Below are 72,089 nucleotides of genomic sequence, written 5' to 3' on the forward strand. Positions count from 1 at the left end.
TTTCCCATGGGGGTACTTCAGCATTTGATGTAGAGTGGAAGAGACAGCTCTTACTTGGTGCAGCCACGGCCGTCCAAGGAGTAAATTAAAGGTGGCTGGAACATCCAAGACGTGAAATTCAATGTCCTGTTTCGCCGGGCCAACCTGAGTTCTGATCCGCACTGTCCCCATCATTTCCCAACTTGTATTGTCATAAGCTCGAATCACCTGGGCTGTTGGTACAAAGTCTGTGGGTTTCAAACCGATAGCATAGGCTTTGCGCGACGGACACACATTAATTGCAGACCCAGTATCAATCAAGACAACTAATATCCACTTCTCTTTACATTCCACAGAGATGTACAATGGCTTGTTGTGCTCAGAGCCCTCAGGCGGCAATTCCTTGTCTGTGAGCGTTAAAGTCGGTAAAGCGCCACCCAGGAAAACCAGTCCCACTAACTGCTCAGGGGTTGTGTTGATGGAGAGCTTAGCCTTATCCATTGCTGATAGGATGGCTTGTCTATGCACCCGTGAAGCCATAAGCAAACCCCAGATGGATATATCTGCCTGAATCTTCTTTAGCTGCTTCAGTACATCTTCTTCTTCTAGTAGTTTATCTTTTTGTTTCTCGGCTTCCTTGTCTTTCCCTGATGCTTCTGGTTGGTCCAGGTGTGGGGGCTTAAAGTACCGCCCACTTCGAGTCATGTAATCGACTTCCTCGGCATACCATGTATCATCTGGCAGATTTTGTCCCCAATCTTCATCCGTGTGGGCAAGATGCAAATCATCATCTTCCCACCACATTCCTTTGGCAACCGACAAGCAATTGTTCGGTTCCGTTGCAAGCACTTTTGTATCCGCAACACAGTTAGTCCCCGCAGGACCTTTGGCTTTTCTAACCTTCTGGTCAGTTTCAGTTCTTTCCTGCTCGAACCGCTTCAGTGCAGCCTCCTGTTCTATATCGACTGTACAAGCTACCCAATTCTTGAGCAAAATTCTTAGTATTGGTACTCTCCGGCAACTTCCCCTTGTTGTCGACTGTTCTGACCATTGCAACAATCCCCATTTCTGACTGTTATTACTTCGGTTGAGACCCCTCATCAACATCTGGCTCATCACTAAGCCACCCTGTATTATCCGTTGATCCGTTCATATTAAACCAGCCAATCTGTACATTCCCCAGGTCCTGTTCATCAAAGAACTGTAGATTACTGATGTCCTTCTCAAGCTCAGCTAAGTCATCCAGTCCCTGGCTTGGCCCGTCCTCCTGGACTACATTAACCTCCATCCCCATTAGCAATTCCACCCTTGGTCTGGCCTGACTAGTTAGCACAATGTAACAACAAGGGTTGTACTCTTCTTCAGTTAAGCTCATGGAGCCCTCAAGCATACCTTGTTCTACCACAACCACCACCACGGGTTCGGGTTGGGATATGGACGTGCTCATCATGCACAAGTTTGTGCTTTCTGGAATGAACAATGCTAGCTTAGGTAAGTGGGAGGAGGTGATGTATATGCTGGGGTCATATGGGACGACCATTGTTTGGATAAGGTTTACTTGCCTAGGTGGCGGGGGTTGGTTATTGGTATGAGAGGATTTGTAGTGACGTTAGGCTTCTCAGGAGGCGCTATTACTTTGTTGTCAATGAGATCTTGAATCTCATGACGGAGTCTAAAGCATAGGTCGGTGTCATGACCATGCTGCTGGTAGAAGGCGTAATACTTGGCCGGGTTGTGTGTAGGAGGGAGGAGATTAGGCAATGGGTGTGGCTCCAGGGGCTTCAGATGCCCCTTTCTGATCAGGACCTCCAAGGCTTTAGATAGAGACATGTAGAGTGGGGTGAAAACCCTCTAGCCCCGAGGTGGGTACTTTGCAGGTTGTGGGGTAGTTCCAGATGTACCAGTAAAATGGGTGGTTGTTTTCGGTGTGGTGGTGACCATACCAACATCAGGGGTCCTTGCAGCTGCATTACTACTTGTAGCCGCATTTGAACTGCGTGTAAAGGCCCTCTTGGACTGCTCTTTTTCATGGTCAATCTGACCCTGTTTCATCGCATCCTCTATTTTGACCCCTATCTCATGAAGGTCAGCAAATGTAGGTAGGGGTAAGACAATTATGTTCTACAGCAGCTTCGGTTGCAGATTACGAACGACCATTCTTATATGGTCCTTTTTAGCTTGTTAAGTTGTCATCATGGAGGCCTTGGCCCTCCACCGAGTGACGAAATCAGAGAAGCCCTCCTTCGGCTCTTGATGAGTAGTCTGGAGATCACGAGTTGTGATCTCAATTTGAGTGTTATAGGAATATTGGGCGACAAAGGCCTCAGCCATCTCTTCCCAGCTCCTTTTCACAAAATCTTCCAGTTTAGTATACCAAATAGCCGCGATACCCGACAGGGTCCGGCCAAAGAGGGATAACTTCTGTAATCTAGTTAGGCCTATCGGCCGCTAAAAATATTTGAAAATAGCCGTAAATGGACCATGGGATCGCCTGAGCCGTCGAAGTGGTCTATATGTGGCATTTTAAATCTATCCGATAATGTCACTGCCGAATCTGTATAGCCGTCCTCTATATCTGGGATCGAGTTAATGCCCTGAGCTTGTTTGAAAAGCTTCTCAAGCTTGCTCACTTTTAGAGCGGTAGGATCGACTTCAAACTCAAACGGCGTCTCGGTTGGGTAGATCGGCGCTTTGGAAGTCTAAGGTGGGATTGGCCCTGCTGGAATGTTCGTATTCTCCTAGACATTAGCTGTATCCTCGGGTATTGGAACCCTGACTGGGGGTGGATGTGAAGCAGAAGCTACTGCTTGTTGTGGTTGTTGTTGCTGTTGAAGCCTAACAATTAGTTCAGCCTGCTGGGCTGCAATCTCTATTTGGCGAGCAGTAACTTCAGCTTGGCGAGCAGCGTCCAGTTGCATGGCCTCGATGGTTTGTTGAAGTTGACGCATCATATCCTTCATATTGTCTGAAGGGTGCTGATTTATTAGAACCGGTGTATACTCTCTTTCTGAGTTAGAAGCGGAAAGCTGAGCCCAACTATGCACAAGCGACGTAGATAGTGACCGTTGAATTGGCGACTGTTGAACCGGTGATCTATGCCTGACTGTCCTCCGTTTTGTAACCGAGGGTAGCGAAGCAAACACTGGCTGTCCTCCAATAAGATCCTCAGATCGGTAAATCTTCCTGATTCTGGTCCAGAGTGCTGGGGGGGAAACTGCCTCGTCGGAAGTAATTATGAAATACTACCTTGCAAAAAAAAAATAAAGCAAAAAAATAAAAGAAACAACAATCTGCAAACGCATAGCATCTCGGCTTAGACAGTAACAACACATAGTTGAAATCATAAGCCAAACAATCTATACTCAAACACTGATTTCTACCCCCAAATTTCTGCTTGAAAACTGATACCCTCAAACTGATACCCAGACTTGCAACTGATACATGCATTCCTGCAGAGTTACACTCTAAAAGCACATATCAAGCAAGTGAGAGCCAAAACACCCCTATGATGGGGTAGGGTTTCCCTGTCCTAGTTTCGTCAGGAACTAGGAATTCACTACGCAAACATGTGGTTTCATACAAACCTACATTCGGGTGAGCAACCTGTCCTAGTTTGGAACGGTCTCTACGACTTCCGATATGCAACTAGGCCAGATGGTCAAAGGGGGTACTTCAGCAAGACCACCTAATATACCTCTCATACCTAACACCAAGAAGTGAAAGGTGGATCAAACGGTACAGCGGTAGTCCAAATCCAAGGTTTGTGTTCCCATCGTGGCAGAGCCCGCAACTGGTCAGCCTTATGGCACGCTTTTCCAAGCGAGCCTCCGGCAAACCGTTCAGGAATAGCAGATGGCAAACACTGTGACTTAGGCGCACTGATGCAAATACAAATGCAAAGAAACACATAAGTGTAAATAAAACAACATATCATGAGTTCGAGTCAAGTTCTCTAAATCCCTAGCAGAGTCGCCAGAAACTGTAGCTTGACTTTCTTCGCGCCCTCTTTCGGAGAGCTCGAATTAGTCCTACAATTCAGACTCCTGTTCTGAATCTAGTCTCACAAGTGCAATGTGAAACTGATAATCACCAAAGAGTCCAATCCGACAAATCATTTTGGAAAATCGATTTTGAATCAAATAATGCCAAAATTGGACTGCTTTGCCAGATTATAGAGTCGCCACCTAAATATTTTATTTTGGGAAAATTTAGGAAATCTTGACTCGTGCTAAAGGCCATGTGTCTGTCCTCACCAAAGTTGCCTTGGCTCAGGAACTTGGGTATGAGAGGGGAAGGTCCTGAAATGAGAACCCCCGCTCACCCGATCAAATGATCAGCCTCTACTAAGCATGATATGTTGTTTTATAAACCTCATGTGTTCTTATTCTGGTTATTAGCTAACTTTACTATGTGACGCACACAAGCAAGTATAGACTATGTCGCGAGAATTGGAACGAATTCAACTCATGTTTGCTTTCGAAAATGGTTTGAATTTGCCACCCTCAAGTGGGCTAAAACGCAGATTTGCCACCAAACATGATGGGCTTAAAACATGATTTGCCACTTCGCAAAGTGGGCTTAAAACTCACATTTGTTGAATTGTTCCAATTCAAGCAACCAAGCCTTCATCTACAGGCATTCATTCAGTTTAGCATTTAAGCACATAACCTCATGGCAAGTATGCTATCATGGCAACACTCATACTCATGCAAATATGCTAAAGTGTAAAAGTTTACCGAGTACTCCAAGCCAAAACAAAAGCTAGTTAAAAAAATGCATGATTCTAACTATACAAAATGCCTAATGCAACACATGCAATAATGCAATTAATAGGCTCGGCTACTAATATGACATATGATTCGATTTTAACAACATGTGATAAACACGTATTCAAAGAAGTGTATTGAAACGACAATGCAGTTTGAATGATGCGCCGAGTCTCGATACATGCAAGACAAATGAATGATGTAAACATGCAAGCATAAGGTATGCTAATTGAAATATGTCTTTAATCTAACCATCAAAAGCGGTTAAATAAAAGGGAGAAAGACGTAGGGTTGGAAGACATGCACACCTACACGCACATACTTATTACAACATTGTGCTCTCTCGAAGGAGGGTCCGAACGAATAAGCATTAACTAGCTACGCTAATTAAGCTAACTATTACAAAATGAACTAATTAACTATTCTAGGTAATTAATTATTACAACACGATTGAATAACTAGCTACGCTAAACTAATTAAAATATTACAAAACAAATTGAATGATTAGCTACGCTAACTAACTAGTAAACCGATTTAAACGGCCTCGAGGGATGAGGGATGCATGCATGCTCGGTTGCCTCCTCCCGAAAATGCTCTTACCTTGCCATCGGATGCCTCTGTTTGCACTCATTTGATCTTAGAAAATTGCACAAACTTCCAGATTGCCTCTGCTCCAACACAGGAACACACTTGCACAAATATTCACTGGTGGCCGGTCGGCCACAAAAAGTGGCTGTCGGCCACCTTAACTGGCCGGTCGGCTAGTTTAAGTGGCCAGTTGGCCACCTCAATTTTCTAGACTTCTATTTTGCTGCAACGGAGAGCAATGGGGGCAAAACAAAGCATTTTCAAGGAATGTGTGTACTGCTACACTCCTTATCATTTTTCAAGCTCAAAGGAGTGTAGCTCTTGACTCTCAAGCCATCAACCACGCATTTTCAATGCATGATTGCTAGAAAACCAAGCTTATACAAGCTTAATGAATACACAAATAAGACTTGAAGGACCACCACCCTATCACGCATGATCAAGGGTGACAGTGACCAAGAAAAATGACACATTTCATCACTTTGAGTGTGAAACGTTCCATTTTTCTTGTGTTTGGATTAACGTCCGATCCAAACACATGCAATGCAACACAACATGCTTATCTTGCTCAAGGTTTACTTGTCATGTTTTGTTTACACATTTAACATTACCGATTAGTCCTTTAACCGATTAAGTCCAAAGTGAGAGTCCTCTAATTGGAAAGAGGGCCTAAGTCACAAGTCCCTAGAGCATGAAAGAGGCCTCATGCTGTTGGTTAGTAGAAACCCTCAAGGGAGGATTAAAACCATTAGGCATAAGAGGCTCAATTTCACACTCAAGCTAATATGGGGCTCAAGACCACTTTCAAAACAAAGTAAAGAGTGAAGAATAGAGGGAGGTTGCAGACATTTTAGTGCTGATATGGCATGCAAAAAGACACTAAATCATGCAAGCAACTCATGCAAGTGATGTTAAGAGCCTAAAACATTAAGCTAATGAAAGAGATTGCACCACAACCACACAATACAAGCCTCAAAGGGCCAAACTAAGTCAAGACAGAGTTAAGACATGCCAAAATAGTGGCCAAAACATGCTGAGATTGAGGCATAAAATGCTAGAAAAATATGCTCACATGTTAGCTTGCAAATAAGACTCAAGGCACAACTCTCAAAAGTAATGAAAGAGCGAAATGAATGAGCATGTGACAAAGCTATAAACACTGAAATCATATGTAAAATGATGCTATAACATGCAAGCAACTCAAACACTTCATGCTTAAAGCCTTAAAACAATGAGCTAGTGAAGACCATTACACTATAGCCATGCAATTCAAGCCTTGAGGGACTTAACTAGCCCAAAACAAAGTTAAAGTAGACCAAAATAATAGCTAAAACATACTGATGTTAAGCTAACACAAGCTAGAATAATAGGCTAAACCATTAGGCATGCTAGACTAGTAAGCACAATTGCACTACAAGTACAAAAAGCAAGCAACAAATGTTCCAACCAACCCAAAACAGAGTTGAAACATGCAACAACAGAGCCTAAAACATGCTTGAACTAAGCTAACACAAGCTACAAAATCAAGCTAATATGTGAAGCTAACTAGGCATGGAAGCAAGACACAAGGAGGGGAGGCTAACCCCTCCTATTTTGGACTTCAAGAGTTGATTTTTACCACTGAAATAACTCTAGATTTCAGTGGTTTAAAGGCCCAAAAATTTTGATTTAAAGGTGGTAAGAAATGGCACAAAAGGCTTCACAAGCCAAAGAGCAAAAAGAGGAGACAACCCCTTAACTCACCAAGACTTAAACCACCATTTTGAAACCTTAAAAACAAAGTTTTTTATGGTTGAAAAATCAAGTCAAAACAGTGTAAAAAGATAGCCAAGTAATTGATTAAAGCAAAGTCTACAAGGAAAGTCCCTTACCTCTTGAAGCACAGCACAAAATCAGTCACAATTTTGAGCTTTAACCACTCTTAGAAGCTCAAACCAAGCCTCAAAGAACCTTAGCTCCAAGATGAAGATGTTTAGTTAAGGGTCTTAGTGCAAAAGTGTAGAGAATTCTCACTTTCAAGCATAAAACAAGAAGAGAGAAAAAGAATTCTAGAGGGAGAGAGAGAGAAATTTGCTCCAAATTGTGTAAGCCCTCAAAATGGGGGAGAGACCCCCCATTATATAGAAAATCAAGCTAAAGGCTTGTATTCATTCCTCCATACACGTGTATGGAGATGAGCATCAGTGAACAACAGCTGGCAAAAAAATATCTGAAAAAGGAGAAAAATGGCCGTCGGCCATCATCAGTGGCCGACCGACCATCAATGTAGCCGACCGGCCATCAACATAGCTGACCGGCCACCACTGGTGGCCGATAGGAACAAGTCATGGTCGGCAGGCTAAGGGGATGGCCGACAGGTCACCCCTCTCCTCCAGAAGTGAAGCAACAAGCTCTTGGCCCACAACCAAGCACAAAACAAACAAGATTGGAGGCTCCAAGGCAAGGCGCTCAGCCGAGACCTTCAGAGACTCAAAATGAACACAAACGAGCACAATCATCGGGTATTCAAATGATGGCATTCAAGTCTTGAGGACGGTCAAAAATGGGGTGTCTACAGTAGGCTTAACTAGCACTACCAAAAACCCCACTTTACTCGTTGCTAACCGGAAGGGAAGTGGTACTTCCTCTGCGTGTGTTTTTGGTTTTTCACCCTGGATACTCAGGCCAACTTAATCAATTTCATCTACACCTCCTATCCGGACTTACCAACGTATTTACCCCAAAATATTTCAATAAATTCATTTTGCAATTTTTCTTTCTCAATGCAAATGTTTTTAAATCTCAACTCAAAACTTTCAACAATGCAATATTAGAAATGCCAATACAATATATGCCAAAACTAAATAATAACCTTGTAATAATCAATTGAATGAACATGCAATGCAATAATCGTCATCACTATATAACATTTTTCAACGATGATTCATCATAATCAAACTTTCCACTCCTCTTTCAACATTATCAAGCATGATACCCATAATTTCATTTAAATTCATTAACAAATGAATACTTTCACATTTCGTATTAAACCAACAATTTGTTACTTCATAACTTTATCTACAATTACAACTACAAATTTCCATCTCCATGTTTCACATATTCTATGTAATTCATCATTTCTATAATGGCAAAAGATATTTTCCATTCCATTTTTCTATTGTGACATAACAACAAATTGATTAATTTTATAGATCCTCAACCCATGTCAAAAAACAAAATCCATAAATTTGGGTCTATGGCTAAGATTTGGTATCTCTTCACCTTTTTAAAAGGACACACACACAAAACATTTTCTTTCACGTGATGAAAGTGAAACCCTCAAGGATTAACTTAGAGAGATTTGAGATTTTAAAACCCACTTTTGAAAATCCCTACATTCTTGAGCCAAAAATCAAAGCCCTTATAACATCCCCAAGAAAACCCCAAAATCAACATTAACCTTGCAAAACATGTATATATAACTCAAAGAAGTCCTTACCTCAAGCTTTGGAGAAGAAGAGAGAAGAAACCCCCAAAACCAACATTGTAGAAACTCGATCTCCACCGCACAAAGTGAAGCCCTCGTTTAGCTCTCCAAAGTTTGTGAAGGATGATTGATCTAAACCTCAATAGATAGCAAGAGATCAAGAGTTTGATGTGTTTGGTGGATGTTTTTAGAGAGAAGGGAGAGGAAATGTTACTTTTAGAGAGAGAGAGAGAGGTGCAAAAAGTGAAATCCACACAGCCCTAAAAGAGAAGAAAAACAAAATTTTCGGACTCAGCGGAGCCCTGCACGTGTGGCACCTACGCTTGCACCTGCGGAGCGTCCTTCCGCACGTGCGGCAATCACTCCCGCATGTGCGGCGGTCCTCCCCTGCACCACCAGCCGCACCTGCATATAATGTAGTGTGCAGCCCATAAATCTCCTTCCTCACCGCACGTAGGACCACCCATCCTGCATGTGCGGCCCTTCTCCACACTTGTAGCCCAAGGCCCTGCACGTGCGGCCCTGGCCCTGCAACCCAGAATTTTCTCTGCTCAACTCTAGACAATTCGGACTCGACCGTGCACTCTCCAAAACAAGTGACACTCAAACCCGGAATAAACAAGGACTGGAATTTGAGAAAAAAAACTTCTGAACGCAACAAACCCAATGAAGACAAAGAGTGTAGTGACGTACAACGAAGCCAGTCATCACAGTTTCTACGGTGCAATCGGACTACTTTTGATCTGTCCGCCACTGGTTTAGCCGTGCAACACACATCGTTGTGCATAGGTTGCACGGCATGCCACCATGTTGACATTGCGCGGCTCGTCTTCTAACTTGGTCAAACCTCCACTCTCAATCCGTTCGATTGCCTTCCTTATATCTCAGTCAAAGCGTTGACCGCTATGATGAGGTAGCTAGATCCACGAATGTGGGCCCTTTGGTAGTTTGGTCAAACTTTTTTGACCAGTTCAATCCATTGTTCGCCCTACGCTAAGCTCTTCCCAAGGCATAACTCAAACCAACTCGCGGCCCAAGCCTCAAAATCACTTGCATATAGCTCGGCCAAATTTGATTATACAAATTACCCTTTCACATATAAAATAATAAAATAATACAAATATTTTGTTCATGTCATTTCAAAGAAAATAATAATTATCTTCTTTGGTTTAAATCAAACAAAAAATTTATTTTTTTTATATTTATTTTTTGTGTTTTTTTTTTACTGAATTTTTATAATATTTTAAGCAATTTTTATTTTTATTTTTTAGATGCACCTAATCTAGATATACTTAAGAAGTATAATATTTTGTGATTTTTTTAATTCACCAAATATAAAAATACAAAAATTCAATTTATTATCTTATTTTGTTGTATTCAATAATTTTTTTTTAATTTTTTTTTTGGGTACAAATTTTATGCTTTTTAAATATATCTAGATTAAATTGATCTAATCTAAATATAATGGTGGAAATAAAATGAAAAATTATATTCACTCAATAAAAATATGCTCAGGTAGAATTTAATAATGGAAAGTTATAGAATGTAGTTATGATAATAGGAAGAAAAAATTGTAGAAAAAATGACAAAATGGTCATTTCAAAATTTTTAAGGCAAGACATCAGCAATTCGGGAGATAATTTGTAATGAGTTTACAAATTTCAAGAAGGGGAATGTAATTTTCCGAATATAAGAGGGGGATTTGTATTAAATAGAAACCTTAGGGGGTGTCAGTGTAATTTACCCCTTTTTTTATTACAATAATAACGTTACAACATCATTCTTGTAAAGTTAAATTTTTGTTTGGATATAATTTTATGCATAGAGTTTTGCTAATGGCCCATATTAGCAAAAGATAAAAAAAAATCTAAATTTTTTTGTTTAAGTAATTTTTTTCAAAATTATGTCAATTTTTTATTTTTTTTGTCCATCTTGTCGAAACGAATCTAAAAAGTATATTTTTTTGAAAAATTCAAAAAAAAAAAAATCACTAAAGATGCAAATAAGTTAAAAAAAATTACTTATTTTTGTCTTTTTTGAATTTTTTGATTCATCTTGTGAGCTGAATTTAAAACCTTAAAAGCTTTTTGAATTTTTTTAAAAAAAATTCATTAAAGACGAAAACAAGCTTTACAAAAAAGGCAAATAAAACCATTCACAAAACACTACTATGTATAATATTGCTCATTGAAAATAGTTAGATAAATGAAAGTTTATCTTGAAAATCATCCCGAAAATGAGGTGATTGTTGTAGATTTAACATTGATGAGACGTGAGTTATACTTAAAATGATTTTTATCCCTAAATATATCACTTTAGGCACTTTTTCTGTTTATGTAACATTATTGTCATTCATTAGAAAGTAATTGAAGTAATAAAGCAAGATGTTTGGGGTTTGCTTTTTTTATTATTTTTTTGTTGATTATTTTCATCTATAGATTTTTTTGATTTTTTCAAAAAATTTTAAGATTCTTGATTAACAAATTAAAAAATAAAAATTAAAAAATAAAACAAAAAAAATAGTGAATTTTTTTTTGTTGCATATTTTTTATTTTAATTTTTTTAAATTTTTAAAATTTTTTAAAAATTTATCTACACAATATGAACGAAAAATCAAAAAGATTAACATAATTAAAAAAATACTATAAAAAAAAAAATGCCACTTGGAATTTGTAAACAGCCATTACGTAGCGTGATTGAATTGGAAGCCTTTTTTTACCTTCCTGCTGGTCTCCACGTAGGTCTAAAAGTCTAGAAAAATGTTTTAAAATTTTAATTCTTAAAATGTGATGTGATGTATATATATATATATATATATAAAGATTATTACATTATTAGAGCATCTCCAGCAAGGCTAGTTAAAATAGCTATTCAAAATTTTACTTTACTATTTTAGCTAGTCATTTTTTTAATATACACTCCAACAAGGCTATCTACTTTAGCTATCTTCTATTAAAATATTCTTATACTTTAACTACCTTCTTTCCAATCTAAAAAAAAAAAAACTAACTTCTTTCAAATTATTATTTTTTTCATTCTTCTAAATATAATTATATTTTTGTGAAAGTTACATTTTTCTACTATCGTATTTTTCAAATGGTCATATTTTTTCAACGGTCATATTTTTGTAACGGTCATATTTTTACAACGGTCATATTTTTTCATATTTTTACAACGGTCATATTTTTCCAACGGTCATATTTTGCAACGGTCATATTTTTATACTTTTCTATTATAAATAAGACATTCCCTATCATTTGATCTTATCCTCAACTCAATTTTCTACTTCATCCAAACTTCCATATCTCTCTCTATGGCTTCCAATTCTCTTTATGATATGCTTGTAAATGACTCTGACTTCTCCGAATCTGATGATGATTTGGAGATGCTCAAAGCTATTACTATGGATAAAGAACTACTAGATAGTGAAATAGGATCAAGCTCACGTCGTGGTTCTGTTCGAGGTCGTAAAGTCATTCATCGTGATCATATTCAAGGTCATGAAAGGCTTTTTCTCGACTATTTTGCTGAATCGCCTGTATATCCTCCTGAGCTATTTCGAAGGAGGTTTCGGATGAAGCGTTCACTTTTTCTTCGAATTCAAGCTGCAGTAGAAGCGCACGATCCATACTTTCTTCAAAAAAGAAATTGTGCTGGAAAGCTTGGTTTGTCTTCTCTTCAGAAGATAACTGTTGCACTTAGGATGCTTGCTTATGGAGTAGCCGCTGATTTTATGGATGAATATGTGAGAATTGGAGAAAGCACTGCAATAGAAAGCTTAAAATATTTTGTTAAAGCAGTTGTTGATATTTTTTCTAATGAGTATTTGAGGTCACCAAACAGCAATGACATCGCTAAACTACTAGCGGTTGGTGAAAGTCGTGGATTTCCTGGAATGCTGGGGAGCATTGATTGTATGCATTGGAAATGGAAAAATTGTCCGACTGCGTTGAAAGGTATGTATACTGGTCACATTCATGAACCAACAATTATTTTGGAAGCTGTTGCATCATATGATCTTTGGATTTGGCATGCATTTTTTGGATTACCTGGGTCTCATAATGATATCAACGTGCTAGAAAGGTCTTTTGTATTTACCGAACTTGCTCAAGGGCGTGCTCCTGCAGTCAATTACACCATCAATGGTAATGAATATACAATGGGATACTATCTCGCCGATGGTATATATCCACAATGGTCAACATTTGTGAAAACAATTCCTTCTCCTCAAGGAAATAAGAAAAAACTTTTTGCTGCAGCTCAAGAGGCGACAAGAAAAGATGTAGAACGTGCATTTGGAGTGCTTCAAGCACGATTTGCAATTGTGCGTCGACCAGCACGTTTTTGGAATACTAAAATACTTAAATATATTATGAAGGCGTGCATAATTCTACATAATATGATCATTGAAGATGAGCGGGATGACAATGGAGTAAAAGATTTCAATTATGATCAAATCGATGACAGTCCCCATGTAACAATGTTACAGGAGAGAACTACTGAACTTATGGAATTCATTCAATGCCATCATAACATTAGAGATAGGCAAACACATTCTCATCTCCAATCGGACCTTGTCGAACACTTGTGGCAATTACACAGCGAGTTGTAAAAGTTTTGAATTTGAAGTTTCATTTTATGTAGTATGCTATTAGTTTTGAATGTAATCAGTATATGCTTTTAATTTATGTGTAATTTTATAATTCTATATGTCTTTTAATTATATGGTTATCATTTTAATTCTATGGTTTTCACTTTAATTATATGGTTTTCACTTTAATTATATTTCCACTCTTATCTTCTTCCCATTTCCATATGTTATTCTACTCTAAATGGAAAGTCATTAGAAGTAAACCTTAAAATTCACTTAAAACTTGTCAAAATAGTTTCAGGCTTCAGCTTTCAAGTTCAGTCTGGCTTCTAGAAAGTAAATGATGCACACACAATTTCCAAACCAGATTAATACCAAGGTAATTGGTATAACATGTGTGTGATGTATTTAATTATTAACACATGAATACATTGACAAAAAGATATTGGTTTTCATACAGATTCTACATTCATAATGCATACATCAAGACTCAAGTCCACCAAAATATGGGTAAATACATCAAATTTACCTTACACAATTAACCATTCTCTAGTTTTTGCCTTTTGGTAGCATCTCTGTCTACCCCAAGAGGATTCCTCAAACTTCTCTCATCTGATTTAGTTAATGGCTTTTGTGACCTGGCAGTTAAAGGCAGCAAAGTGAATTGAAGAAACAGATACAGAAAATCAGAAATAGACAAGTGGGGAGGGGGAGGACAAAAAGGAAGCAAATATACCGGAATGATACTAAACAAACCAGAAATTAATAATAAGGATAGTTGGAAATCAAAAAACACTATCAATAGTGCAGGCAACAAATTAAAAGATAATGACAAACTGTTAATATTCAATCATACTGTAGAAAGAACAACTATAACCTTTCCAAATTTGAGACAATTCAAACCCTCACTGACATGATGGCCCTACTTCCATGGACTAGCACTGGACTAATTTAGAAAAAAAAACTGCAAATAATAAATGGAAATAATCCAGTTGCTCAATAGTCAATGAAAATTTCAGACTACATAATTACACTAAACTTGACAAACTATGTGAAATCAATAACCTAAAACTAGGACCCGCAAACCCAGCCCAATTTGCACAAGGTTGAATGGGAAAGCAACAGAAACTTCCACTGTTTCATGTCAATGTTTCTTCATCTCAACCTCTAATTTAATAATACATGTGAACCTGTGGGCATTGACACCCCGAGTCCTGCATCATGGGCACCTCTGGGGGAGTAAGTCTCATCAATAGGCAGTTTCTCAAGTTTCCAGTCAGATGTAAACAGGTTTGACATCATTTGCACCGAAACTGGCAGCACAAACTGGGCACTTGCGATGGTGTGATTCTATAATCCTTTGAATGCACGGATTGCAAAATAGGTGGTAGCATTTTCTGATGACAACCTGAAGAGTCAAACATTTGTAACAATGTTGAAACATGCTAAATAAAAATTAATTACAGACGAAAATGCATAGACAACGCATTTAAAAAAATCCTTTATTTGTGCCAAGGGCAATAAGCATATTACATATTTAAAGCAATAAGCATATTACGTATTGTATCTAAGTCTATGATGGTTCTTGTGAAGTTGGGAAATTTCAATTATCCTATCTGACATCATAGAGGCAAAACATGAGATATATTTATGATATAAAACCACCAAATAATGTATAATCAAAAAATTCTTGAGTTATAATTAAAATAATATGTATAAACGAGAAAGAGAAGAGTAAAGAGAGAATCTAACAAAGTTGATCAATGATTGAAAAACAGAATTGATTTATTATTTTGATTAACAACTATTATATACAAACACATGTCTAACTAATATCTAACTGACTAATGAGTTTATTACAAGAGAATTAATTGCATGCTATTGCTGTACACTCTTGTGATGAACCTGCAGCTCGATTGCCACATGTGGTCTTCCTTGTGCTAATTATTTTAACCGAACGGAATAAAAAAATTTAAAACCACTTTAATATAAAAATGTATGGAACATTATATATTTTATTGTCACATTACACAACCCATTATCACACTTAAAATTTTAATAAATAAAAATAACAATAAAAGAATAACAGAGCTCAAATTCACGTAATTAACCATCTACTCATATTCATGTGAATAACCATCTACTTGTAGTTTAAGTAAATTATTAACTGGCGTTCATCACCTCTAAATTATTTCAGTGATGTTGAATAATAATGATGTAAACATATAAATCCAAACTTATCTCTGCAACCACAATTTCTTGAGCTGAGTTTCAGCATAATCTACAAAGAAAAAGTAGGTGCAAAAGCCCAAAAAATTCTCAAATGATCATTAACCTTATATGTCACAGAACCCAAATGATCCAAGGAAACTTCTATCAAGGATGCCACATTCCGTTTGGAGTTGACCAAGGAAAGACTTCAATCTCTCCTCAACAATTTCAATCTCTGAACCCATATATTCACCTGTTCAGGAATATATTGCACCAATGTGACCAAACACAAAATATGAACTATAACACTATTTTTTCTCTTTTTTTCCTTTTCTTCTAATGTTCTAGCAACAAATTGATTCAACGCCTACAACAGATATAAAATACTAGCAACCACAAAGCCATCATATATTCGAAATTGTCTCCATGACATTAACGTTTAGAACACCAGAAGCAACAAAATCGATTGACCAGTAATGCTTTGGTCCAGTTACATGTCGCGACATAGAAAGGTTAGCTATTTCAAATCAATCTTTGAACCCACTAATCAACAGTTATATAGTATCACTCACTTCATTTTAGTAGCCTAAGTTTCTTATAAGCATTTTATCAAACAGTTGACAGGCCATTGTGCAACAGCATTAAATTGTGTTCTATGTTATCCAAATCCGAAGAAACATCAAATACTAAACCAAATTCAACAATTTCAAATATATGCAAGATGTAATCTTTGATTTTTCATGAATACTTTTTACTATTAGCCAGAAACAAAGAAAGAAAATAGTCTGTATAAATTTTCTTCTCTGTTTCATCAATATTTTCTGAACCCATTGAAGATTGATCAATATTTTCTGTTATCTATCAAAATTATACTAATAACAGAATGGCATTAACAGAATGACATTAATTTTACCGCCAAAAACAAAGTTCAGGAGCCAAAAATAAATAAAAAATTAAAAGGTGCATGAACAGTACCTCGCTTGTCCTGGCGAGGTACTGTAGCTCACCACCATTGTAGCGATCCTTGAGCGAGTCTGCTGGAGCAATGTTTTACCCTTCCAAGCTCGCTTCTATGGCTAAAAGGAAAGAATAGCCAAGCTGCTGGAGATGCTCTTAGAGTTCTAATTAAAACTCCTAAATTAAAGTTCTCTATAATGACTGAAAAATCTAGAAAAAAACTACAAAACAGTGTTCATGATGAGACAGTCCTACTAGCGCCACATGAGACAGTCCTCTACGATTAGAAGAAATGTACAACGGAGAAAGCTCCAGTCCTAAATTGTGATCCATATTTGAAAACCAAAGCTTCCTTTTAGAGAGAGAACAAGCGTGTTTTAGAGAGAGAGGGAGAATGTTGGAAGGGAAAGGTGTAGTGAAGGAAACAGACATGCCAATGAAGATGCAGATTCAAGCCATGGATTCAGCTTCTGAAGCTCTTGATCTCTATGATGTCTGTGACTGCATCTCCATTGCTTCCCACATCAAAAAGGTACTTTACTTGATTCCTCCTATACCCAACTCCTCATATTTATGATCGTCACCTGCATCTCCATTGTGACTTGGGGCTGTTTGTTGCATCTTATGAAAGCTTATTATAATTTATTTTAATTTAAAAATTTATGTTTGACTGTTTGGTGCAGTTTTATTTATAATTTATTAGGTAAAATTAGTTTAAATAAATTGAAAAGTTAAGAGAGAAGTGTTAGAACTTTCTCTTTCTGATAATTAAATTTTAACTTAAAAAAACTCTACCAAACAGGCTCTTTGAATGCCACGGATGCAAATGGCGGAAATAATTATGTAAGATTGTGTATATATGACTCTCTTCAAACTATGCAATATGGGAGCTTTATGCACTGGGACTACCCTGTACATATCTATGAAGCACAGATAAGCTGGGGCATAGTGATCACATATCGATGTGTCTTTTTATTAAATAATTTATTTTTTAGAGACAACTATTCTCCCTCTTTTTTAGTATTTTGATACATAAATGTTTATTGTTTTTTGTTTATATATATTGAATTAGTGTCACTTTTTGTTAATTTTGATTGTTATTTTTGGCTGTGTCCTCGTTCTGTTTGTGTCTCAATTTTTCTTTCAAAATCACTGTTTATGTTTCGATATCTATATCCATGTTTGTCTTTACTTTTTAGCCTGCATTGGGTTCCAATCTTAAAAAATTAACCAACCTAAACTGCATAAAAACGAAAAACTCAGTTCAAATTTATGGGCAATTCAGGCTCAATTTGTTGAGTTCCGGCTAGACTTGAACTAACAAATTTGAGTTGCGGAGTTGAGATTGAATGACTTTCAGCACAACTCAAATTGAGGTCTAATGTGGGATAAATTTTTTTAACTTGATTTTTTTGACAATTTTAACCTAGTTAAAAAAGGTTCTGTCTGAAATAAATTTTTAACTTTTTTTTTTTTGTAGTTGATTTGATAATTGTGAGAGAAAAAATAAAATAATTATGATTTGAATGTGATATTTTATCTTATTGGCTAAATTAGTCTATTTTGTCTTTTAGTAAACTAATTTAATCCCAACCCATATGCCAAACAAACCTTGAGTTTAAATAATCTTCTAATATGACAAAATCTACCCGAATTGCAACCCTAACGAACCTTGAGTTTGAATAATCTTCTATTATGACAGAATCCACCCGAATTGCAACCTTACCTGATTTTATCAGTAAACCAATTAGGTCTAGTCTAATTGACCACCATACCTTTCGTAGGGCTTAGTCTCAAGGGAGATCATGCGTTCAACTCCCCTTAGGAGAGTTGAATTAAGAAAATGTAAGCATTTACGTGCTTTGCCAAGGGTGGAAATTTTTCTCCTATAAGTGTTAATCTAACATCTAACATCTAACAATTAACATTTGCGGATAAAAAAAACCCATATACTTGTATCAGTAGTCATGAATTTTTTGCCCATGGTTACTTTTCCTTTGGTTGCCACGTTCACTCTCATTATTGCTTTTGTTTTAAGCTTTGTTTTTTTCTCTTTTTGCGGGTTGGTTTACATGGCTGCAGGAATTTGACAACATATATGGAGGTGGATGGCAATGTGTGGTGGGTTCAAACTTTGGTTGTTTCTTCACTCATTCACATGGGACTTTCATGTACTTTGCACTTGAATCCCTCAATGTTCTTATCTTTAAGGCTGCCTCTGCTTGAATCTTGATTGTATTGATGAGAGAGAGAGAGAGAGAGAGAGAGAGAGAGAGAGAGAGAGATGGATTTTAAGGGGCAATGACATAGGCTTTGGTGGATTTTCTTTGTATGGTAGTCAAATGTGGATTGTTAGGAGTGTAATGTATCAATAGGAGACTAGTAGGTAAAATGTTTCTATCTCCTCCTCAATCAGTGAAGAAATTTAGCAAGTTTAAAATTCAAATATACCTCCTCATGTACCAAAATACTCAAGTTCAAGTGACAAAAATGCCTTGTCTACTTTCGTTTTCTCTTAATTTCTTTTTAGATAAATTACATTGCTAATCCTTATATTTTAATTTTTTTTATCATTTTGATTTTTATAATTTCAATTAAATCAATTTTAACTTTCAAATTTGAATTTGTTACTGTCTCAAATTGGTTCAATTAATTGATTTAATTATTAGCAATTTTTTTGTAGCAAATACGCAAATGAACAACATATATCATGTTTTTAAGAGCAAAATTATAAATTTGATCAATTCAGTGACTTAATGCAACTAATTCACTAAAAAATTTCTATCAAAAATCGTAATAGTAGTATCAATTAGACCAAATTAATATAAAATCTAAAATTAAATGTTAAAATTAAACCAATTAAAATTGAGGGGGCTAATAGTAAAATGTAAAGACTAACGATATAGTTTGGCTTTCTTTTTCTATGTTGTGTGGGAGTATATTTACATATTGTTCATTGGCTTGCATGTCACTCCGCTCCAAATGTTTAAGAAAATGTTACAATGTCTAAGAAAATGTCATTGTAAACAAGGTCATTTCTCTCTCTCTCTCTCCCCCCCGTATCATTGTGGGTGTCACTACAATATATAAGAGTTTTAGAAATCAAATATTTTAATTTCTAAAAGTAAAAATTTTATTATAAAAAATATTTAGGGACCAATTTCTATCGTCATGATGATAGTCGCTAAAAGATCGTTCTAAAAAGTAAAAAACAAGACTTTTAGCGACAAAATTTTAAAAATGTCACTAATAAATAGACTTTTAGGGACAAAATAATTTGGTCTCAAAATGGTTTATTTTTTAAGATAAAAAATTTGATCCAAAAAAGATAATAATTTGTCACTAATGTCCAATTTTTGTTGCTACAAATATAATAACGACACTTTCGCAACAAAATTATTTGGTCCTTAAAAAATAATTTTGTCTCTAAATTTTTGTTTGTAAAATCTTAATTTTTTTGTAGTATGTACTTCCTTTTTAACTTTAACTTCTGGCGGTGTTCGATATCCAGCGGCGGCGCTGGCAGAGTTGGACAACAGCGATGGAGACGACATCGACGGGAACAACGCGCTTTCAAACAAATTTTGCTTTTCAAACCATAGCCTTAAGAAGATCGGCAATTTTTTCTAACTCGTAATTGTTTTTTTGATAAATTTATTGTTTATTTTTTGTTTTGTGGTTTAGTTGGGTGACCCTTTGAGGTCTTGCTTATAATGTTGTTATTTATTAATATAATGTTTTTTATATTCTCAAAAAATCATTGTACATCAATTCATTCCTCAACTTTAAAATTGAACATTTAAACCCTTCAATTATAAATTAAATTACTTTTTAAGAAGAGCGTAATTAATAGAGTTTTTAAACAGTTGGGAGGTCTCAATGTATAATTTTAAAGTTGAGAGGGATAAATGACATTTAGTAATAGTTGAAGTGTTGTCCGTATAACCAACCTTTTTTTATAAGCAAGCAAAACATAATTTCTTAATACTTGTCTAAATATGGTTTACAAATATATATTTCGAGCTGAACAGTTTCCAAATACCCATCTAGTGTGACCTTGTATAAATGTTTTTAAAAAAAATTACAGATATTTCATCAGTCTATAATCAATACATTAGAGAATCTGAGATCCATATCATTCAACATACTGATCCTGATCTTGTATGCTTCTCTCTGGTGCACTGGACTATTCTACCCACAAGCAGTGAGAGCCTAATGAGTCTGTGAGACCAACACGCCTCTCACAACCAGTGAATTCACTTGACGATAGTGCACTGGAGAGGAGCCTAACTCCATCCATATTTACAGAAAGTAGAATTTCCGGCCCCAAAAATCCCACATCATCCAAATTTGTATGAAATGCTAAAGCACAAAATCTGTAAACATCTCCTCTACCATCCCATCAAAAACTAGCTTCTCTATGTCACCTACAACTTGCTCAACTTCATCCACAGTGAATGCATGCCTCCAACCCAAATCCCATGCCCCACTCGCCACTCCTTCGCACCTCAAATCTCTCTCCAAAACCGCATAAAGCCCATCTATGGTGCGTTTCTTGCCAACGTGCTTACTATAACTCCTCAGATCCTTAATTCCATCGCTCACTTCCTCCACCAATTGGGCTAGAGAGATGGTGAGTTTTGAATTCCTTGCATGAGCTAGTAACAATGGATGCACTTTTTGTGTACATCGAATGCTTTTGTGTCGCACGAGTTCATTTGCACAGTCCAACAAGAGTCTGGTATCAGTTTTTTCGCAATCGTTTAAACAAGAGTCTGGTGTCAATCCATTGAGAGTCTGGTTAGGCTTGATGTCAAAGAGCTCCTCTGCGTAACTCAAGAATGATGGACTGCTCAAAAGAAAATCTTTTTCAACGGTTTTAGTACCAATGTATTCGTTAGCCTCTTCCGCAGATTTGAGGCTGCTTTCATGTTGGATAGTCAGTGGAGTGACATTGTGAGGAAAATTCCAGCTGCTATCGCATTGGTCTGCAATTAAAGAGGCATTGAGTCCCATTAAAACCAATAAACAGATAACAGATGAAATAATGTTTTTTATATGCATGTGTTGAATGTGTGAACACAGATCCACTTAGATACCAACTTACCCGACGTAATTATCAAAGCTCATTTAACCTTGACATCAACTAAAATCTTGAAAATCTTGTAGAACTTGAAAATTAGAAACTCAAAGCATGTAGGTCGAAGATTTTCAAATAAGTTTTATGTGTTTTGCGTGTGATTTTCACAACTGAAAAAAAGAGAGAAGTTGAGAAAAGGCATCCTTAATACAAAATATGCAAAAATAATAGAAGCATAAGGGTCATAACAATGCCGTTACAGCGTTTACATAACAGTGGCAATATTACATTTGTGAATTTCTATCACACCACTATAGCAGCTGTAATATGTGGCAGAAAACACGAGGCCGATTTTTAAAACCTTGGAAGAAACCGCTCAATTATTTAATTACCAAATTATGCGACTCAATTATTAAAGTTCATTTAACCTTGACAGCAATCTTGCAGACCTTGAAGATTAGAAACTCAAAACATGTAAATCTTAGATTTCATATAAGTTCTATGCACCTTTTTGTGATTTAATTAGCTGGAAAAAAGAAAAATCAGAAAAAGTGGCAGTGGTGGCTGTTACAGCTGTGAATTTGTGCCACATCGCTATAGTGATAGTAATGGGTGGCAGTAACCACTGAACCGTTACGTAACGGTTGTAGCTGATTTTTAAAACCTTGGAAGAAACCATAACTGCAAAATGGTTTTCTTGCCTAGAGGACACTCACTCAGATAACAGATAGTCCTCCATGAAATGAGAACCTTATACATGCTTTTTATACATGCATATGTGTAGAATTTGTGAACACAGATCAACTTAATTACCAACTTACTCGACTTATTTATCAAAGTTTAGTCATTTACACCCATGTAACTAGTATCTAAGAATGTGCCATACCTTTAATCTGAATTTCAGAGGCATCCGTCCCTTCCTCAGGAAGGAGTCGATCAGCAGTCGAGCCAGTTCTTGTCATATCAGTTTCATTTTCGCAAGTAAGTTCAATTGATTCAATTGTCTTGTCACCATACTTGCTTCCTACATTTTCAACCTGCATTGACATATACCGTATCAATCTTTGATGACTCTAGTTGAGCAGAGTAGTAAATTGATCAAGTTTGACTTAAAAAATTGACTTTCAGAATGGATTCAAGCTTGGCTTGTTTACATAACGAGTCAAGCTTGAGTGGCTTGTTTTTTTATAATGCATATAGGCTTGTCTAGCCGAGTTATAGGTTGTTCAAGCTTGGCTTGTTTTCATAACGAGCCCATCTTGAACTAACTTTTAACAAGCTGAACACGAGTCAAACTGGAGTAGCTTGGTTCATTTTGCAGCCCTATCCAAGGGCCAAGTCTAATCTCTGCATCGCAATCCCTATTACTTCTTTAGTTCCTTAATGCTTTGAATCTTGGAGTTGTGGAGAGAAAAGAAACAGAAATACCCTTTTCTTTTCCTCCAACCCTCCTCAAATCTAAGATCCAAAAAAAGACTTAAAGAATTCTAAAACAACTACATCTATATAGAATCAGAGAACAAACACAAGTTCCTAAAAGAACATCAAGATTATAAAGATGGAATGTCAAGTGGACTCACAACTAAATTAGCTGCCAAGGACTTCTTCACAAGCTTCTCATTCTTCATGTTCTTTTTCCTGTCACCGTAGCTGTGAGGCACATCAGGAGTTGAGTGTTCTGGCATGGGACTCGAGGAAGTAGACTTTTTCTGGGAAATTCGAGTCTTTGTAGCGTTTGACCCGATTTCAGATTTTCTTTCTTTCGTAGAGGTCACTTTGGCTTGATCGTGAGACCTAGAAACCTCTTTAGATTTCACATTCTCCATTTCTGCTGGCTTTCTTCTGCACTGTGACACCTTTTGAACTCTATCGACTTTCTTCTCAATTGCTTTCTTTTTCTGTTCTTGATTTACCGATTCAGAAACTTTCAACTTATTAGAAGACAACTTTGCAATAGGCTTGACTACTGTTTCTCCTGCTTTTGCTTGTCCCTCTTTACAGTTTTCAGCCCCTTCCTGACTAATCCTTTTGATCGAAGCATCTTCTCCTCTAAATCTTCTACACATTTCACTTGAACCTAAAGCTCCTTCGTTCTTTTTCAAATTTCTGAGCACTTCATGGATGTCAAGACCTCCCACATCTCCAGCAAACTTTTGCAAGTGAGGCTCTTCTCTCTCCAAACTCGAAAAGTGCAGGGGTTTTATAATTACAATAGGTGGGGGATCTTCATTAAACCTCTTTTTCGAGTTAGAAGCATTAGAATAAGCCGAATTGCTCTTTAGAAGCCCTTTATAATGCATAGTTTCGACTATTTCTTTCAGTTTCCTTCGCTCCAAATCTACCTTACAAGTAGCAGACTGAGGCTTCCTTGCCTTCGGCATATCAATATCAAATATGGGTCGTCTCTGAATCGAAACGTTTTCACTCTCCGACTGTTTTCTTGGAATAATCTGCACTGCTTGTGAGGAAATTTCTTCCAGACCCATAAGCTTAGCAATCAAATTCGAGCCTTTTAATTTCTGTGGAACCTTCGATGAGGACAGAGAGGATTGGCTTGAGCTAGTGGAGGCCATATCAAGAGCTGAGTCCAGTGTTCTTTTATCACAGTAAGCCCTTTTTTCACCAGGTGGAAGAAGATTTTGCCTAGCAAGACCGTCTCTGATTGCTGTTCTGAGCTCCTCAAAACAATCACTCGAATACCCAGCAGCTGAAAGTCTTGGCTTCTGAAATCCCATTTGGTAATTATGATCTGCGAAGCGATGAGAATTCATTCTTTCAACTCCCATTCGATCAATTCTCTCTCCCCCGGATTTCTCTTCCTGCTTTTTCTTCAATTTATTATCCAAATACTGAGAACCTTCTTGATAACCCCTTGAGTAACCATCAAGAGAAAGTCTCGGCTTCTGAATTCCCATTTGGTAATTATGATCTGCAAAGCGATGAGAGTTCATTCTTTCAATTCCCATTGAATCAACTCTCTCTCCCCCAGATTTCCCCTCCTGCGTTTTCTTTAACTTATCAATGTACTGAGAACTTTCTCGACAACCCCTTGAATAATCATCAAAAGAAAGTCTTGGTTTCTGAAATCCAGTTTGGATTTTATGATCCGCGAAGCGACGAGAATTTGTTCTTTCGACTCCCATTTCATCAATTCTCTCTCTCTCGGATTTCTCCTTCTGACTTTTCTTCAACTGAGCCATGTACTGAGAAGCTTCTTGTAATTTGCCAAGCATCATCAAAGACTCTTGCAAATCAAGAGCTCCTTTCAACAAATCTTTCGCTATTTCTTTTGAATTCCCATCAAAGCTCGTTCTCTTAGACCACGAATCGATCACTTGGTTGATCTTATGAGCGCCTTTCGACACCTCCATGAGCTGAAAGCAAGATGGGTTGCTAGGTGAATCTTCAGCGACATTTTTAGACTCCATCTCCTCTCCTCCTTCCTTGTGTGACTGATGATTTCTTTCGATTTTATCTGATTTTTTAGAACTAGTTTTGGATTTTCTGATTGTCCTACATTCAATGACACCTTTGGGATCATCACATGTGACAAATGATCTGTAGACAGCTGATCTTAGACTGTCTTGCGGCATATTTCTGTGACATAAAATTCCATTGAAAGAGTCAAATGATGATAATCTAGTTCAATTTTGCATAAATTAGTTGCGTAATTGGGTTTATTCTAATGATAATTTTCAAAGACACACAATTCTTTGGTGTTGTTGAAAGAGAAAGCAAAAATAAACAATCAGTTGCCGCCGAATGAAACAAAAAATGTGAATGTTAAAATACTAAAAGATCATTCTCCTGTTGAAAAATTCAAACACTCAAAAGTATAATTTTACACTAATTTCTGTCAATTTTCAAGAAACCAACAAAATTATATGGGGAGGGAGAGAGAGAGAGAGAGAGAACAAGCCTATGGTAAAAAAATGAGAACGTTAAAATACTGAAATATCATTATCGTGTTGAAAAATTCAAACAGGAGCAATTGGGTATGTTCAAGTATAATTTAACACTAATTTCTGTTAAGAACCCAACAAAATGGAGAGAGAGAGAGCAATGCTATAGTAAAATTTTCAGTGTTGGATCTGAACTTGAGAAAGATTAATTGTAGATGATGGTAACAAACAGAAAGCAATAACATCATATGTCCGTGAAAATTTCAAGCGTGATACCTGAATTCTTGCGTATTTTCTCTGCAAACAAACAGCCTCTGTCAACCCTGTTCAACCCAATTCTCTGTCCTTTGGCATCTACTTGAAACCCAAGTCAAAGAAAAGCCAAGAAACCAAGAGAAATTGAGAGACCCAGATGAGAAAATGATGGAAAAACAAGAATTGGCCAAAACCCATCAACATTTGCAGAGAAAAAGCTCAGATCCAAAAGAGAAAAGAGCAAAATAGCAGGTGAATTTTGACTTTCTCTTTCCAAAACAAAGAGAGAGAAAGAGAGGGAGAGAGAGAGCTGGGTGTTGGTTAGGTGTACTTTGTTTAATAATAATGAAATGGGTTTGAATAATGAGTGATATTGTTATGGAGAGTGCGTGAGTAATGGTGGAAATTGAATCTTGTCGTATTAGTGTTGCAGAATGCAGAGTACCGAATAAAACAGAGGAAATCTATTCAAAAGATTGAAGAGGGAAGGTGGGATTATGGGAACTGGGAAACTGCAATGAAAAAGCCCATGGTAAAAAAAAAAAATATGAAAAAAAGAGAGTAATTTGTATAAATTTATAGGGACTGTTTGGTAAAAGAAAAAATATAACTTACATATATATTTTTCATTTGATTAGTGTAGCAGGTAACTCAACACTTGGCATTGAGATTATCGGCTTGGCCTTTTGCGTTGAGTATAGGGTAGGGTATCGTGTGGTCGTCCATATTGTATTTGTGTCGTGTCATGTTAAATTTATATAATTTTTTTTATATTAATTAATATATCATTCGTGTTATGTATGAGATTGAATTTAAAAAAATTATTTATGATTATATCAAATATATTTTTAAATTTTTAGCATAAAATATATGTAATGTTAAAAAAAAAATGTTGACATTGCATAATTAAAGTAATAAAACTAAGAATTTATTACATTTGTTTGGAATTCACTGAATAAATAAAAGAAAGTATAACTAAAATCTAAACTGTTGTTGGTCTTCCATCAGATGTCAGCATGATAGTTAATATTATAATTGATGAACAACACATATATTATATATTTATAAAATGTTATACTTATATATATATATATATATATATATATATATATTCTTTTTACCTTCTACAAAGTATATACATTCTTCAGACCAATCTATATTTAAAACAAAGGTTATGCATTGTGCACAATCTAGTTGACTTAACATTGTTAGTACAGGTATGATAAATGCATAGGTACGATCTTGGCATGACGCAATATAATATTTAGTCATTTTAACTCCATTATCCTGTAATTTTTTTGAATTATAACATTGTGTTTAAAGATTAAAGATTATATTGGGTCATGCCAAGAGAAAATAAGCAGCTATGACACTTGCTTCAACTATGCCGCCGTCATACCATGGCGACAACGGTGGTGGTGTCAGCAACATTCAGATCTATAAAAGAAGAGAGAGAGAGAGAGAGGCACGGGCAACGACGGTGGTTAGATCTGCTCATATTTGAAGTTGAGGAGGAGGAGCTCGATCGCTGAGGGTTCATCTTTGTCGTTGTCTTCGTGGACCACCGCGATCTCTGCCAGTTAAGACGGATCAAAGCACCTTCTAGTTGCATTTGTAACTCTGATGAAATGGACTTCAACGACGTTGTTTTGGCTATAAACGATGACGAAGAGCTCTATCATGACCAATTGTACTTCACGTTGCCATTGAGTCGGTTAAAATGCCCGTTTTAGGCGAAGGAGATAGCGATAACAGCGGTTAAAGCCATCTCTGTCTTGATGAATAGCGGCGGTGTTGGAAGAGTTTTGGGAACTTGGTTTTTTTTGGCACCGTCTCACTTACGCTTTTTTGATTGGGCATCGCCAGCGAGTCTGCAAGGAGGCTTTAGAGAACGGCGGAAGAGCTCAAGGTAAGGGTTTCGGTGAAGGTTTAGAAAGAGAGATGGGGTAGATTATAGAGAGAGAGAGAGAGTGTGTGTTGATCTTGTTTGAGACTGAGATCATATAACACACACACATATATATATACATGGGTAGTTTAGCCATTTTATAAAATTTTATTATTTTAGACACAATACCTAAGCGCTTGAATCTTTAATCAAATAAAATCGAGATTTACGAATCGAATGTTCTTTTCTTAATTGTTTACCTTTGTTTTTTCTGCCTGAACCTTTCGTATCATCCTTTCGTAAGCGTAAATATAGAGAATTTTCTAACATTTTTTTGTCATGTCAGGGATTTTTTTTTTTTTTTTAGAGGGGGGGAGGTTGGCTTTTTGAACAAAAAGCTAGCATCCCAAATCCCACTCAACCTCCTTATTTTTTCGTGTTGTTATGTTGTATTGTTTTGAATTCATATCCAATTCATATTATGTTAATATATCATGATAAAAAAAATTCACTCTTAATTAAAGATAATAAGGGCATGCAAAAATAATTTTTTTCTTACAAATTAAATTTCATTAATGAAAGTATTCAAAAAATAATTAATTTCAACTCAATTTCATTTCTTATTTTCAAAAAAAAAAAAAAAACTAAATTATATTATTTGTTTAGTTTTTGTTTACTAGATTGACTGCAATAAACATCGTGTATACGGTCTATGTCGATTCTTCAATTATCAAAATTAAAATTTTAGATTCGGTGCTAAGTTTTTCCTCAAAATTGACTGAAGCGAACTGTTTACACTGCTATCCACTTCTACTTAAAGTCCTGATTTACCAATATAAAGTAGTTGTTATACTATGTATACATATATTCCTTTTTCTATTTGGTAGTATGATTTCCTAATTTTGAAGCTAATGTACCATGATGCTTTAATGAGTCTAAAGAGGACTGTAAGTTGTTGGGCAGTATTTTGAATTCGACTGAGGTGTACAACATCGATTTATTAGCAAGCCAGTAATGGTATATTAATATACCATATCATTTTTCTCAGTTTTTTATTTTTTATTTTTTGTAGCAAAAGTTGGGATTTGAGTAGGGGCCTTGACCAGCTGGGAGGGACCAATTGATTTTTTAAATTAGTTTGTGGTTTAAACATAAATGCTTTTTTCTTTATTGTTTTTGTTTTTGTTTTTTTCTATATAGTTGGATAATGTATTAACAAATTTACTTTGGTTGGGTGGATAAGCTGATTTCTTCTGTCCCGGGCATGTGTAATTGACAGTTTCAGAATCACACCATTTAAACCTTGCCCTATTTTGTGCATTTACTTTCACTTTCATTCATATTAAAGATACTAAGGTCAAGTTTGACATATTTCAAATAATCTATTTTTTTATCTTTTTTTTATCATATCACCTCTCTACTTTTCTGCACATCTTTTTATAAAAAGATAAAAAATACATTTATTTAGGTCATCCCAAACAACCCCTAACTTTTCACTCGCTCATTTTTTTGTGCATTTACTTCCACTTTCATTTAAAGACAGGAACTTTTCACTCACTCATTTTTAGAAATAAAAATAAAAAAATTGAAACCTCAAAGAGTGTTTTACAATTTAATCCATAATGATGTGACATATTTGATGTTAATTTGTAATTTCTTACACACTTAATCATATATGTCTCACCTTCTTTACCACATCATTGTGAATAAATTTGAGAATCAAAAGTATGAGTATCTAGCATTCTTTTTTTAAAATTGGACAAATTTTATTTTACTCTTATCTTGTTCATTTCCTCCCTTTACTTCCAACATTTAAAATTGCTTTGTATGATAATGACCCTCTACTTGTAATAAAAAAATTTCATTTAAATTGAGAGAATTTATATGATACACACACATTTTGATATTTGACATAATAAAATTAAGGCAAAGTTAAATTTTAATGTAAAAAGGCAAAGATTCCCCTGCTTTCATATTTTTCCTAGCCTATTGAAAGCCCTAACATGAAAACATCATCCAATCTTTACCGTCTTCCAGCCCCTTGTCCCTTGCCTCACTACTTCTCTCACTAGGGATGTAAAAAATGGCATGTGGCCGGGAGTGGGCTCGGGCCGGTTAGGCCCGGATCCAAGCCTAGCTTGGGATCCTAGGCTTGGGTCGTCATTTTGAAATCCGGTCCATCAATTCGTTCAAGACTCACTCAAAACTCGGCTTGAGACCCGGTGTTATTTTTAGTAGAAAAGAATAAAATTTTGGTAGAAAAAATAGAAAAAAAATTTTCAGACCCAGGCTTGGCTCAAACTTAAGCCTAGGCTCGCCCTTCCAAGGTCCGAATATCCCTTGAGCTTGGGTCTAATTTTTTGGCCCGTGGATCGGTTTGGCCTGGCCCGAATTTTGTCGGGATCCCAGGCGGCCAGACATGGGCTTGCCCAAGCTCGAGCCCGAGTAGGTCGGGCCCAATTTACATCCCTGTCTCTCACTAATCTCACGAACCTCTCCCTCTTCTCTTCTTCCTAACCGCTATTGACATATTGTTTTTCCTACGATCTTGTTCTTATATTATGAGACACAAGGCCTTTTTTAGCATGTAGGTTAAAAGTTAACTTAATGACATTTTAGTTTTTTTTGAGTCGCATCACCTTTTTATTTTTTTTGCATATTTTTTCAAAAAAAAGTATAAAAAATTAAAAAAATTCAATTTTTAACATATTTTTCAAAATAACGAATACCTACTTAAGGAACGTGTTGCTTACACCGTAGAAGTCACTAGGATTTTTTTTTTTAATTTAATTTTTTAAAATCTTCTTATTATATTAGTATTGACAAAACCAAGGAGTTTGATGAATGGTAAAAACTTGAGGATAAGATCTAAATACTTTAATTTGAGTTACCTAAAGAATAAAGAGCCACTGAAAATTTACATGATCCTTAATTTCAATATCTTAAAGTTAGTCGAAAAAAATATGAGTACTGACTTTGAATTATCTTCAAGCTAGATAAGACAGGCCCCTCCGCATTTAAAAAATAAAAAATAAAAAAAATTGGTTACTAGGGAATATTCTTGAAGAAAGAAAAATATTACTTCAACATGGTTTCAACCTGTAATTCAAGATTAGAGGTAATTAGCTTTTGCCTTTTACTTTTTCTTACATTATAATTTATAATGTAACTTATAATAATATATATATACTTTTTTTTTTTGGAAGAAAGATTGATTAGTTTCATTGGATAATCTTTAGATGATTTAGATCCAACATGGCAATAATAAATTAAGGTCCCCAATTAAATTATGTGTATAAAGTACAAAACTAATCACTACAGATATCTGACAAGAATATTGTAATTTATACTCTTTTTTTTTTCTTCAAAATTATTATTAATGTATGGGTGTGTTTGATTGGACGGACTGAATAATAAGGGATTAGAATCTATCGGACTTCTGGGACTGTAAATCTTCCGGACTATTTGGTTGGATTGAATATGTATCATGTGTTTGTTTTTTCATGAGATTAGATATCTAGAAATGACTATTTTTAGTGAATCCAACGTTTGGTTGGACGGATTAGATAAGATAAATGAACAAAATACTATTTTATCATTTTTCAATTATTTACTAAGTAATGGCATTAAACATATCTTTAATATTTTAATTATTTTTAGCTAGCTTAAATACAAATTTATTTTATTTTATTTTTTACACAATCAAATAAATTTATTTTTTTAAAATTGAATAAATAAAATATCAATAAAAATATATGTTATTTTTTAAATTAAAATTTTAAATATATATTTTTTAAAATAATAATAATTAAACAATGAAATTAAATAAAACATCTATTAAATTTAAATAATGAAATTAAATAAAATATAAACGAAATTTTAAAATAAAACATCAATAAAATATCTATAAAAAATTATTTAAAAAAAATTAATTAAATAAAACATCAATAAAAAGTTAAATAAAATTATTTATTTTTAAATTGAGACATTTAAATTTTATTGAATTTTATTAAATATAATACATAATTAAATAGTAGATGGTCAAAATGATCATTTTACCACCTAATCCTAACTGTGAATAGTCCCAAAAAAATTGTCCTATACCCCTATAGGATACAATAGTCCCCCATATGGGGGATAAGGAGTCCGGCCGGACTCCATATCTGACGGACTAAAAAAAAAACCAACAGCGGATTGAATACTTCTCCTGAATTATAATCCGCACAGTAAATAATCTCCTTTCTTATCCCCCAATCAAACACACCTATATGTATATATATTTTGGGAAGTGCTACAGACCCCCAGTGAGCCGACCCCCACTGAGAACCCCCAGTGAGGTGTCGGCTCTCCATTAGCTGAAAAAAAAAAAAAAAAAATTTTTCACCAATCAGAGAGGACCCAGTACCCTACCGGGGTCCAACGCATTTTCCATATATTTTGCATTATAATGAGTCGTATCATCATATGGATTAGTGTGAAACAGTGAAAAGGGAAGGTAGACAGTGTCATCATATGTCCTTTTACATTTTTCATTAATAGAATTAATTATATGTACTTTATTCCGAAATCCGAAATCAGAGGTGTTTGGTTTGATTATTAAATCATGATTCTATATTAAAAATTAATTATTTATTTGATTATAGTTTTTAAATTATAATTTTAAATCAATTTCAAAATACATTTTAAAAATATATTTAGTAAATCAAAGGATTTTTGAATTTTTTATCTACATGATAATCTGCCTGGATATCCTTCTAGACAGTTTTTGAATTTTTAGGTCTACCCCTCGTCGTCTCCTGCATATCCTCCCGAACGTCCAGTCGATTAATCGAAACAGTTTTTTTTTTTTTTTTAAACAAAAATGGGCACCTGTTATCTGAAAATATATATATATATATATATATATTTGTTTTTGATATTTTTTAAATATAGAAATATTTTTTTGAGACCAAAATGACAAATTATTTGGACATTTATTTAAAATTAGCAAAAAATTTAAATAAAAATTAATTTGTCACAGTAATTTTTAAAAAATAAAAAATATATATTTAAAAAAACAATTAAAAAAAATTCCAACCAAATATGCAATGAAAAATAATTTTAAAGCACTAACTGAATATTTTTGTTAACAAATAATAATACTTTTTTAATATTTTAAATAAAAAAATAGTTTTAATTTTTTTTCAAAAAGTGAAGAGTACTCCAACACCAAAAACCATACCAGTAAAATTGAATATTATTTTTATTTTTTTTTTACTGTTTCACTTAGAACTCAACAAAAATATTAGAAACATCAAATGTATTATTAAAAATTGGGCAAATTACATATACACCCCTCGAGGTTTGGCTAAATTACAGATGCCCCTGAGGTTTGAGAAATTACGAATTCCCCCCTGAATGCTATATTTGCATAAGAAATTAGGGGGTAATTTGTTATGAAATATAAACCTCAGGGGGCAAATTGTTATGAAAATACAAACCTCAGGGGGCGGGATGTAATTTCCGAAACCTCAGGGGGGTATCTGTAATTTAGCCAAACCTCGAGAGGTGTATATGTAATTTGCCCTTAAAAATTTTATCAAATTACTCATATAATATGAGTCTCACATATAAGTGGCTTGATAAAAAAATTTAATAAAATATTTTATCTCTAGCATTATTCAGAACTCAGGTTGCGTTTGGTTCTCTTTTAGAATAATGATTCCAATAAAAAAATTTCAATTTTTTTTTCAAAACTCATAATTAAACATACAATTCAAAACTATTTTAAACTCTTTTCAAAACTCAAAATCAAATTCTTTTCAAAATTCTATTTAAAAAATATATGTTTAAAATATTTTCTTGTTTTGTCTTTTAAAATTATTTTTAGAATCATGATTTGAGTGTGGAGTCTTATTTTGAGTTATGAGTTTTGAAAAAAAAAAATTGTTTGGTTATGAGTTTTGAGTTATATTTTGAAATTTTTTGGACTTCTTTTTTTTCTAAATATTTAAAAAATTTCTTAATTTTATTTTTTTAGGGTAAATATTTTATATTTTAAATATTTATTTTAATGTGCATTATATTTCATACGTTTGTATGTTGTATATTTTTAAAATTTTAAATATTAAAAAAATTTTAAAAATTTATTTTTTATTTTAAATATTTTTGATTTTTGATTTTAGATATTTTATTTTATTTTATAAATATTTTTTTAAATATTTTAATTTTTTTGTTATTTGTTAGTTACGATTTGAGTATGAGTAGTGTGGATGTTAGAGTTATGTGCTTGGTTATGAGTTTTAAAAATAATTTTTAAATTAAGTTTTGAGTTATGTGTATGGTTATGATTTGAGTGTGAAAATGTGTTTTGAATTTAAAATATTAAAATTAAAATATTTACAAAATAAAATAAAATATTTAAAAAATTATATATTTAAAATAAAAAATAAATTTTTCTTAAACATTTTTTAATATTTAAAAAAAATAAATCCAAAAAAATTCAAAATATAAGTCAAAATTCAAAAACTCAAAACTCAAAATACAATTTAAAACTCTTTTCAAAATTTATAAATAAATAATTTTTCTTTTCTTAAAACTCAACTTATAATTTTATAATTAAATCATAATTTAATATTTAAATTATAATTTAAAAACTAAACCAAATGGAAGCTTAATTTCTCCTTGTTAACTTGCTCATTAGGATAGGTCAGTTGGCCCTGTCCATAGAACTATCATTTGAGACTGTAAAAAATGCTCATTAACTGCCGCGAGACTTCTAACAAGAGGAGGTTAGGAGAGAGACGGGACAGCTCTGCCATGCAGCAAAACATTAAGACAGATAAGAGAAACAAAAATATTTTAAAGCGCTAAAACAAGAGTTTTAATGGAACTTTACGGGTGGTGGGTTTTATGTGATATAATATTTTGATTTTTTTTTTCATTATTAAGTGTATAAAATTTTATTTAGAACTCCATTTTTAAGGGATGTATCATTTTCTTAAGAGAAATTAATGGTCACTACTTATATATATAAGAGAAATTAATGGTCACTACTTATATATATATATATATATATATGAGCCGTGATTGAGAGCTCTAGAGCTAGAACTCTAAACCCAACTCTAGTGATGTGAAAAATCTAATAAAAAAAAAAAAAAAATCAAAACATCACATTATAATGGGACTCACTCCCATTAGAACTCTCTGGAGCTCATTTATTGGAGCTTCTAATTATATATATATATATATATATATAAATATTGTTTTAACCTTTTATTCTATAACACATATTCGTTTGGCTAGGTGAGTTGGATTAGGTTGATCTGAAATTAAATTAGTTATTAAAAGATAAAATATCATATTTAATTATAATTATTTTATTTTTTCTTTCATAAAAATTAAAATTTTCAATTTAACTCAAATTTAAAAAATCTTAATTCTAAAAAATGAATTAATCATCATTATTATTATTATTATTATTATTATTATTATTATTTGTTATTATTATTGTTGTTATTGCTGCTGCTGCTGCTACTAAACAACAACATAATATAAGACACTTTTAGGTCCTTTTCTCTCTATAGATAAAGTAGAAGAAGAAGGATGAGGAGGGAAAAGGAAGTTGTGTGAGAGATTCATCATGATAAAAAAAAAAAACACCAAATCATCAACATCAACAACAAACAACACTAAGCTGATAAAAAAAACAACAAACAACACCAAATTAGAGAGATTTATCCTCTGTTTTTTTGAAGATCAAAAATCAAACTCAAAAATTCAAAATTAAACCCAAAAATTAGAGAGATTCAACCCAAAAATCAAAAATCAAAATCAGCACATCATCATCATCATCATCAAAAACACATCATCATCATCAACAATACATAATCATCATCATCATTATCATCATCATCATTATCATACACAGATCTGTACCCAGGTGGCGCCGGTAATGGTGCCGGTGATAGCGGCGCCGGTGGTGCTCCTCTCTCTTCTCCCTCCCTCTTTTCTCTCTCTCTCTCTCTCCCTCTCTCTCTTCTCTTTTTTTCTCCTCTGTTTCAATGACATAAGAGGGAAAGAAAGAAAGAAAAAGAAAAAGAAAGAAAAAAAAACCCCAAAACGATATCATTTTGGGTATTTGAGCCACTCGGGCCAACTTTTTCTCGAGCTACGAAGGATTAAGTATCACATTATAAGTGAGACCCACCTGTTTAGAGCTCTTTTAAAGCTCATGTTTTAGAGCTGTCAAATATTTTGAAAAATGCTATTGATCCCAAATGATTTACTAAATTTTCTACCAAACCTCTCATATGGATGTGAGACCCGTACAAACTCACAAGTGTGTGGGTCCCATACCCATGTGAGAAACTTGATAAAAATTTTAATAAATTATTTAAAATCTCTAGCATAACCCAAACATTTTTGTTAATTGAAACCTAACAAAGGACAACCATAAATGACATTTACACCTTACATTTCAGTACTTATATTAAAAATGAAAATAAATAAATAATAATAAGATACTCTTAGAATATTATTTGATATAGGCCTATTTGGTATAAATTTTTTAGGATAAATTATAAAAAAAAATCTCAAGATTTTACGTGTTTTTTAAATTAAATTCTAAAGTTTTAATTTCATCAATTTAAACCCTAAATTTCATAATGTGTCATAATCTATACCCTCTGTCTATCTCTATTTGCTGAACTAACAGAAAACTTTTTTTTTAACACGTGTCGTTTTCTTACTTGTTATTCAAAATTAATGTAAAATAAAAATCATTTTTACCATGAACATAGTACAAAGTATCAAACCTACTTGTTTACCAAACTTCACTTTTAGCCATTCATTCCCCAACACCGCCCATTTCCCCAATTGCCCCCTTTTCTAGTGACCTCACCAAAATCCCCATTTCCACAACCACTCATACATCCTCCCACAACCACCGGAGAACACATCCATTCCCATACCACCATCGTAACTTGTTGTATAAAACTATGGCAGCCCCACAACCATCATGGTCCGAACGTCCACACCAAGCACATCTATTCCTTTGTCGACATCCGTCTTTCCTCTTCCTATCATCATCATCATCACCTTTCGCTTTTTCTATTTACTGACCATGCAAGTCGCCTCCATTCTCTCTCCACCTTTACTTCTATTGGTCACGGTCAATGGATCAATTTCGACAATTGAGACTGTCTAGATATTAACTCTCTCTGCCTATGTTTGGGAAGAAAGTTTTGTGGCTTTTTTTGACTAAAATAGCCACAAAAAACAAAATAGGCTTTTTAGCCCAATAAGACAAAGCATCACATCAAACCCATAATCATTACATTCTTTCTCTCATAAAAAAACCAAAAAAATTAAAAGCCCTTCTCAAACCAGGCTTTTTAGCCCCAGGTTAAAATAGCCAAAAAAGTCAAAAAGTTAAAAAGCCAACCCACTTCCGAAATGATGCCTCTTTTGTTCCCTCTCTCTTTGACGGATTAACAGGTTGTGCTATGGTGATGGGATTGAACAGATCTAAGGGAAATGAAATGAGATGCGTCAATAGCTTTGAGAGAGACAATGGAATGGGATGGCAGATCTGAGGAAATAAAGATGGGGGAGTGACGAATCTAAGTGCAACGGTGATGGTGACAACAAATTTGAGGGCAGAGGGCGATGGATTTGAATGAGGTGATGACATGTGAAGGTGAACCGTAGTGGATTTGAGAAAAGTGGTAGTAGGAGACGTGAGGACTGGTGGCCTTGTGGGCTGGTGGTGGTGCAAGAGAACTGCCAAAAGTAGGGCTGAGCAAGGAATCCGTGAAATCCGTAATCCGATGCAGTCCAGTCCAATCCAGTAGGTTTGGATTGGTTTTTTGAATCCGTGGTTCGGTTCCGGATTGAAAAATTAAAAATCCGTAATCCACGGATTGGTTCCGGATTGAACCCCACGGTTTCGGATTGGAACCGATCCGGACCGTATACAAATAGTCTATATTTTTATTATACACCCTCCTGCATAGTAACTTCTTTGATTTCATATAAAATTTAAATCCAAACCTAAACTTACATAGTATCTTCTTTTATTACTTTTGTTTGCTAGTTTTTAGTGTTAATTTGTAATGGTCTAAATACTTATGGTGGAAATAGTTTTCTTATGGTTGTTTAAATTCTAGAACAATTTGTCGCTATTATGAAAAGACATATTATTGTGAAACTAATATGGTGCTATATTTATATTTTTATGAAATTAAAGTGTTATATATATTTTTTTGTTATTTAATTATGTAAATCCGTGGTCCTAAACCGATCCAATCCGTGTTTAAATGGATTGGTTCGGATTGGTTCCACGATTTAAACGGATTGGATTGGTTCCAATTTTTCAGGATCCGTAGATAACGGATTGGTCCTGGTTTTATTTCAATCCGGTCCAATCCGGACCATGCTCACCCCTAGCCAAAAGTGGATATAAATATGGGTTGTGGGTAACAGTAGCCTACTAATGCGATGAGCGGCGTCGTAGCAATGAGGGAGAGGGGAGAGTGGGTTTCAATTTTTTGATTAAATAAATATAAATTTGTAATAAATATTTTTACATAATGATAAGTGTATTGACAAAAACACCACTTTCTTGTTAATTGTATTTAACAAAACTGAACGGAGGATTGGAATTGAAATCTTATTGAAAGTTAGGTTTTAAATTGATAAAATTAAAACCCTAGGGTTTAATTTGAAAAACACGCGAAATCTTGAGATTTGTTTGTTTGTTTGTCTATTTTTTTTTTAATTAGCCCAATTTTTTAATTTTTAATTATTTTAGCTTGATTAAAAAAAATTTGTTTGGAATAAATTTTTAACTTTTTTGTAATTATTTTGATGATTGTGAAACAAAAAGTGAAATGGGTTTGGATATAACATTTTTATCTTATTAGTTAAATTAATTTATTTTGTAGCTAATTTAACCCCAACTCATATGCCAAATGAAATAACAAAATGCAATACATATTATGGGCTATCTTTAAATCTCCTATCTACTTAACAAAAGTAAATCAACATGTTTCTCCTTTAAAATTTTCCTTTTACATAAATTTAAAATATCATGTAAACAATACTACAAAATGTTCGAAAATTATATTTAGATCATAAATTTAGATAGAGATAGAAAGAGAAAAAAAGAAAGGGAGACTTATTTATAAGTCCTATTTCGGACACTTATGCTATATTAAGTCCTATGAAATTTCTTATAGAGTTTCAAATCCTATTTAGATAGGAATGTATTCCACAAGATCTTATGAGTTGTAAATAAATGGTATTTGTGGACGCACCCCGAGGGCCTTGCTACCCCAGTTCGGACTCAAATTGTCACGGTTCTTAATCTGATCTCACAGTGTGCAATATGAGATTGATAAATCACCAAAGAGTCCAAATCCGGCAAATCGTTTTGGAAAACTGATTTTAAGAAAGAAGTGTCAAACATGGACTGCTTTGCCAGATACAGAGTCGCCACCTAAATATTTTATTTTGGGGGAATTTAGGAAACCCTGACTCGTGCCTAAGGCCACGTGTCCGTCATCACCAAAGTTGCCTCGGTTCGGGAACTTGGGTACGATTGGGGAAGGTCATCTATGAACACCCCCGCTCGCTCGATCAAAGATCGGCCACTACTAAACATGATATCGAGTTTTTAAAAACACATGTGCTCTTATTCTGGTTAATTAGCTAATCTTACTATGTGATGCGCACAACACACAAGTATAGACTAGGTCGCCTAATTTGGAACAAAACATCGCATATTTGTTGTTTGAAAAACGGTTTGAAGTTTGTTACTCGTAAGTAGGCTAAATCACGGATTTCGATGAATTATTCCAATTCAAGTGATCCAACCTTCACCCACAGGCATTCAGGTAGTTATGTCACATAAGCAATTAGCCTCATGGTAAGCATGTTTTCATGTTAACACTCACATACATGCAAGATGCTAAAGCATAAGCACTTACAGTGTGCTTCGAGCCAAAACAATGAACATGTCGGTAATCAAATGTATGATCCAAGTCCATATTAAAATGGCGAATGCATCGCAGGCAAAATGCAACTAGAATAGGCTCGGCTAATCTAAAGATGGCATGTGAAATGCAACAACTCGATACACGTATTCAAGTTGGAATTGAAATACTATGTAGTTAGCATGATGTGTCGAGCCCGGTGCATGCAATACAGATGAATGATGCAAACATGCATAGCATAAGGATGCTAATTGAAACCTGCCCTAGAACTAACCATCGTAAGCGGTTAAGTAAAAAGGAGAAATAAGTGGAGGTTGGAAGACATGCATCACACACACGCACGCTTATTACACAATTGCGCCCTCTCGAGGGAGGGGCTAAAAGAATAATACAAATTAATTAACTAACAAGCTAATTAAATATTACACAATACTTAATTAATTAAATGAATTAAGCTAAGAAAGCAGTAAAGAGGCCTCGGGAAGAGGGATGAATGCGTGCACGCTTGACTCCGCTCGGAAATCCATCGCCATACTCATGCTGCCTCTGCTTACACTGATCTGTGCTTCTGAAAACTTTATAAATCCCAAGAGAGCTTCAGAATCACTCCCTGAGCATTGTGGGATGTCACCGACCAAGAGGTGAGGCCACCGGCCATGGGGAAACTGGTCATCGACCATTTGCTGTAATCTCGGCTAACAATTAATGGCCAGCAGGCACTGAAGATGGTCGGCCCACTATCTCTTCTTGCAGAATCCTGTTTTGCTACAGCAGAGGACAGACAGAACATGGCGATGCATTTTCAAAGCAATGTTTGCATCACCACCCTCCTTATCATGTTTGAGACTCAAAGGAGTATGATTTTCGACCCTCGGGCCATCAATCACGCATTTCAATGCATGATGGCCCAAGGCGCCAAGTGTGCAATTTGATATCAAATGAAATGCACACAAACATATAATAGATCCTAACCTCTATCATGATTGATCAAGAGGCAAGGGATGTAAATATGCGAGCAAAACTAATGCAACATGATCATGTTAAGGTAACAAGCATGCCAAATGCCATGCAACCTAGACAAACATGCAAGATGCAACATGGACGTTCAAGCATGCAAGGCGAACATGTGACAACATGTGAGGATATGCAAGCATGTAGCAACGTGTGAGACAAACATGTAACAACATGTTAGGCAACTTAACAAGAGATGCATGCCAAATGCAATACCACTTAAACATGCAACAACATGTTAATAGGCCAAGTATGCAACAACATGCAAGGCAAGCATGCAACAACATGTGGGAATGGTCTTAAACCAAAATGGGCAGCTCTCGAATAAGCCCAAATCAGCGGCCAAAATGCTAAGGGATAAGGGACAAAACCACAATACAAACATGTATGCTAATGGCCCATCACTTTAAGCACAAAAGGGCAACCTTTAAGCACACTTAAAAGGAATGAAAAGCATGCAAATGTGACAACATTACATGCTCTGAAATGAAGTTAGGAGTGATGCCAAATCACATAAATAAGTCAAACATGGCATGCTCAAGACTGAAGCCTAAGACTAGTCGAGGGACTTGAACCAAAGCTACACAAAGCAAAGAGCATATGGCAAGTATGACCCAAAACAGTCCTAAATCATGCTAAAGTGAGCCTAAAACATGCAATGACCAAAGCCAAAATAAGCTAAAACAAAGGGGTAAAATCATGAGGCATGCAAGGCTATCAAAGAGGTGTTACACTACACCTAATACAACCAAACATGGCATGATTTAAGCAACCCAAAATAGAGTTATGACATGTCAAAATGAACCTAAAAACGCACTTAGATGGCATCCCAATAACCTAATCATGAAGACATACACAATGGTCCAAACATGAAACACAAAACAACAACTCTTCAAAGTATTGAAGGGATGGCAAATGCAAGCACACAAGCATGGAACATGGACTGAAATAACATTCTAAGTGATGCCACATCACTACAATAGCCCAAATAAAGTATGCTAGAGGATTCAACACTCAAAGCCTACAAGTTAGATTGCATAGTAGCTATACAAAACAAGTCATGGATGACCAAGACAACCAAAATCAGACCTTAAGCATACCAAAACATGGATAAAAGCTTCTTGAAGTCGAGCCAAGATCATGCTAGAAAGACATGTTACAATATGATGCATGTTAAGGCAAATCAAGAGATTACAAGACAAGTATATGGTGCATGCAAGAGGCCACTAAACCAACTTTGGACAGAGGTAAATCATGGCAAAATAACACCAAATACCAGCTAAGACATGGCCAGCATGAACTTAGCAAATGTGCTCACATATGAGGCAAATGTGACAAACATTGAAGACAATAAGGAGAGGGGATGGCCCTCTCCTTCTTAGGACCTCAAAACACCATCCCTACCACTGAAATCCCTCTGGATAGAAGGCCAGTATAAGGTGGTCCCAGAGCTCACAAAAATGACACAAAAAATGAGGCCAAACAAGGCCTAAGAGGGGGTAAACAACCCCAAACACCAAAGTGATCTTAAACAACTATTTTAAGCACTTAAAAACAGAACTTTTATCAGTTATAAGTTAAGCTTAAAACTAGATGCAAGATAAGCTAAAAGCTTAAGCAAGAAAGGGGTATCTAAAGGTAAGAAGCTCACCCTTGTAGAACTTTTTCAAGAACAAAGCTCCAACAGGTTTTCTGAGTTTAAACCTACCCAAGAACACTGAAATCAACCTTCTAGCCCCTTAGCAACCAAGGATGGTGTTTTAGTGTGTGTTTGTGTACAATAGTAAGACAATACTGCACTTTTGGACACAAAACAAAGCTAAAACAAAAAGAATAGATACATCACTATATCTATCCTCTTTAACCTAATTTTTCTGAACCTCTGAGGAGGAAGGAGGAGCTCCCTCTTTATAGAGGTTCAAATCCTCAAGCTTCCAAGAGAAGCTAAATAAGAGGCAAATCCCTCCATACACGTGTATAGAGGGGGAAAATGTGAATGCCAGCTGTGACAACTAGCATAAAATATCAGCCAAAAGTAGATGGAAAGGGGTCGGCTAGAAAATATGGCCGATTGACCAACAAAAATGGTCGGCCGACCAAAAACATTGCCGACTAACCAAAATATTTGGCCGGTAGCAAGAAAACAGGGCCGGTGGCCTCAAGCCAAGGCCAGTGAGGTGTGGGGATGGCCAACAAGCCATTCCCTGCCCTCAGAAGCAAAAACACAAGTGTTTGGTCCATGACCAAGCACAAAACAAATAAGTTAAGAGATCTTGAGGCAAGGCGCGTAGCCGAGACTTCTGAGAACTCAAAATGAACACGAGTATGGATGATCATCGAGTATTCAAACGATGATGTCCAAGTCTTGAGGATGGTAAAAAAAGGGGTGTCTACAGTATTAATATACTATTATACACTATAATGGCAAAACTATATATAGAAAATTGAATGTTACCATAGAAAGTAACATTTTCACATTATTAAAAAAAATCAAAAATTTAGTAAGTTTGCGAAACGTAACAGGTCTGTTTGGTAACGCTTACGTTTTCAGTTTATATTTACAAAAATTTTATAAACTGGTTTTTGTTTATTTTTAGAAAAACATAAACTACAAATGCGTTTGGTAATTGAAACAATGTTTAAAAAATTTTAAAAATATAAAAAATAGTGAGAAATGGCAAGTGGTGGCGAAAGACGGTGGTGGAAAGTGGTGACGGTGGGTGGTGGGTAATTGGTGGTGGTGGGTGGGTGGGTGACGGTGGCGGATGGTAGCGAGTGGCTGGTGGTGGCAGGTGGGTGGCGGATGACGGGTGGTGGCGGTGGGTGGGTGGGTGACGGTGGCAGGTGGCGGGTGGTAGGTGGTAGCAAGTGGGTAGTGATGGCAGGTGGTGGGTGGTGGTGGCAGGTGGGTGGCGGGTGGGTGGTGGATGGTGATGGTGGGTGGTTGGGTAGGTGACGGTAGCGGGTGGTGGGTGGTGGTAGTGATGGTGGCGGGTGGTGGTGGTAGGTGGGTGGCGGATGACGGGTGGTGGCGGGTGGGTGGTAGGTGGTGATGGTGGGTGGGTGGGTGACGGTGGCGGGTGGTAGCGAACGGGTGGTGGTGGTGGGTGGTGGGTGGTGGTGGCAGGTGGGTGGGGGATGGTGGTGATGGTGGGTGGTGGCAGGTAGGTGGCGGGTGGGTGGTAGGTGGTGATGGTGGGTGGGTGGGTGACGGTAGCGGGTGGTGGGTGGTAGCGAGTGGGTGGTGGTGGTGGCAGGTGGGTGGGTGATGGTGGGTGGTGGCGGGTGGTGGTGGTGGTGGATGGGTGGGTGACGGTGGCAAGTGGTAGGTGGTAGCGAGTGGGTGGTAGTGGTGGTGATGGTGGTGGGTGGTGGGTGGTAGTGGTAGGTGGGTGGCGGGTGGGTGGTGGGTGATGGTAATGGTGGCGGTGGGTGGTGGTGGTGGGGGAGTGGCAGATGGCTAGTAGTGGTGGGTGGCTGGTGGTGGATGGTGGTGGTAGGTGGGTGGTGAGTGGTGGTGGCAAGTAGGTGGCGGGTGGTGGTGGCGGGTGGTGGATGGTAGTGGCGGGTGGATGGCAGGTGGGTGGTGGTGGTGGCGGCGAGGGATGGGTAGTGGTGGCGAGTGGGTGGCAGGTGGGTGGTGGCTAGTGGGCGGTGGTGGCTGGTGGTGGCAGGTGGGTGGTGTGTAGTGGTGGCAGGTGGGGGTGGGTGGTGGGTGGTGGTGGCGGAAGACGGTGGTGGAAAATAGTGGCGGGTTGTGGCTAGTGTTGGGTGGTAAAAAAAAAACTGAAAATTCAAAATAGAAACACATTTTTTGTATTTTCATTTTTTGGCAAAATTTATAAATTGAGATCACTGATTTATAAATCAAAAATTTTACTAAACAAGTTTTTATTTGAGTTTTTAAAATTTTTGTAAATATAAACAGAAAACTGAAAACGTAAGTGTTACCAAACGGCACCAACGTGACACGTTACGTTACGTTTATGTAGGTGTCACGTCACGTTACGTTTATGTAGGTGACACGTTACGTTACGTTTATGTAGGTGTCACATCACGTTACGTTCATGTAGGTGTCACGTTACGTTACGTTTATGTAGGTGTCACGTCACGTTATGTTTATGTAATGTCTCATTTGATATGGTCTCGTTACATTACGTTTTATGTAGGTGTCACATTACGTTTCGCAAACTTAATCTATGGTAATATTCAATTTCCTATATATGGTTTTACCATTATTTATGATATTAACAACTAATATTGAGGGTAAATATGTTAACAAACTTCACACACGACTTATGGGAATGTAAGTTTTTTAGTAGGACTATATGTAGCATAAGTCTTCCTAATAGGACTTATAAATAATTTTTTCAAAAAGAAAAGATAGATGAAATATAAATAAAACCTAATTATATTTCACTCATATTTTTCTTTCCTTCTTAAAATTTTTATAATATATTATCCAAGCAAAGACAACATAAAATTACTCAATAATTACCCTAAAAATATAACCATGTTACACGTGAAGGTGAAGTTCAAGTCATGGCAAGTAATTGCCGAGATGTTACAAGTGAAAGTGAAGTTCAAGTCATGGCAAGTAATTGCCAAGCGAACCCAAATGGCACTTTCAATGCAGTCACAGGACTCTTGCTTTGCTATTTATTATTATTATTTTTTTCTCTTTCGGTGCCTATAATAAATTTTCAAACTTTATTCATACAACTGCTTTTCTCCTTTTAGCTGTTAACATAAATTATTATTGTACCGTTAGACATATAAGCCATTATTTGGTATTTCTTATATTACTATATTTTTTATTTTTTTTATTTTTTTTCAGTCACATTATTTTTTATAAAAAATTAAAAAATATACTTATTTAGATCACTATACTGTGAGTGTTTTCAAAACAAATTTTAAATTAATAGTAAAATTTATCAATTTTAATAATTAAAATTATAATTTTTTTTTATGATTTTGTAATTTTCTTTTGGTCTTACAACTAATTCGGAAATTTTCTTAAATATTAACTATCCTTTTGATAATTTAACTTTTTAATGATTTTTTTAGCTTTTTAAATTTTAATGGGAGATTGACCAATAAATCTCATATTTTGAACTTATAATTCGTATAATCTCATTTTTTTTTTGTGATCCATTTAATCCTTTTGGATGTGTAATAACTCATTTGCCAGCTATAATGAAGTGTTACATTTAAAAAAGTACATTAAAAAGTTTTTAGTGTTACATCATACTCGTTACGTTAAAGTGTCACATTTGAAAAAATTAAGCCAAAGAGTTTTTAATTTTTTTAGAGTGTCACATCATATCCGCCATGTTGGAGTGTCACATGTTACGTTTGAGAAAAGTACACTAAAGAAGTTTTAATTTTTTTAAAGTGTCATATCATACTCGTCACGTTGTCACATTTAAGAAAAGTACACTAAGGAGTTTTTATTTTTTTAGAGTGTCACATCATACCTGCCACATTGCTATATTTGAGAAAAGTACACTAAGAAGTTTTTATTTTTTTGAAGTGTTATATCATACCCGTTATGTTGTCACATTAGAAAAAAATACACTAAATTTTTTTTATTTTTTTTGGAGTAAAAGTTTTGGAGTGTCACATCATACCTGTTACATTGTCATATTTGGAAAAAATAATTTTTAATTTTTTTGGAATGTCACGTCATTGAAGTGTCACATTAATACTTGTCACATTAAAGTATTACATCATACCTATTACATTAATGAAATGGTATAACTGTCCACCAAAATATTATTAAATTCAAAAATAGTATTACACCGAAAGAAACTCTCCATTAATAGGACTTAAAATATTAATAAAAAATATTTGAGACTAACTGAAATTCTTATTTGTGAGATAGGATTTATCGATAAATATCATATTTTTGATAATGTTTTAAAAATATTTATTTAATTGAACAAATAATTGTGCAAATTTTTTTTATTAATTAATGTAGATAATATAACATTTTAATATTTTTAACTAAAAAATTAACTGTCAAACGAGATTCAAGTGTAATGATAATACTACTTGACATTATCTCAGATTCAAGTATAATACTTGTTTGGTTTGTATTTCTCAAAAAAATTTTAGGAAAATTGTTTTACAAATAAGTTTTCAAAAATAATTAAACAAAATAAATTTTTCTAAATTTTTTTTCCAAAACTTGTTTGGTTTATAAGTTTTCCAAATAAATCTCTCTCTCATACACATCAAATCAATCACTTTTTCCAAAACTCTCTCTCAAAATAATTTTTCAAAACATTTTTTGAAAAAAAATCAAACCAAACAAATTTTCGTACTTTTTATCTCAAAACATATTTTTCAAATACAAACCAAACAAATCTCAAATTGTAGTGGTGGAGCCTACTTATAGGGCGGTTGGCAACCCTCTACAAAAAACGACTTTTAGTGATTGTTTGGGATAATTTAAATAAATATATTTTTTGTCTTTTTATAAAAAATATGTAAAAAAATAAAGAGATAATGTGATGAAAAAAAAGATAAAAAAATAAAAAAATAAATTACTATATAAAAGATGTCAAACCAATCCTAAAAGGGCGTTAAAAAATGGCCAAATCGTTTGTCAATAAAACATCACATCAATATTTTTTACTTACAAAAAATATTTTTTGACAACTTTTTAAAGGCATTAAGGCTTGGTTTGGGGAGTGGGTTGGCTTTTTGGATTTTTGGTTTTTTTGGCTATTTTAGCCTGGGTTAAAAAGCTTGGTTTGGGAAGGACTTTTTAGTTTTTTGGCTTTTTTGACTTTTTTTGTGAGAGAAGAGTGTAATGATTATGGATTGGATGTGATGTTTTATTTTTTGTGGCTAAAATAGCCTATTTTGTCTTTCGTGGCTAAAATAGCCAAAAAAGCCCAACTTGCCAAACGGAGCCTAACTAAAAAATTGAAAGAAAATAATAGACAAAGTTATAAGTAATTTAGCCTTGTTTGGCTAATTTAATTAGATTAAAAAAGTACAAAAGATAAAATAAGTTAAATAAGTTAATAAGATAAAATATCATATTCAAATTATAATCATTTTATTTTTTTTTACAAAAATCAAAAAATTTAAAAAAACTAAACCAAACGAACTTTTTACTTTTAAGTTAAAATAGTCACAACTCAAAATAGCCAATTAAAAAAGTTAATACCAAATGACAACTAGTAGGTTCAATTGATCCCATTGAAAATTAAAATTAAAATTAAAATTAAATTAAAACAATATATATATATATATATACACGATAAAATTTACATATTAACTGAATTGAAATCATGAGTTTGCCATCCAACCTTCCTTCTCCTTTCCAAGTCTATCTGAAAGAGAATCTAATACTTCTTGATTGTAAATATCTAAACTAATTGTTCGCTATATGACTGTGTTACTGGAGACTCTGGAAAATTAGAAATAAAAGATAATTCTTTTTATTTATGAAATAACTCTAATCAACTAATACTATTTTGATGTGAACCTTTACGAGTAATTTATCAAATTGGTTACATCTATATTTTGAGTTTTTTTTTTTAATTTAATTTTATTTATAATTACAATAAAAAATTATAAATTATGTTCATAATGATAAATCTTGTGTATATAAATGAAACATTATTCACAAAATTGCTGTGATATATATGTTTGGTTTGGATTTGTAGAGTGATTTTGGGAAATTTTTTTTTAAAAATTTGTTTGGTTTGTAAATTTTCCAAAACAATTTCCAAGATCACTTTCTCTCTCTTACATATCAATCAATTACTTTTTCTCTCTTCTCTCTCCTTCTCAATCATTTTTTCTCTCACATACATCTACTCAATTCTAACAAAATATCAAATCATTCTAAACTCTCAAACTCCAAAACTACTTTCAAAATACACAACAAAACAAATCAAAAAAATTTCTAAACTCTCTTTCCAAAATAATTTTTAAAAACTACTCTCTCAAAATCAAATCAAACATACCCTAATTTTCCTAACTGGAGGGGCCAAGTCTATTAAATGGTAAGACTAGGGATTGTTTGGAAACAACCTAAATATATATAGTACTTATTTGTTTATTTATTTATTTAGGTCGTATTACTCCTTTATTTTTTTCCACATCATTTTATAAAACATTAAAAAAATCACTAAATAAGCAAATCCTTTGCATTAGGACTACCTATTAGCCCAGATCTTTTCACTGCAGCAGAGGGCCATGCCCTACATGATCTTCCTCTAAATCAGATAGCCCAGATCTTTTCACTGCAGCAGAGGGCCATGCCCTACATGATCTTCCTCTAAATCAGTCCCCGGATCTATGGTTGCTATTACAATAATAATTTGTGTAAATTACACTAATTTTTCTTATGAATAATGCTTGAGAGCTCAAAAATGAGCCCCTCTAATCTCCCTAATGCCCAAAACGACGTCGTTTTGGGCATTAGGCTTTTTTTTTTTTTTTTTTTTTGCCATTTGCGTTCGACCTGCAGGGGAGGGGGAGGGGGAGGAGAGGGAGAGGGAGAGAAAGAGGGAGAGGGAGAGGGAGAGAAAGAGGTCGCCGTCGCCGTCGTCTCCGATTCGTCGCAGAACCGTCACCGATCGCCGCGCCTCCGCCTTCGTCGCCGATCGCTATGCCTCTGCTCGTCGCCTCTGCCATCGCCGATCGCTGCGCCCCCCGCCTCCGCCTCCGCCTCCGCCTCCAGCCCATTTTTTAGGCCCCCTACAGTCCCTCTCCCCCTCCCCCCCTCTTCCTCCTCCTCCCCCTCCCCTCCCCCTCCGTCTTCTTCTTCCTTCTGCTGAAAAAAAAAGAGAAAGGAATTCGGGGCATTCGGGGGAGCTCAGATTCGAGCTCCCTAGCACGACCCTTTTTCTTATATTGTGTTTGGAATATGAATTTATATAAAAATTTGAAAATAAAAAAGAAAAATATGAGTGAAATAGTTATATTTTATTCACATTTCAATTACTTCTTCTTCTTTTTTTATTTTATTTTATTTTTTTTAAGTTCTTATCGAAATTCATGATCCAAACACATCGTTAAGGTTTTGTTGGACAATTTTAATATCTTTTATTTATTTATTTTGTTTATGAATATTCTTTTGTCTTTTTTATGAATAGAGATTAATTGGAAGTTCATGGACTTGGTGGTGAGCTAATATTTGGAAACTCTCCATTTTTTCTAATTTAATGGTTATTATTGTTTATTGGTGTAAATTGTAAGGTCCTAGTGGCCTATAAATAGTTCCTCTCATCTGCTCTTTTCTACACCAAGTATTGTTTATACTTAAGAGATTACTAGCAAAGAAGGGTGTTTTTCTTGGTGGAGCTTTGTGTTCACCATCTTGTGCAGAGTTGGCCTGAACCATATGATAAGTGGTCGAACTGTTGTATCCTAGAGGGGACAAGTCATAGTTTTGTGACTGTTGCATCGGTATTTGGATTCTTCCTACTGCAGCGGGCTTGCTCTTCTTAAAGAAAACGAGATATCTGTGCTTCAGCCTGATCTATTTGTATCTCATTTTTTTTTGCATTATTTATCAATAAAATATAATTTTTCTGGTATTTTCACCAATAATTTTAAGGAGATCAATCATGGAACAAGTACCAGAAAAAACCTATGATGAAATTGGAGATCTCAGCAATCTTTTCAAGTTCAAAAGAGTTCATTTTAAACGGTGAAAATGAAAAATTCTTTTTTACCTCAAGCCTTTTGAAAGTTGCATATGTTCTTACAGAGAAGAACCCAAACAAAATCCCAACCGAGGAGATGAATGATAAAGACTATAAGGCACATGAAGCAAAAGTGGTTTCCTACAATACAAATGAGTATAATTGTTGCTTTTATCTCTTAAATTGCTTTGCTGATCAATTTTATGATTACTATGACACCACTTACACTTCCACAAAGAAAATTTGGAAAGCTTTACAGATTAAGTATGATACTGAAGAGGCAGGAGCAAAAAAGTATGCAGCTAGCCGCTTTTTTCGCTTCCAAATGGTGGATGGAAAACCTGTTGTAGAGCAAGCATAAGATTTCCAAATAATAGTTGCAGAAGTAAGATCTTAAAGCATCAAGATTGGTGACAACTTGGCAGCTGCAGGACTTGTTGACAAACTACCGCCATTTTGGAGAGAATTCCAAAAGAGCATGCGCCACAAGCAAAATGAGACTTCCTTAGAGGCGTTGATCACTCGTATCTAAGTCGAAGAGGAGGCTAGAGGCCAAGATGCATTAATAACACATGAGGGTAATGACAAATCTACCACAAAGGTAAACTTTGTTTCAGCAAATAATAACTTATCCAAAGGTCACAATTCCAAGAATGCTTATTTGAAGTCTTATAAAAAGAATATGAAGAATTATGGTAAACTTCACAATAAATGGATTAATCCAAATAAGAACCAAGGTCCATCACCTCCACAAAATTTTACATGCTTTGTTTGTGGCAAAAGTGGACATATTGTTCGAACTTGCAAATTCTGAAAACGTGCACCTGCCCTAAAGGCTAACGTTATCGATAAGCCATTTGTGATGATGATTACAGACATTTGCATGGTTAATTATGTAGACGGTTGGTGGGTAGATTTTGGTGCCAAAGACATGTTTGTTATGATTAAGCTTGGTTCAAGGTGTATACTCCCTTTGATGATGAGAGAACAATTATGCTTAGTGACTCTAGTCAAACCAAGATACTTGAAAGTGGTGAGGTTGGCCTTAAGTTCACCTCTGGACGGGTGCTTACTTTGAAAGATGTGCTTTATACACCGTTCATGAGGAAGAATTTGATGTCAAGTTATTTGTTGAATAAGGCTGATTTTAAGCAAACTATGGAATCTGATCAATATGTGATTACCAAGAAAGGTATTTTTGTGGGTAAGGGTTATGCTTGTGATGGGATGTTCAAATTGAATGTTGAGATTAATAAACCATCTACCAATTCGGTTTACATGTTGTCTTCTATTAATTTTTGGCATGTTCGCTTGTGTCATATTAACAGTAAATATGTGAAAATCATGAATAGTTTAGGATTAATTCCTAAAGTGACAAATTTTTTTGAGAAATGGGAAGTTTGCAGTAAAGCAAAAATTACCAAGAGGCCTCATAAAAGTGTTGAAAAAAATACTAAATTACTAGAATTATTTCATACTGATTTGTGTGAGTTTAAAGGAATTTTAACTCGGGGTGATAACCGATATTTTATCACTTTTATTGATGATTTTTCAAAATACACAAACGTATATTTATTAAAGAAACAAAAGTAATGCTTTTGAAAAATTTAAAGAATTCCTTCTTGAAATGGAAAATCAATTCAGTAAAAAGATTAAGAGAATTAGAAGTGATTGAGGCCGGTAGTATAAATTTCTTAGATTCAACTCTTTTGTTTAGTCATTGGGAATTATTTATGAGACTACTCCACCATATTCACATTCATCTAATGGCGTACCTGAAAGAAAAAATAGAACGTTAATTGACTTGACGAATGCTATTCTTATTGATTCAGGTGCTTCTTCAAATCTTTGGGGCAAGGCTATTTTGACAGTTTGTCATGTGATAAATAGAGTGCCACACAAAAAGACTAAAATTGTACCTTATGAGTTGTGGCAGGAGCATAAACCAAATCTAGGTTATTTGAGTGTTTGGGATTGTTTAGCTTTTGTGAGGCTTGCAGATCCTAAATGACCTAAATTGGGTGAACGAGCTACCACCTGTGCTTTTCTTAGGTATGCGTTGCACAGTACAAACTATAGATTTTTTGATATGGAAAATAATATTATTTTTGAATAAGGTGATGCTATTTTTAATGAAAATAAATTTCCTTTCAAATCTAGAAATAGTGGGAGTCAAATAATTTTTGAAAATATTTTATCTATGCTTAGCTCTTTTACTCCATCTTAAGTTTTTCAAAAATAAGAAAATTCTCAAATCCAACCAAGGAGGAGTAAACGAGCTAAAGTTGAAAAAGATTTTGGTCCTGACTATTATCTTTACAATGTGGAAGAAATTCCTCTTACAGTGTAAGAAACTTTATCATCACCTGATGTTATTTTCTAGACAGAGGCTGTAAATGATGAGATAGATTCACTACTTTCAAATAAAACGTGGAAGCTAGTGGATTTACCTTCAGATTGTAAAATTATTGGGTGTAAATAGGTCCTTCGTAAAAAACTTAAACCGGATGGAACTATAAATAAATATAAAGTGAGGCTTATCGTTAAAGGTTTTAAGCAACAAGTTGATTTTGATTTCTTTGATACTTTTTCTCCAGTTACTAGAGTTACATCCATTAGACTGTTGATAGCAGTGGCTACAATTCATGATTTAAAAATTCATCAAATGGATATAAAAACAACATTTTTAAATGAAGATCTAGGTGATGAGATTTACATGAACCAACCTGAAGGCTTTGTGGAGCCTAGCCAAGAAAGCAAGGTGTGTAAGCTAACTAAATCCCTTATGGTTTAAAAAAAGCTCCTAAATAGTGGCATGGAAAATTTGATTCCTGAATGCTTGAGAATGGCTACAAGACTAATGAATGTGATAAGTGCATATATTATAAAATTTGTGAGAATACATATGTGGTTATTAGCCTATATGTGGATGATTTACTTATCTTTGGCTCTAATTTGCATATTATAAATGAGACTAAAAATATGCTTAATAGTCACTTTGATATAAAAGATCTTGGTGAAGCCAATTTTATTTTGGGAATTAAAATTACCAAGACTAATGAAGGCATTTTTCTTAATCAATCGCATTATGTTGAGAAAATTTTAAAGAAATATAACTTTATAGACTGTAAACATATTGCTATTCCTTTTGATGCAAACATACATTTATCTGTTGTAACAAATGAAAAAGAAGTGATTAATTATAGACACCCCATTTTTGACCGCCCTTAAGACTTGGGCGCCCCTGATTGATCACTTGATGATGAAAGTTATGCTGTGCAAATGTTTGATTTCTTCAACAAAAAGAGCTCTAAATTCAACCTTACACCTCATTTTGGATCAAAACTATTTTGACTGAAACTATTTTAGACCTTAAAACTCTCTCTTTCAAAATATTTTTGAAAAGTTTCTACAATGTTTCGAGACTCACATTTCGTTAAAAATTGCACTTTTCGGTAAACCGAGTAAGAACAAAGTGGAAATAAATGGAAGAGAGGTGAACTCTTTGAAAAATCTTTTAAACTTTTTATTTAGAGGTTTGGAGTTGAAGAAAATAAGAGGGGAGGGAAGAAAACTAGTTGGGGAAGAAGTTGGGTATGAAACCGTAAGGGAGAACTGAGCAGCCTACACTAAATCAGGCCTATCCTTTTGTACACTTAGCATTTAGATGTGAGGCTTCCATCATTGGAAAGTGGACTCCCGGGGCTTCATTTTAGACTCAAGAATCTCCTAAAATCGAGTTCGGATGAGGGGGATATGCTGTTTGAAGTTAGACATCAATTCGATTAAGACAAAACTGAGCAACCTTCACTAAAATAGGCATATCTATTTTCACACTTAGAATTTAGATGTGAGGCTACCGTTAGAAAGTAGACTTCTGGGGCTTCAATTTAGACTCAAGATTGACCTAAAACCAAGTCTGAATGAAGGAGATATGCCCATTTGAAGTCGAGTTTGGAAGTAGATTTTTCTTGTGGCCGGAAGGTAGCCGGCTATCACCATTTGTGGATGGCCAACCACCACTTCTAGCCTGCCGGCCACTGATGTCCAAGTCGGCCACAAGCTGGCCACTGGTGACCAAAAACAGATTTTTTGCAGATATTTTCCTCCAGCTGTTTCCACATTGCTCCAGCTGTTTTTGAATAGATATTTTTGACCTAAGGCTCATGTTTTCTATATATACATGACCTATCTCTCATATTTCAAGGTTAGAAAAACTTTGGGAGAAAAAAATATCCTCTCTCTCTACAATTCTCTCTCTCTTACAACTTGCATAGCTTATGCCCAAACACTCTAAACCAAACCTAGAGAACTTTTTGCTGAGATGATTTGAGCTTGAATTTGAGCTCTTGAAGCACTTGAGAGTGTGAAATTAGTGGTTTATAACTTAAGGGTTCATTTCTCTCCAAGAAGTATACCTTCTTTTGCTTTTGCACCATCTCTACACCACTTGTTTTCCATGTTTTCTTGCTATTTTTAAGCTCTTTAAAACCTGTTTTTATGGGCTGAAACTTGTGGTTTAAGTCTATTAAATGTAGAGGGGTTAACCACTCTTCTTTAAATCTTGTTCTCTAAGCCTTTACACTTGTGTTTCCCATCTCTTCATCAACTTTTTTTAAGCTTTTTACCACTGATTTTCATAGTTATTTCAGTAGTTAAAATCATGTTTTCTAAAAATGGAGGGGGTAGCCTCCCCTTCTTGTGTTTTTCTTACTAGCTTAACATGCTCCATGTTTTAGCTTATTTTTCTAGCTTTTGTTAGCTTAATTCCAGTATGTTTTAGGGCTATTTCAGACTTGTTTTAAGACTGTTTTTAAGTGTTTTTTGTGTTTGAGCTTTGTTTTGCATGTTTCTAGTGTAAGTGTCGTCACAAGCTTGGTGTTTTAGGCCTTTGGACACCATTTGTTTGAGTTGATAGCACTTATTTTGGGCTTTTCATACTTCTTTTCAGCACTAATAATCTCTGCAACCTCCCTCAATTCTTGACGTTTTATTTTTCTTTGAAAGTGGTTTCAAGTCACTTGTTTGCCTAAGTATGAAATTGAATTTTTATACTTGATGGTTTAATCCCTTAGGGGGTTCATTACCAATGGTATGAGGTTTCTTTCATACCCAAAGCAACTTGTGTTTTGAACCCTTTTTCCATTAGAGGACTCAACTCACCAATGGACTTAATTGGTTAAAGAATGAAAGGGTAATTAAAATAAGTAAACTTGGGACTAAAATTGTGCAAAGATAAGAATTTGATTGTGTCTTGCTGTGTTCAATCGGACGTTAATTGAACGCATGAAACTTGGACCATTTCATACTTGCTAGTGATGAAATGATCCTAGTCTCCAAGGTCAATCACTTCCCTTGATCTTTCATGACAGGGAGGAGGTTTGTGTCTTTTTTTCTTGTATTTATTGAACATTGCACACTTGGTTTCACAAGCCATTATGCAATGAAATTGCTTGAATTCGTGGTTTGTGGCTTAGGTTCACCACTCTTTAGATTTGTTCATGAAAATGAGAGGTGAGTTGTGCAGATAATCCTTGAAAATACTCTATATATGCTCTGTTTGTCCTCTGTTGCATGCAAGATGAACCTAGGCATCAGTGGCCGGTAAGCCACTTTCCATGGCCAGCTGGTGGCTGGCAAACCACCTCCATGGCCTGTTGGTGGCAGGCAAACTTTATCTTTGGCCGGCTGGCAATTAATGCAAAACTCAGCAGAGTGTTGGTAAGGTGGATCAAAGTTGTTCTGGAAATGTTCAACTGTGCAAACAAAGGCATTCGGGAGCAAAACGGTGGTCTTTTCGGGTGGAATCCAAGCATGTGCATGCACATCCTTTGTTTCCCAAGGCGGAATAATTAACTGTTTAGTTTAATTATTAATTGCAATTGCGTTGTAATTCTTTAATTAGTTAAGTAGTTAACTAGTTATGATGTAATTATTTTAGTTAGCTAGATTAGTTAATTAACTCAAGTGTTGTAATAATTAGTTAAGTAGCTTAGCTATTTATTCGGTTTGTAATAATTAGCTTAATTAGCTTAGCTTAGTTAGCTTAATTCATTTGGACCTTCCTGCGTGAGGGCATCAATTTTGTAATAATGTGTATGTTTTCCAACCCCACGTCTTTCTCCCTTTTATTTATCAGCTTATGATGGTTAGATTAGGGGCATCACGTTTCAAATAGCATATCGCATGTTTGTATTGATTCATTTGTCCTACATACACCGAGGCTCGGCGTATCATTTTAACTGCATTGTCATTTCAATACTTCTTTGAATACGTGCTTAGAACGCATGTCATCAAATCGATTCATATGCCATGCTTATTAGCCGAGCCTATCTTAGTTGTATTATTGCATGCGTTGCATTAGACATCTTGTATAGTTAGGAATCATGCATTTTCCTAACTCTTTTGTTTATCTTAGCTTGGAGTACTAGGTGAGCCTTTACTTGCTTTAGCATACTTGCATGAGTGTGAGTGAGTACCATGTCTAGCATGCTTGCCATAAGGCTAATTGCTTTAGCGCTATAACTGTTTAAATGCCTGTGGATGAATGCTTGTTGCTTGAATTGAAATGATTCAATGAATGCATGTTCAAGCCCACTTTGTCAAGTGGCAAATTCACAAACTTTAAGCCCACTTTGTTAAGTGGCAAAATCAAATTCTTTTAAAAAACAAACATGAAATTGAATTGTTCCAATTTAAGCAAACTAGTCTATACTTGTGTATGTGCGCATCACATAGTAAATGCTAGCCTAATAAACCGGAACAAGAGCATATAATGTTGATAAAAATCATATCATGATTAGTAGAGACCGATTTTTGATCTGCGCGAGCGGGGGTGCTCAAATGTATTCATGACCTTCCCCCCTCGTACCTAAGTTCCCGAGCCGAGACAATCTTGGTGATGACGGACACGTGGTCTTTGGCACGAGTCATGAGTTTCCTAAATTTCTCCAAAATAAAATATTTACGTGGCGACTCTTTATCTGGAAAAGCAGCCCATTTTTGGCATTTTTTATTCAAAATCAAATTTCCAAAAGATTTTTCGAATATGGACTCTTGGGTGTTTATCAATTTCACACTGCACTTGTGAAATTAGATTCAAAACCGCGGGAGTCTGAACTGTAGGGTTTATTTTCGAGCTTTCGAAAGGGGGCGTGAAAAAGCCGAGCTACATTAATCAAAGGGAATATGCTAGCATGATTGTTAGTTTGAAATATGCTATTGATTGTACTAGACCTGACATTGCATATGCTGTTGGAGTACTTAGCAGGTTTACTAGCAAGCCAAGTCGAGATCATTAGCTAGCCATGGTGTACACATGCTCGAACGTCCTAGCTCCGTTCGGCGAATGTGCGCAAAATCCATTTTGGTTCATTAGCTACTATAGTTCGGACTTAATGTCACGGTTTTGAATCTAATCTCGCAAAGTGCAATGCAAGACCGATAAATCACCAAAGAGTCCAAATCCGAGAAATCGTTTTGGAAAATTGATTTTAATAAAGAAGTGTCAAACATGGACTGCTTTGCCAGATACAGAGTCGCCACCTAAATGTTTTTGTTTTGGGAAATTTAGGAAACCCTGACTCGTGCCTAAGGCCACCTGTCCGTCATCACCAAAGTTGCCTCGGCTCAGGAACTTGGATACGAGAGGGGAAGGTCATGCAATGAGCACCCCCGCTCGCCCGATCAAAGGATCGACCTTTACTAAGCATGATATTTTGTTTTTGAAAACACATGTGTTCTTACTCCGGTTTAGCTAGCTTACTACGCGATGCGCACAACATACAAGTATAGACTAGACCGCCTAAGTTGGAACAAAACATCTCATATTTGTTTGTTTGAAAATGGTTTGAAGGTGCTACTCGCAAGTAGGCTAGGACGTGGATTTGCCACCCTCAAGTGGGCTTAGAAAACATGATTTTGCCACTCTCAAGTGGGCTTAAAACTCGTATTTTGATGAATTGTTCCAATTCAAGCAATTCAACCTTCATCCACAGGCATTCAGGCAGTTATATCATTTAAGCAAATAGCCTCATGGCAAGCATGCTGTCATGGCAGTCACTTACATACATGCAAGGATGCTAAAGCATAAACACTTACGGTGTACTCCGAGCCAAAACAACAACTAGTTAATAATCAATGCATGATCTTAGCTATGTTAAGATGCCTAATGCAACACATGCAAAAATGCAACACATGCAAAAATGCAACTAGAAATAGGCTCGGCTATTCTAATATGGCATATGAGATGCAACTTGATAACCATGTATTCAAATCGGTATTGAAATACAATGCAGTTTGTATGATGCGCCGAGCCCGGTGCATGCAATACAGATGAATGAATGCAAACATCCATAACATATGGATGCTAATCAAAATATGACTTAGAATTAACCATCGTAAGTAGTTAAGTAAAAGGGAGAAAGACGTGGGGTTGGAAGACATTCACACACTCACGAACATTTATTATAAAATTCGCCCTCTCGACGGAGGGTCCAAATAAATAAATTAGGTAGCTACGCTACACTGATTAATTATTACAACACCTTAACTAATTAAGCAAATTAATTAAGTTACAAAACCAACTAAGTAAGGAAGGAAAGAAGCTAAAACAAGCTGCCACAGCCTTTTCTTAGAATGATGAATGATGCATGCTCGATCGCTTCGCTCGGAAATCCGTTGCCATGCCTCATGTTGCCTTTGTTTGCACTATTTTAGACTTCTGAAAACCGTGCCAACTTCTGAAACACTTCTGATCCACCTCATGGACATGCTGAGAGGTCATCGGCCAAGTGGTAAGGCCATCGGCCAAGAGATGAGGGTCATCGACCAGTTTTGAAGTTATCGGCCAAATACTTATAGTCGATCGCCATCTCTTCCTGCAAATTGCTCCTTTTGCTGCAGCAGAGTACAAACAGAGGCATGGCAATACATTTGCAAGAAAATGTTGTGGGACCACACCCCTTATCATGTTCAAAGCTCAAAGGAGTGTAGTGCTCGACCCTCGAGCCATCAATCACGCATTTCGATCCATGATGGCCAAAGAGGGCGAGTTGCACAATTCAATGTGAATGAAATGCACAAAAACACATAAATGCCTTAAACTCTTTCATGTTGGATCAAGAGTGTTGGCGACCAAGAATTGAGGTACGTTTCATCGCTTCAAGTATGAAACATGCCTCGTTTCTCGTGTTTGGCTTAACACCCCAAACCAAACACAATGCAATGCATGCAACATGGAGATGCTATGCAATGTAACATAAGCATGCCAAATGCAAATGTAACTCAATCATGCACACATGATGCAATGCAACCTAAACATGTAAACAACATGGCATGCAACAAGTATGCAACAATGTACCAAGCATACAAAAACATGCAAAATGGACAGACCTCAGTCATGCCCAAATCAGTGGCCAAAACACCAAAACTAAGGCGCCAAAAGGCAAAACATGCATGCACACATATTGGTCCATAAACTAGGCATAATACACAACCCTCAAAAGCAATGAAAAAGTGAAGTATGTGAGAGTGTAACTACACTACATGCACTGAAATTACATGTCAAATGGTGCCATACCATGCAATCATCACATGCACAACATGTTAAAGGACCCGAAACTCAAAACTAGTCAAGCCTCTTTACACTACAACCATGTTAAGCAATTCTCAAATGACCCTAACCATTCAAAACAGGTCTAAGGCAGGTCAAAATAGTGGCAAAAACATGCTAGACTCGTAGCATAGATGGCAAGAAAAATAAGCTCATGTATTGGCTCACACACAAGGCATAATGCTCAACTCTTAAACATAATTAAAGAGTGATAAACATGAGAGTTTAGCAAAGAAAAAAGTTCTAAAATTACATTCCAAATGATGTCGAAGCATGCAAACATCACAAGAATAGCATGGTAGAGGCCTCAAAACTCAAGACTAGTCAAGGCATTTGCACTATAGCTATACAAAACATGAGTCATATGACCAAGGCAGCCCAAAAGAGTCCTAAAACAGCCCAAAATAATGCTAAAATATGCATGGAGTATAGCCAAAATAAGCTAGCATGATTGGCCAAAACATCAAGCATGTTAGACTAGTAAGCGTGGATTACACTACAAGTGTATAAAGCATGCAAGAGGTGAGTCCACCAATCAAAATCAGAGTTATAACATGCTAATATAATACCAAAAACATGCTCGAACTAAGCTAATTCAAACCACAAGAGCATGCTACTTTGTAAGGCTAACATGACTAGCAAAGAGGATTTACATTACAAGTGCACTAAGCATGCAAGAGGTGACCAAGACAGCCAAAAAAAGAGTTATGAAAGGTCTGATAAGTCACAAAAATGAGCCTAAACAAAGCCACAAAGAAGTAAAAACACATGCTCATTTGGTTGGCCATCAACACTAGCAAGCAAGACAAGAGGAGAGGGGACTACCCTCTCCTATTTGGGCCCTCAAAATAGGGTTTTTACCACTGAAAATCCTCTAGATTTTAGTGGTTCAAAGGCCACGAAAAGTTATTTTGAAAGGCCTTAGAAGATGGCTCAAAAGCTATACAAGCTAAGGAACAAAAGGGAGAGACAACCCCCTAACACAAAATAGGCCTAAACCAACATTTTTAGGACTGAAAATCAGACCTTTCTTTAGTTCAAAACCAAGCCAAAAATAGTGTAGAAAGATGGCAAATCAAAAGTGCAAGACAAGCTTAAATGGGGTAAGTTGTATACCTTTGAAGCAAAGCACACACTAGGCACAAAAGAGGCACTAAACCAAGCTTTAATCCTCTTTTTAGAGCTCAAACATGGCTCCAAGTAAGCTTCAAGCAACCTTAACCCATAGATGGACCACTTTCATCAAGGATGCCTAGGCAAAAGATAGGTATTTCTCTACTTGCATGCCCAAAAGGCAAGAGAGAGGCAAAGATTTTTGATCCAAAATTGTAGAGAGAGAGACTCCCCAAATGTTCTAACCCCTTGAATATATGAGATATAGCCTTATATATAGCAATTCAAGAGCTTTTGGTCGAAATATCTTAATTGGAAATATCTGATGCAGTGCACAACAGCTGGAGGAGAAATATCTGCAAAATTCTGGACTTTCTGGACACTTTTGGCCAACCGGCCATCTTTGGTGCTGACTGGCCATCATTTTTGGCCGATAAGGTTCACTTTTGGCCAACCTATGGCCAATGAGGTCCAATTGTGGCCGCTGAAGTCCCATAGAGGCCGATGGAAAAAATCAGTCCTGGTCCCTGACTTGAAGCAAGCCTAATTCCTTCATCTGGACTCCTTTTCTGGTCATTCTTGAGCCTAACTGTAGCCCCGAAAGTCTTCTTTCCAAATTTGGAAGACTCACCTCAAATTTCCAAGTGTTATAAGAGATATCCCTCTTTTAGTGAAGACTGCTTAGTTTCAGTCCAACCGGAATAATACCCAACTTCAACCAATCATATCTCCCCCATCCGGACTTGGCTTTAGGAGATTCTTAAGTGAAAAATGAAGCCCCAGAAGTAACCTTTCCAACGGTAGTGGCCTCATATATGAAATACAAGTATTTAAAAGGATATGCCTGATTTAGTGAGGGTTGCTCGACTCTCTCTTAACGATTCATGCCATCTTCTTCTCCAACTAGGTTTCTTCCCTCTCCTCTTCTTTTCTTCAACTCCAAACCCCTAAACCAGATGTTTTTGAATATTTTCCAAAGATTTCATCTCTCTTTCATTTATTTCCACTTTGTCCTTGCTCGGTTTATTGAAAAGCGCAATATTTGATAAAATGCGAGCCTCAAAACATTGTAGAAACTTCTTTTCAAAAATATTTTGAAAGAAAGGAGTTTAAGATCTAAAATATTTTTGGTCCAAAAATGGGGTGTGAGGTTTGGATTTGACTTTCTTCTTGCATGAGAAATCGAGCCTTTGCACTGCACACCTTTCATTACCAAGTAAACCATCAGTAATGCCCAAGTCTTAAGGGTGGTTAAAAATGGGGTGTCTACACATGGGAAGAATTATGAGATATTTATCTGGCACCAAAAATTATGGTTTGTTTTATTATAATTATCTTGCAGTACTTGAAGGATATAGTGATGCTGATTGGAACACTTTGTCAGGTGATTTTCTTTCTACCTCAGGTTTTATTTTTACCTTGGGTGGTGATGCTATATGTTGGAAGTGTAAAAAATAGACTATAATTGCTGATTCTACAATGGAAGCTAAGCTTACAACGTTAGCTTTCGCATGTGAGGAGGCGAATTGGCTAAGAGATTTGTTAAATGAAATCCGTTTTTTGCGAAAAACCAATTCCTCTTATGTTGATTTGTTGTGATAGCACTGCTACTATTGGTAGAGTGAACAACTATTTTTATAATGGTAAATCCAGACCTATTCGAAGGAAACACAGTAATGTGAGATCCTATTTGAGTAATGGCATCATAACTGTGAATTATGTAAAATCTTGTGATAATCTTGCGGATTCGTTAACCAAGGCCTTGGCGAGAGATAGGGTTTGGAATATATTGAGGGGGATGGGTTTGAAGCTTATAAAATCATAAACCATGTATGAGGATACCCAACCTAGGGACCAGAGATCCTGTAACTAGGTTCAATAGGAAGAACGAATCATATAGTGGTTGTAAAAAATGCACTTCTTAATATTTTGTTATCCATCCCTATGATGTAAGTGCATTTGTCTTATAATGTTGGAGGATTGAGTTTTTATACTCTTAATGAAATTTTGTAACTCTTATTGACTAGGGTGTGTAAATTACAAGAATATCCTTGATAGATTTCACCTATGTGAGCATGGAAGTGGGGCTGCTTTCTATGAGAACAAAACTTATTCTCAAATATGCTTATGAAAACTAGGATAGGCACAAGGCTATAATGTGCTGGCTATTAAAAGCTCATGTCAACACCTGGATTATTATGTGTAAGCATTAATACTTTATTTCCCCTAAGTAGTCATTGTTCAAGTTTGAGACCACTACTGACTCTGGAGTAGAGGTTGTTGTTTCACTAATGAAGGTTCAATGTAGAGCATACCTTCATGATGCATACTAGTCTATCTTTGTTTGGTAATCTCTCTTGTCCTTGTTGATATTAAAATGAGTGGGGGATTGTTGGACCATTTTAATATCTTTTATTTATTTATTTTGTTCATGAATCTTCTTTTGTCTTATTCATGAATGGAGATTAATTGGAAGTTCAAGGACTTGGTGGTGAGTTAATATTTGGAGACTCTTCACTTTTTCTAGTTCAATAGTCATTATTATTTGTTGGTGTAAATTGTAAGGTCCTAGTGGCCTATAAATAGTTTCTCTCATCTACTCTTTTCTATATCAACTATTGTTTATACTTGAGAGATTACTAGCAAAGAAGGGTGTTTTTCTTTGTGGAGCTTTGGATTCACCATCTTGTGCAGAGTTGGGCTGAATCATACGACAAGTGGTCGGGCTATTGTATCCTAGAGGGGACAAGTCATAGTTTTGTGATTGCTGCATCGATATTTGGATTCTTTCTACCGCAGTGGCGTTGATCTCCTTAAAGAAAATGAGATATCTGTGCCTCAGCCTGATTTATTTGTATCTCATTTTCTTTGCATTATTTATCAATAAAATATAATTTTTCTGGTATTTTCACCAACAGGTTTAAAGAAAAAATAACAAGTCGCACAATTTTGACATAAATTTTATTTGATATTTTAATTTACATAACACTTAATCTTCTTTTTATCAATAATTTATTAGTTACATAGAAGAATATTTTTTTTTTTTTTTGATATTGTTATCTATTTCACATTGAAATGGACAATTTTTTTCATACTATTTATATTTGAGGAAATTTACTAATAAATCCTAAAAGTTGTACTTGTTTTCCAATTAGTCCCATTTGTTTTCTAATGATCCGTTTGGTTCTTTTGTTTTTAAAATGATGTATTTGCCATCGTTAAGACGATTGATGTATGAGTTGTAGATGGATTAGTATGATTTCACGTGTGCCACACATAATTCAATTACATAGGGGGTGTTGTGTATATGCTGCATGGTTGGGTGGGTCTAGGCACGTGACATGTTGTGGGTGCCACATAGTGGGGGAGCACACTAAAGGCTTTTTGTGGTTTTTGTCTTAGTTGTGCAGGTCTAGCGTGTCACACAATTCGACCCGACACCATCAAATCACAATACCCAAAACCTAAACCCATGACTCATCCCCATTTTGTTAGGGGAGGTTAACTACTTTGTGTGAAACCCTAATTTTACATTATCAAAACAATTTGAATTGTGATTCTGTACGTGATTTGGGGGAGTTGATTGGAATATTCTTAAGGTGCGAGATTGTCACGTTGAAATAGTGCATCATTTTGTTGATTACGTCATCACACTTCAAAGGAGGGTGGGAGGAAGACGGTGAATCGAAAGCCTTATTGTGTCAGTGTTCATCCCTGTGGATTGAATCGATGGCGAAAAAAGGTATGTGGCAAGACCTTACTGTTGATTTTGGTTTATTGGATGGATATGTGAGGACCCATTTTCCGAGATTATGTGTTGTCAGTTGTTTTTGAAGTTTGGGGTCCCATTTTCAAAGTGTGTGTGTTGTCAGTTATTTTTGATGTTTGGGGTCCCATTTTTTGACTTTATTTGTTGGTGTAGGGTTTGGATGTGTATGTGTTGTCAGAAGAGTTTATAGTATGGGGTCCAATTTGCAGAGTATATGTGTTTTTAGTTGGTTATGATGTTTGGGGTCCCATTTTTTACTTTATTTGTTGCTAGTTGGTGTGGAATTTTGTAAAGTATGATGATTGTTGTAAATGGTTTGAGTGAATTGGTGTTGTGTTGTATGTGTGACGTATGGTGTGTGGGGGTAAGGGGCTGGGGGTAGGGGTTTGGGTTTGTTTGATATGATGTGTGTGTGTTATGTGTAGTGGTTATGATGTCGAATGGTTTATGATTTTTTGTGCATGTTGAATGTTAAGGAGGGCTAGTGTGACATGTTGAGAGGTGGTCTTATAATGACTTTGCAAACAATGTATGCACACGAAGGTAAGCATGGTGTGTGTGCAATACAGGTGGGATTGTGGGAAAAATTGTGCGCAGCGTAGTAAATGTGGGTGTTGGCTACTTTTTTATTTTTTATTTTTTGGGTGGAGAGTGGCGCGTGTTTTTTTTGTAAATGTAAAGCTTGCATGTGTGAAGGACGTGTGATGTACGTTGCGTATAAGTGAAGCAAAATTAAAATTCGTCTGAGATGCTCTGACATGTTTCGTGTTGGCGCTATAGTGAATATGCATAACATGTACTCACACAAACAAGAACTTGTTGTTTGGTGACGGCGTTTCGTATGTGATTTGTGGGGTGTATGGGTGGTGTTGTGAATACACATGTGCATATCTTATTTAATTTGGGTGTTGGCTGTTGGAAAAATTGGGGGAGGAATGCAATGTGTACAGTTATGTATGTTTTTATGGAATGTATTGATGTGGCTGGGTGTCACATGGTGTAGCTGTGACATGTACCATTTTAAGTTTGTTTTGTTATGTTGGAAATTGCATTTAAACCGAATATGTTGTGTTGTTCTTGTTTCAGGTTCTCGTAAGGGAATGAGTCCATGGACTTGTTCATGTGAAAAAAAATGAGCTGAGGAGGGTATTGGTTTGGATTCAAACAAACTTGGGGTGAACATGTAAGGATGTATACTCTTCAAACAGGCTAAAGTTGTCACATATGGGGTGGGCCATAGTGTAGAAAAGGCAGCTACTTGTGGGCAACGTCAACATAAAATGAGGCTAAACTTCTGGTCTAACATAGTTGGGATTGTTAGGCTTGTCAACTCAGCAAAGTTGAAGGAGGCACATTTACAACAATTGAAAAGGACGCAATTCTGGATCATGATCGAGGCAATACATGTGAATAACCTGAATCACAACGAGTTTAGAAAGTATGTCGAGCTCATATTTAAAATTATAAACGCATACAATCCTCGGGAAACTATGTTCAACATTGGTGGGTCAAGTGTGAAGCTTGGGAGCTGCGACGTAAGGTTACTATTCGGATTACAATGCGAGAAGAGGCGAATTAATCTATCACCCTGTCACGAACCAAACTCACCCCTGTAGGGTTAGTATCGTAACAGGCCAGTAATCCTGGGATTACTAAAGGCCTCTAAGAGAAATTAAAATAATATTAGGGGCTAGCGGAAGCAAATAACAAATATATAACGTCCATTGAGCTATGCAGACTTATATGAGACAGAAAAATTTTAAAATTTTTATATACATATATATACATCGTCCTTATGTCATCATATATATGCAGACTAGACAAAAAGGGACTTAGCCCTATTTACAAAATAAACAAGGACTTGTTTAACCAAACAAGAAAACAAAACTTAAACTTTAATCACATAGTAATAACCACTTGATATATTTGGAACCTCCACAGGAGGCACATTGGTTGGCTGGCAAAAACTGATTCCAGGCAGACGTTTCTAAGCCTGGTCACACTCCTGATCACCTACATACATATATATTAACAGTGAGCTGGAGCCCAGTGAACAATAACAGAGTGAAGGGTTTTAATGAATGATGTCCCATATCAGCTTTAGAAAACAGATTCATATTTATTTCAGAAACAGAAGTAGATCCATATTCACAATCTTGTCCAAATCATATACACAAATTAAAGTTCATGCTTAAGCATACGTGGTATATCCATTAGTGCTAACAGAACAGATACAAAACAAATATAGAATAGATGCAGAACAGATGGTGGTTATGAGTAACCAGTTCTATAAAGAAACCTTCGGATCCGGGTAACAAAGAATAGATATGCTAAGCCCCATGATGGAGCCTCCGGTACGGGTAACAGAGTGCAGACATATTAAGTTCCATAATGGAACCTTGGATACCGGGTAACAACTAACAAATATCACATGATGCTAAAGATGCCACGAATATATTGTCAGAAATTGGACAATCATTCATTGTACAAAACATATTATTTCAGAAAACAGATCTTAATTCATCATACAAAAAATAAATAAAGTTGAATATAGCTTTACTAAGTTATTACTCACAGATAGTAGCAAAAACAGATCAGACAGATTAGACAAATCAAACAAATCAGGTAGACAATAGCGCGTGACTTACAGAAACACATAACATATGGACATTGAAACACAATATTATTTCCTTGATCAAACTTGACTTTTCTAGTTTTTTTTTTTGTCTAAATAGTTCGAAGTTCTACAACACTTATTCTTTCTCATTCAAATAAACCGGGTTCTTATTTCACATATTATTTCATTACTAAGTGCTTTTCCAAATAGACCGATCTTTTACTTGGCTTCTTAAACAATTACTACTAGATCAATGATTTATTCTTTAACTAACTAATTTATGTTGATTGGTAGCTTATTAATCTTTATTGAGTCATAAATCATGTCTAGAATGCTTTGGGAAGAGATGTGAATAAAAATATGAACTAAATGTAATTTTTCAAAATATGCTGAAAATAGTTGTTCGCTTGAGCGAGCCTTTAGTCGCTTGAGCGGTTTGTAAAAGACTATAAAAGTACTGGAAGCCTTCAATATGCACTCGAACGGCAATTAGTCCGCTCGAGCAGTCTGTAAAATTTCAGAATTCCGAACTTCTCAAAAATGGCTTTCAAACGCATTTTCAATTTTTATATCCATGCATATTTTGATCAAAACCATGAAAATACCTTAGAAAATATAAACACTTATTTATTCATAAATTATTTGCTCAAAATCTTGAAACATAATAATTAATTTATTTAAATCAAAACTTTACTTAATTTCAAAATCAAATACCATGAACTCATGGTTTTCTACACTTCTTTTTCAAAATCAAATGTACAATTAGAATATCAAAACTTATAGAATTTGTTCATGCATGTAGGAACTAGACTCAAACTCATGTAAGATATTCAAAAGCAAATCCAAAATAATTAGCTTCCATAATCATGAACATGCATGTATCTCATTTTATGTTCAAAACCCAATTTCTTCCTAATTCCATGAACTTAATCTCAAATCTTTCTCAATCTTAAGTATTATAGAATGATTCTACAAAATCAAACAAAAAATAATTAATTTCTAAATTAACTCTCATAAACTTGATCTTAGCTCCAATTCATCATTTTCTTGTCAATTTCTTTCTAATCCCATAAAATTGATTTCTAACTCTTTTCTATTCCCTTTAAATTATGAAATTGAAATTATAAAACTCTTAGAAAAGTATTTGCATGCGTGAAATTATAATCAAAACCAAACCATTTACATCAAAATCCCTTTAATTCAAAAATCAAGCTCATAATGTTCATGAATTCATAATATACCAAAACATGTTTTTCTTGTACCCAAACATGAAATTAATTCTTCAAATCTCTTAAAAATTCATTGATGCATGTAAAGATGAAGTCCAAATTCATGAGAAATAACACAAATTAAACTCGCTTGATAAATTTTCCAAATCAATTCTTAGTTCTTGACCTTAATTCTATTCTTTTCATTATATGTAAAATTACATACAATTGGATTCTATTTCTTCTTGATTTTCAAAACATGAAATTAAACATGTGAGCCATTAATTTTCTGAAAATGTGCAAGATATATACTCTTTTGTATGCAAGACCTTTAAAACCAAGTTCAAAAATGATGAAACATGAGACATGCAACCTTGGATATGAACTTAGTTTACTATTCATCATCTTCTTGACATTTCCTAACAGATTTTATGTAATTAATCTCAATTACTTCATGAATTCAACTTTTAGATGATTCCTTTACAAGAATGAAAGACTAAAATCTTACTTAGAGTCTTTAGCGTGAAGAGTTCTAGCCCAATTTTTAGCTTCTCTTATAATTCTTCTCCTCTCCAAATTTTGGAGCTCACTCTCACTTTGTCTCTAGAGTTGAAATGAGCCCAAAGTTCAGCACATCTTGACTTAGGGGCTCTCAGCACAATACACTTTCCTTCTTTACACTACACCACGTGTGCGCGCGCACACACACATACACACACACACACACACACTTTTGAGCCTCTAACACAACACTCACATACACACACCCACAAAATTTCTCAGCACACCCACATCTGCACCCACATTCACTATTAAATTCTAGACCATTCTACAATTGATTTATGATTGAGATGAATTTAATTAAATAACTCTTATTCTTAATAAACCTTGATTAACACGTAATTAAATTAATCCTAACTAATCATAACCTCCACATAATTTAATTTATCTAATTTGACTTCCTTTAGAGTCCAATTAATTATATTAAGATTTATCATTTTTAATCAGATTTTTAATCAAACTCCCCAAAGGCTCCAAATATCAAATTAAATTAATTTTCATCATCAATTTTGGCTTCTCACATTAGTAAGGCCTTCAATTTCACATTAACTCAAGATTTCTGTCAATAAATTACATATTCATTTGAACACCTCATAAATAAAGTTAATTCATAATAACCTTTAATTCCCAATCCTCATAACTGAATTAACTCCAGTTCGGACCCAATTAACCAAATCTCAATTTTATAAACCTGAATTGAATATTTAATTAAACTCCCATATGGTCTGATACTCAAAATTAAAATAATTCAATTCACCATTTGTACTCTTTTGAACCATTTAGGCTTTCAATTTCTAATTCCAAAATAAATCCTCGATAGAGTCATATATGAATCAATCTCCATAATTTTAGTAAATCCCAGATTAAATTAGAATAATTGGCAATTAAATTTCAAAAACTCCTTAATTAATTAAGTGCTAATCATTATACGTGATGGAGTCGTTACACACCCGGTTAGAGGCCAGTGTAAGATTTTGTGCAATGAAGAGCGCGTGATATTTCATGAGTAACGTCGAAATTGGTAAAGACTTTGTTCTTAGAGACAACTAGGGGTCGCACAAGGCAGGATGAGGAAGACACGACAAAGTTGCTAGCTTTGTACATGTGTGGCAAACTATTTTTTTCCAACACGGGGGAAACAATCAGCTGGGCATTTGTTCGCTACATCAACGACCTCAGTACAGTCCGATTGTATGACTAGACTAGCGCGATACTGACAAAATTGATGGGATCAATAAAAGAGTTCCACCGAATGTCTGGAAGGGTGACTGGCTGCGTGGTTGTACTGCTAGTATGATTCGTATGGCATTAGTTGTTATGTTGTGTTTTTTTTTTCGTGGTTAATGTGTTTTTAAATTCTGCAAATGGTTGGACTAACTTATATAATATTTGTTTCTTGTCACGTAGTTTTGGCTTTGTGAATATTCGAACATAGTACAACCAAAAAACAAGCACATGTTTCCCAGGTTTTTGAAGTGGGACATTGGGGGAATTGCTTAATAGTTGTCAATGGGTTGATTTGTCTAGGCTTGTCAGTTTTCAGGTATTTTGTTCGTGCTTGGTTGTGTGTTATCTCTGTAGTGGTTGTTTGCTGTTAATGGCCATACAACTATGACATTTAAATTTTTATTTGATTTGATTAGGTAAAGGACGACCGGTTGAGGTCGTTTGAGTATGAACGAGAGCTGATGGGATTAGACATTGAAGTGGTTGGGGGAGACGTGATTGATATTGTTGACGGGGTTCCGGACGAGGAAAGGGATAATGATAGTTTTGTTGAAGAGGGTGACTAGAAAATTAAGATGGGTGATCGTGAAGTGGCTGGTGTGCAGGCTGAAATGGGAAGCAACAAAGAGCATGGTGATTGCATTGCAGACAATGTCCAGCGTACTCCTAGTTGTGATGGTTACGTACCCAATAGTGGAGTGCGTGCACGGTGACGTTGCAAGGTGTGACGGCGTGGAAGGTGCCATTTCTGAACAAGCACACAATGTAATAGCATCCCTGGAAAATGATAACAAATTAAAGAACAATAAGATTGCAATGCTTGAAGTTGAAGCATCTAGGTTGAAGAGAGAAAATGAGATGCAAGCAGTTCATATAGTAGGTGGGTTTGGGTGTGTTCTGAAAATAAAGGACGAAGAGGTGGAGAGGTTGAAGAAGGAGAACATGGAATTGTGTAAACAAATTGCGGTTCTTGAAGCCCAATTGGCAGATTGTAATGTTCATGATGTGACCCAAGCGTTTCATACAGTGGAAGTTGATTGTGAAATTCGTAGGGTTAGTGTTGGTAGTAGCAAGATCCGAGGTGAAGGTTTTTGCGGTGTGACACCATTATGTGCAGTCGAAGGGTGTGGGCAAAATGATTTGAACTTGGGGACGGATGAGATGATGGTGCAGGTGCATGGGCCGAGCGATTTGAAGCTGTATGATTCCAAAACCGAAATGGTAGCAGATGTGTTGCAGGTTGCTTCAGGGTTTGGTGTGTAGAAGTCTTATGTGCGTAACATTAAGAATAAAGTGAGGAAAGAGTGGAAGCTGTGTGAGTTCGAATACCCATTATTAGCTGGCTGTGGAACAATAAGGGGCTTGATTGTAGGCAATGTTGGAAGGGAAGAGAAATGTGTTGTTGAAGATGATATTATAGATATGGATGCAGTTGTTTTACTTGGGAAAAAGTGGTCCGGATTTGGTATAAACAATCGGTTGGGTGTTTGGAAAATGATGATGATTGAAGAGAATGCAAAAATCACAACTGTGTAAGAGCGTCACAGAGACGGGTACGTATTTTAATACATTTTTCTTTACATAAACATGGGCGGACTGATGTGTCTAACCTGTGTTATTGTGTAGGGCCGTCATTTGGGG

At 35.4% G+C, this 72,089-nt stretch overlaps 3 protein-coding genes and 1 long non-coding RNA gene across 4 annotated transcripts; 2 read left to right on the plus strand and 2 right to left on the minus strand.

Moving 5' to 3' along the window:
* The first annotated feature begins 12,037 nt into the window (after positions 1 to 12,037).
* Positions 12,038 to 13,559, plus strand: LOC145790262 (uncharacterized). The gene has a single exon (XM_082868039.1). It carries the CDS (start codon positions 12,113 to 12,115, stop codon positions 13,409 to 13,411), a length of 1,299 nt encoding a protein of 432 aa, XP_082724165.1. The 5' UTR covers positions 12,038 to 12,112; the 3' UTR covers positions 13,412 to 13,559.
* Positions 13,560 to 13,717: 158 nt separating this feature from the next.
* On the minus strand, positions 13,718 to 16,714 carry LOC145790974 (uncharacterized). The gene is made up of 3 exons (XR_014330473.1): positions 16,577 to 16,714; positions 15,726 to 15,854; positions 13,718 to 14,798 (listed from the first exon to the last, which is right to left on the minus strand). It is a non-coding gene; the product is annotated as an uncharacterized LOC145790974 (long non-coding RNA).
* LOC114318278 (uncharacterized) lies at positions 16,715 to 19,060 on the plus strand. The gene is made up of 2 exons (XM_028265125.2): positions 16,715 to 17,090; positions 18,641 to 19,060. The coding sequence occupies exons 1-2, from the start codon at positions 16,953 to 16,955 to the stop codon at positions 18,782 to 18,784; spliced, it is 282 nt and encodes a 93-aa protein (XP_028120926.1). The 5' UTR covers positions 16,715 to 16,952; the 3' UTR covers positions 18,785 to 19,060.
* Positions 19,061 to 20,491: 1,431 nt separating this feature from the next.
* LOC114318284 (uncharacterized) lies at positions 20,492 to 26,381 on the minus strand. Its single transcript, XM_028265137.2, has 4 exons — positions 25,817 to 26,381; positions 23,219 to 25,235; positions 22,525 to 22,675; positions 20,492 to 21,546 (listed from the first exon to the last, which is right to left on the minus strand). Exons 2-4 carry the CDS (start codon positions 25,229 to 25,231, stop codon positions 20,921 to 20,923), a joined length of 2,790 nt encoding a protein of 929 aa, XP_028120938.2. The 5' UTR covers positions 25,232 to 25,235; positions 25,817 to 26,381; the 3' UTR covers positions 20,492 to 20,920.
* Positions 26,382 to 72,089: the final 45,708 nt, after the last annotated feature.

Source organism: Camellia sinensis, chromosome 5 (assembly GCF_055761805.1).
Source record: "Camellia sinensis isolate YWXY chromosome 5, ASM5576180v1, whole genome shotgun sequence".
NCBI lineage: Eukaryota > Viridiplantae > Streptophyta > Magnoliopsida > Ericales > Theaceae > Camellia > Camellia sinensis.

What these genes read in the sequence shown, in the direction of transcription:
- LOC114318284 (XM_028265137.2), bottom strand. Translation starts at nt 25,231, where the DNA reads ATGCCGCAAGACAGTCTAAGATCAGCTGTCTACAGATCATTTGTCACA. An exon ending in CCTTGGCAGCTAATTTAGTT is followed by an intron (nt 22,676 to 23,218) that starts GTGAGTCCACTT and finishes ATGTCAATGCAG; the next exon opens with GTTGAAAATGTAGGAAGCAA. An exon ending in CTCTGAAATTCAGATTAAAG is followed by an intron (nt 21,547 to 22,524) that starts GTATGGCACATT and finishes CTTTAATTGCAG; the next exon opens with ACCAATGCGATAGCAGCTGG.
- LOC114318278 (XM_028265125.2), top strand. Translation starts at nt 16,953, where the DNA reads ATGTTGGAAGGGAAAGGTGTAGTGAAGGAAACAGACATGCCAATGAAG. An exon ending in TTGCTTCCCACATCAAAAAG is followed by an intron (nt 17,091 to 18,640) that starts GTACTTTACTTG and finishes ACATGGCTGCAG; the next exon opens with GAATTTGACAACATATATGG.
- LOC145790262 (XM_082868039.1), top strand. Translation starts at nt 12,113, where the DNA reads ATGGCTTCCAATTCTCTTTATGATATGCTTGTAAATGACTCTGACTTC.